Consider the following 72,089-nt stretch of genomic DNA (forward strand, 5'->3'; position numbering starts at 1 on the left):
TGGGAGAGGTAAGTCCCAATAACATGTGCGAAGGACCAAGAGGCAACGTTAGTGGTAACGTTTGTGCCACTAACGTTGAGGTTAACGTGGCTCATACTTGGGTGAGCAAAGTTAGTGAAAAAGGTGATTGTCACTAACGTTCTCGAACCTACACTTTCACTTAACGTTAACACCACTAACGTCCTGAGCTAAAAGTCCCTGCCTACTTCACACTTTCTCTCTACAAGCAAAGCTAAGCCCAATGATGAAGATAACTGCTTCAAACTCAGGATCCAAAGGCCCATACCCAAGACTTGAAGAGCCAACTAGAAGATCAGAAGAGTAGTATATATAGGAGTAGCTTTGAATTAGTTTAGAGAGCTGGAAACTTTAGGGAGCCTTTGGCCTAGAACTACTCTCTGTATTTTACTTTCTCTGCACTTCTAGTTTACTTTCAGCATGTATTCTCCATCTTTGTTTTCATTTTCCAGAGCAATGAACAACTAAACCCCTTTCATTGGGTTAGGGAGCTCTGTTGTAATTTGATGGTTCAATTTTAGTTTTCATTCTCCTTCTTCTATATTTTCTCTTGATTTTACTAGAAAGCTTTCGATCTTCATCCAATTGGGTAGTTATCTTGGAAAAGAAGCTATTCATACTTGGATCTCTTCTGAACCTTGAAAGAGGAATGAAGGGATCATGCTAGAAATGCTTTCTCATGCTGGACCAAATTGGGTGTGGATGGATATGTGACTATAATCCTTCCAACACTTAATTTGGGAAATGCATGTGGTATAATCAGTAACCATACTTCATCTCTTCTCATGAGCAATTGACCAAGGAATTGGCTATTGATCAATATTTGAGAGATTGAATTACAAGGAATTGTAATTCGATCACTTAAGATTGCCAAGGAGATCAATGAATGCATTGATTGAGGAAGAGATGAAAATGAAATTGATCCGGAGAATGCAACATCTCCTAAGCCCAATGAACTTCCCATTTCTAATCTTACCCATTCTCTTTAATTTCTGCCATTTACTTTTTTGAGCAATTGTCCCATCCCCATTTAAGATTCTGCAATTTACTTTTCGCCATTTACATTCAGTTCTTTATTTCCAGCATTTACTGTTTCCACTATTTACTTTCCCGCCATTTAATTTTCTGCAATTCCCAACTCAAATTCTGGTTCGCTCAACTAGAACATTCCTTTAATTAAAGTTGCTTGATCAATCAATCTCTGTGGGATTCGACCTCACTCTATTGTGAGTTTTTACTTGACGACAAATTCGGTACACTTGCCGAAAGAAATTTTGTTGCGAGACAAGTTTTTCGCGTATCAAGGTCTCTAAGCTGGCACCTAGGCTAGCCTAGATTCTATACTCACCTAGTCCCTCTAAACTACTAAAGCGAGGGAAAGTACGTTCTAAGTCTTTACAACTCAAGTTTGGGGGAACATCATCAAAAGATAGAACATCATCTGCTACTCCTCTGTACGATCAGACTTTTCCACAGGACGTCTCTCTGGTACCTCATGAAGTAGCCACACAATAGGAATCTCGTACACAGAATTTAGGTTAAAGTGCGCATACGAACGGGGTGCAGACGTTGGCTGGTTTCACAGTATATACATATAAACAGAGAAAGATATTCACCCTAGACTCAAAAGACTATCTAGAGCAGAATCTTCTTCTTGCGAACGGTCATCAGCGAACTATGGTAAGGTACTCTTACTTCCATCTGAAGGGGGAAGGGAGAGAGAAGGGGTAAGAACTGGGGAGTTCTTATTAGGGCCGGGGTTATTAGTTACGTTCATTTATTTGGGGTTGATTAGTAGACGAATAACATAATATAGCGAAGCAGTAAACAGAAGATAAAGATAGAAAGAGAAAGTAGAGACAACAGAAAGCAGAACACAAACGAAAGAATGCAAGAAAATAAAACATAGAAATAGCATACAAGCAGAAAAACATAAAGAAGTAGATCACACACAGAAAGGAATGCAACAGAGAATGATGCGCAAACAAGAATGATGCATGTCTAGCCCTAGCGCAAGCCATGAGCTCATGTGTCAGTTGGCTGCCCGCAATCCCGACATTTATCCGGTCACGAGTAATCCTGATTTCCCGGATACGATTTTCCATTCCTAAATAAATGCGCATATAATAATAGCCGCTCATTTGAGACAGCCTCTGCTTACTGCAGGAAAATATATATATACTCTGCTCTGATCTGGGGAAGCGGAAAATGGTTGTTGGTAACTTAGTTTCCCTACAGAGGCTCTGGGTTGCATTAAGCAACTAATATATATTAAATATAGCTCTGGGTTGCATCAAGCAACTAATATATATATATATATATATATATATATATATATATATATATATATATATATATATATATATATATATATATATATATATATATATATATATCTTTATTATATTACTCTTCTCTTTATATCTCTTTACTCTGTTCTAGTTTCTCTTTTCTCTGTATCTCTTTACTCTGTTTTAATTACTCTGTTCTCTGTATCACTTTTCTCTTCTCTGGTTACTCTTTCATCTGTATCTATATTACTCTTTTTCTTTTTATCTCTTTACTTTACTCTGGTTACTCTGTTGTATGTGTTTCTCTACTCTGCTCTGATTTTTCTGCTTAACGTATGTATTTAAAGCTTATGTAAATTTCGGTATGAATAGTTAGCCTGTCCCAAGTATAGGTTCATTAAGTCTATACTGAAATAGTTTAACTTTTCATATTATACCTAACCCTAGTCACAACTCAAGTACTAACTAAGTTGCCTTAGTTCGTTCACTAGTCTCTGTCTGTTTTTCTGTCGTTAAAATTTTACAGACCTTTTCTTTGGTTTTTATCTTTTCTTTAACTTTTTATTTTTTATTTATCTTTGCCTCACTAACATGTTATTACCACTCCCTAAATGTTTTATGAAGGTAATTATGAGATTCTGCACTTAAAGTTGTCTTTCTAAAGCTTTTACAGAAAACTGCTTTTTTTGTATTATTTTTTTATTTTTATTAAAATATTTTTTTAATTAAATATTATTATTTAATATTTTATTATTATTTATTATTTTATTATTAAATTTTCGAAAATTACCTTGCATTTACCTTTTAACCTTTAAAATTAACTTTTTACCCCGATAACTTTTAATATTTCTACTTTAACCACCCTAACTTTCAGAAATTATAAAATAACCCCTCAAACACCAAAATATTTACTTCCTTGCCCTTTCTAAGATCTAAAAGGTGTTCTTCAATGTTCTTCACCACACTCAAAGTGTTCTTCATGTTCTTCGTATATTCTTCAAATTCTTTCTCTGTTTTTACCCGTTTTTTAGTCTTTTCAGCAACCGATTTTTACCAAAATTCAAAATAAATTCCCAGCCACTAAAACCCCATTTTTTCTACATAATTTTAACACAAATTGAACCCCAATTTAGGGCCTAGGGTTTCGTTTACTAGCTGCTCCAAGAACATGAACTTAAAGCTTGAATTTCATCAAATTTCATCAAATTTTCACCAAATTTTCAACAAGAATCACTCTTATAAACAATCAATTTCAAGCACAGCCAAACCATATCATAATCACACAACTCAAACACAATCAATCAAGATTAAATTTGTCAAACCCTACCTTGATTTGCTGCTCCAAATCCGGTTACTCTTTGAAGTGTTCTTAAAGCACTTTTTCCTCCTAAAACACATCAAGAACAACTTTAAAACTCTAAACCATCAACTAAACGAACTTCATCAGCATCTTAGGAAGGTTATCCTCACCTTAAATGTGCAGGAAATCAAAGATCTTTGGCCCACAAGTCAAGCTAAGCAAGAGATCTAAGGAAGAACATCAAGAAAACACTTGTTTAAGCATGTTTCCTTGAAAACCGAATTGAAAGGGGAAAGGAACAGCCATCTCACCTTATTTCCATCCTTGATAAGTTACATGGTTATGTAGAGAAAGAAGAGAGGATCATTTTGGTGAAATCGGAGTTTTGATTTGAGTTTTAGTTCAGAAGAAATCAAGCTTTGAAGATTAAGTGTTCATGAAAGTTTCTCTCTTTTCTCTCTTGTTATTTTTGGCCAAAATAATGAAATGAGACAGCCTTGGAGGTCTTGGGGGTGTAAGGTGAGTTGTGATTGATTGGCTTGGAGGTGGGTTAAAATAATATTAAAATATCTCAGGTGTATAACTACTAAAACTAGATGTATCGAAACACTTGTAAAAACATCTCTAAAAATTATTTTCTGAGCTACTAGCATAAATGACACTAGTAACATATTTATTATGAGAATAGAACATGTATGATGAGGTCTTAGCATTGCTAAAGTCATCAGAGAGTGCTGGTGCTAAGCTGTACCAGTAAACTGTGAACCCGGTTAAACCGATTTTCTATTTTTAACTAAAACAGACCAGGTAACCTTATAATATCATTCAAGTATCTTCTAATACTAATATAATACTAATATTATACTATTATCTCTCTTCTCTCATGAATCGAGTCCGGTTCGTCAAACTGAGACTACTTACGAAAATCAGAATTAAAACTCCTAACCAGTACGGTTCAAAAACTAGGTTCTTCGTGATTGCGTTATCGAGCTTGCCTCAGAAGAGGTTCTAGCTTAAGAATGACATAATAACAATGAGGATTGAGATTCTTGATGATATATCAGAGGTGTTCCCTTTACTGATCTTCTGGAGGATTCCGTGCCTTCAGAAAAGATCTTGCATACTCGAAAATCAAGGTTGTTACAATTAGCAGCAACAGCATTGGAGGGACCATTCCATCCACTCTACCACCTACTCTGAAGAGATTGTATGTTATCTTTGTCATCTTTAAACTTATGACTTGTTTTGTTGTATCATTAAGAAAGTTTCTATTTCCTCTTTTTTTTTTCATCTTTTCAACTTAGATCTCTTTCAGATAATAAGTTAAATGGAAGTATTCCAGATGCCTTATCCATATTAACTCAACTAACAGAATTGTGATTTTATAGCATATTTGATCTCAATAGTTAGATTTTATCTTTTTTTCTGCATAATCTGTTTCTTCAATATTAATGGCAATTTGCTGCTGTCCTTAGGTCATTAAACAATAACCATTTAACTGGACAAATCCCATATGTGTTTCTACAATTCACCAGTTTGACAAATATGTAAGAAAATTATGTAAAATCATATTGATATTTCGGTGTTTTCACCATATCCGATTTCATAATAATTCTATAATGCTGCAGGAATCTGTCAGGTAATAACTTGAGTGGTTAGCTACCTCCCTCGATTGCAAATTTATCATCTCTTACTACATTGTGAGTAAATTTCTTACAACTAAGTGATTCTACTTGACCTTGCTAAATCAATTTTGTTCTTATTCATTTATTTATTTCTTGAAGACACTTGCAGAACAATCAACTTGGTAGAACCCTTTTTGTTTTGGAGAACCTCCCTCTATAGAATCTGTATGTATTTTAGAACTCATACAACATACATATAACTCCTACCTATATCTAGCAACAATGGTTAGGAAGTTTAAAGTGAGTTTTAGTTAAACCATGAGTTTAATATGGTGTAGAAATATAGAGAACAATCTATTCTCTAGGCCGATTCCTCAAAAGTTGTTGACTATTCCTGAATTTAGGTTAGTCATAGTTTGAACGTGATTTTCTTTTTTGTGCTAACTTCTAGCTTTCTTTTTAGCCAACCTGCCTTTTCTATTTCTAATCTAAACCTTGCTTAATACTAGTTAATTATAGTTGCATTTACTTTGCAGAAAAGATGGGAATCCCTTTAATACTACTATTATTCCCTCACCTCCAGTTACAGCTACTCCACCTGCAGCTCCTCCAGCTACTATTATTCCCTTTAGTACATTGCAGTATCATTTGGATTTAATTTACATACATTTTTATATATTTTATACGATTATATAATCATGTATTTACTATTATCACATAATTTCATAAGAAAAAGTATTTTATTGAACCTTTTAACAATTTAAACATCTTATAAATTTAAGCAGTAATAGTGTATAACTTTTACTAAGTACATCTATTGCATTATTAGGCTAATAAAGATGTTATAATTTGGCTTTAATTAAAGGGAGACAATTTTTAGTATCAGCTTATTTTTACAAATTCAAAAATTTTAAGATTGAAGCATAACTAACTGCTTTAGTTGGCTCATTTTTTAAGGGCATTTAAACGGTATCTTTGCATCTCAGACTGGCCTAGAGCTTAAGGAACAAAGGCTAATATTTAGAGGGAAAGAGAAGGAAGATGAAGAATGCTTGCACATGGAGGGAGTGAAAGACATGTCTAAGGTCATATTGTTAGAGGATCCAGCCAACGGAAAGAGAAAATTTTAGGAGATGCAGAAAAAGCAAGAAGATATAATAATTCCAAAGGGCAAAGGCAATTGAATCAGTATCTAATGTTAGAACACAAGTTGACAGTCTCTAAGAGCAGAGGAAAAATCAAAGGGACAAAACTAGTGTAGAAATTGTTGAAGCATACTGATTGTTCATGAATAGAGTAGAGTTATGTTATTCATGAATTATTTTTACCTTTAGTCTAGATTATGGATCATAAATTTGATGTATTTAGGATGTTTTAATATTTTATATGAGTTAATAGTCAATTTCATCCCCGAAAGTGTCCTCGATCTCCATTTTCGTCCCTGAAAGTCAAAATTAATCAAAAACGTCCTCGAAAGATACCTGTGTTGATCACGTTCGTCCTTCTGTCTTCTCGGTTGATGAGATGGCAAACGGCCGCTTACGTGGCCCGTTAACTGCCAAGGTGGCAGTGAAGCAGGACGACGTCGTTTTGGTTGAGTGAGCCAGTAGTGTTGAAACGTTGCCGTTTTATCTTCTGAAGAGGTTTTGAAACGTTGCGATGCCTTACCCCTGTCTCATATCAACCGTCACTCTGTCTTTCACTCCAAAACATGTCATCTCCCACAAGGTATGCCCTAAGCATTTGACCGAAGCTCTGCACCACCCCGACAAGGATCATTAGTGCTGCTAGACGATTACAGTGGAAAGGCTTTGGCCGTTGAATGCAGAGTAGATGTTATACTGGAGCAGCATTGCTAGTAAAAGAAGGCATTGAGATGTTGAGAGGTAAGGATTGAACTCATAATATGAATCCTGACTTATTCTGTGATGTGGTGTATTATTACTGTGGTGGTGTTAATGTTCGTCTGATTTAGGGTTTGGGGTGACGAAGGGTGTATTAGTGTTGTTTTAGTATTTTCGTGTATGAGATTGTGTTACTTTGTATGGCTCTATGACAGTAGTCAGTGATGTTTGAATTTAGTGATGGTTCTGTTGCATGTTTTTTTTTTTTTTTGTTAAAGGTTGATTAGTACCAACTGGGTGTACTAGGTGGTGATTGATACAGAGCAGTTGTTGCTGGTCATATTTGTTTATGATGTTTTTGTGTTTGTCATTGTAGATGGAGGGTTCTCCCATGACGTTTATTTTTCACCATGGTGGGTTGTTTAGGACGGGTGAGGATGGAGACATGGTTTATGAACCTGATAATACAGAGGTATTGATGGGTGTTGAGGGAGACACACTTGATGTGTTTTTTGTAAGGGGTTACTATAAGGAGCTGGGATACATTGAGGCTGGCAATTGTTGGTAGAAAGTTCCTGGAGTTCCGATTCCATCTGGGTTGAAGAAGTTGGTGACAGATGCTGACTTGATTGCAATGTGCAAGGATTGTAGGAGGAACCACCATTTGATCAACCTATACTTTAAGTACTGCATCTCATAGCCTTGTGTAGTGGACAACATAGGGGAAGGTGTAGCTCTTCTGGAAGCAGGAAGTAGTAAGAAGAAGAAGTTCAGTTCCCAGGCCAAGATGCACCACTCTCAACCTATGAAAACTCCCACAGTGAACCACCCTCAGCCAAAGAAACCAACCTCTGATCCCACTAAGGCAGCCTCACAGCCCAATAGGCCCAAAGCTCAGCCCAGTAAGCCCATTCTCAGCCCACAAAGCCAGACTTACAGCCCATAAGCCCAATAAGCCTTATTCTCAGCCCACTGGTGCACGAAATTGCGATCATCAACAATGGCGCCAAAGACTTGGTGCTCTCAAACGTGAATCACACTTTGTCACAACTTCGCACAACTAACCAGCAAGTGCACTGGGTTGTCCAAGTAATAAACCTTACGCGAGTAAGGGTCGATCCCACAGAGATTGTCGGCTTGAAGTAAGCTATGGTCACCTTGTAAATCTCAGTCAAGCGGATTCAAATGGTTATGGTGAATTGATAATAAAAATATAAATAAAATATAAACTAGGATAGAGATACTTATGTAATTCATTGGTGAGAATTTCAGATAAGCGTATAGAGATGTTTTCGTTCCTCCTGAACCTCTGCTTTTCTGCTGTCTTCACCAAATCATTCCTACTCCCTTCCATGGCAAGCTTATGCAGGGCATCACCGTTGTCAATGGCTACATCCTGTCCTCTCAGTGAAAATGGTCCAAAATGCGCTGTCACCGCACGGCTATTCATCTGTCGGTTCTCAATCATACTGGAATAGGATTCAGTCATCCTTTTGCGTCTATCACTACACCCAGCACTCGCGAGTTTGAAGCTCGTCACAGCCATCCCTTCCCAGATCCTACTCGGAATACCACAGACAAGGTTTAGACTTTCCGGATCTCAAGAATGGCCGCCAATAAATCTAGCCTATACCACGAAGACTCTGATCTCATGGAATGGAAGGCTCGGTTGTCAGGCGAGGCAACCATGCATCATGAACCAAAAGGCTAAGAGATATGCACTTAAGCGATTGCAAGTAAAACGGAGGTGTTTGTCAGGCACGCGTTCATGGGTGAGAATGATGATGAGTGTCACAGATCATCACCTTCCTCAAGTTGAAGAACAAGTGTATATCTTAGATAAGAAATAGGCTTGAGTTGAATAGAAAAACAATAGTACTTTGCATTAATTCATGAGGAACAGCAGAGCTCCACACCTTAATCTATGGTGTGTAAAAACTCTACCGTTGAAAATACATAAGAACAAGGTCCAGGCATGGCCGAGAGGCCAGCCTCCATGATCTCAGAACTAAACGTCCAAAGATGTTCCAAAAGATCTAAATACAATAGTAAAAAGTCCTATTTATGCTAAACTAGTTACTAGGGTTACAGAGATAAGTAAATGATGCAGAAATCTACTTCCGGGGCCCACTTGGTGTGTGCTTGAGCTGAGCATTGAAGCTTTCACGTGGAGAGGTCTTTCTTGGAGTTAAACACTAGTTTATAACCTGTTTCTAGCGTTTAACTTCACTTTGCAACCTGTTTCTGGCGTTTGACTCCAGAATATGGCAAGGAGCTGGCGTTGAACGCCAGTTTGCGTCATCTAATCTCGGGCAAAGTGTGGACTAATATATATTGCTGGAAAGCCCCTGATGTCTACTTTCTAATGCAATTGAGAGCACGTCATTTGGAGTTCTGTAACTCCAGAAAATCCACTTTGAGTGTAGGGAGTTCAGAATCCAGCAGCATCTGCAGTCCTTCTTCAACCTCTGAATTTGATTTTTGCTCAAGTCCCTCAATTTCAGCCAGAAAATACCTAAAATCACAGAAAAACACACAAACTCATAGTAAATTCTAGAAATGTGATTTTTATTTAAAAACTAATAAAAATATACTGAAAACTAATTAAATCATACTAAAAACTATGTAAAAATAATGCCAAAAAGCGTATAAATTATCCGCCCATCACAACACCAAACTTAAATTGTTGCTTGTCCCCAAGCAACTGAAAATCAAAGAGGATAAAAAGAAGAGAATATACTATAAATTCCAAAATATCAATGAAACTTAGCTCCAATAAGATGAGCGGGACTAGTAGCTTTTTGCCTCTTGAATAGTTTTGGCATCTCACTTTATCCATTGAAGTTCAGAATGATTGGCATCTATAGGAACTTAGAATTTATATAGTGTTATTGATTCTCCTAGTTCAGTATGTTGATTCTTGAACACAGCTACTTTATGAGTCTTGGCCGTGGCCCTAAGCACTTTGTTTTCCAGTATTACCACCGGATACATAAATGCCACAGACACATAACTGGGTGAACCTTTTCAGATTGTGACTCAGCTTTGCTAAAGTCCCCAATTAGAGGTGTCCAGGGTTCTTAAGCACACTCTTCTTTTGCTTTGGACCTCGACTTTAACCGCTCAGTCTCAAGTTTTCACTTGACACCTTCACGCCACAAGCACATTGTTAGGGACAGCTTGGTTTAGCCGCTTAGGCCAGGATTGTATTCCTTTAGGCCCTCCTATCCACTGATGCTCAAAGCCTTGGATCCTTTTTATTACCCTTGCCTTTTGGTTTTAAGGGCTATTGGCTTTTTGCTCTTGCCTTTTGGTTTAAAGAGCTTTTGGCTTTTTCTGCTTGCTTTTTCTTTTTCTTTCTCTTTTTTTTTCGCAAGCTTTTGTATTCACTGCTCTTTCTTGCTTCAAGAATCATTTTTATGATTTTTCAGATCATCAAATAACATTTCTCCTTTTTCCTTATTCTTCAAGAGCCAACATATTTAACATTCATAAACCACAATATCAAAAGACATATGCACTGTTCAAGCATTCATTCAGAAAACAAAAAGTATTGTCACCACATCAAAATAATTAAACTAGTTTTAAGGATGAATTCGAAACCCTGTACTTCTTGTTCTTTTGTTTTTTTAGAACATTTTTCATTTAAGAGAGGTGATGGATTCATAGGACATTCATAACTTTAAGGCATAGACACTTAGACACTAGTGATCATGTAATAAGACAAACATAAATAAACATGAGGCATAAAACCGAAAAACAGAAAAAATAAGAACAAGGAGATTAAGGAACGGGTCCACCTTAGTGAGGGTGGCATCTTCCTCTTCTTGAAGAACCAATGGTGCTCTTGAGCTCCTCTATGTCTCTTCCTTGTCTTTGTTGCTCCTCCCTCATAGCTCTTTGATCTTCTCTAATCTCATGGAGAATGATGGAGTGCTCTTGATATTCCACCCTTAGTTGTCCCATGTTGGAGCTTAATTCTCCTAGGGAAGTGTTGATTTTCTCCCAATAGTTTTATAGAGAGAAGTGCATCCCCTGAGGCATCTCAGGGATTTTATGATGAGGAATTTCCTCATGCTCTGGTTGAGATCCATGCTCTCTTATTTGCTCCATCCTTTTCTTAGTGATGGGCTTATCCTCATCAATGAGAATGTCTCCCTCTATGTCAATCCCAGCCGAATTGCATAGATGGCAAATGAGGTGAGGAAAGGCTAACCTTGCCAAAGTAGAGGACTTGTCAACCACCTTGTAGAGTTCTTGAGGTATAATCTCATGAACCTCCACTTCCTCCCCAATCATGATACAATGGATCATGATGGCCCGGTCTACAGTAACTTCAGACCGGTTGCTAGTAAGAGTAATTGAGCGTTGAATGAACTCCAACCATCCTCTAGCTACAGGCTTAAGGTCCAGTCTTCTCAATTGAACCGGCTTGCCTCTTGATTCAACCTTCCATTGAGCTCCTTCTACACATATGTCCATGAGGACTTGGTCTAACCTTTGATCAAAGTTGACCCTTCTAGTGTAGGAGCGTGGGTTTTCTTCCATCATTGGCAAGTTGAACGCCAGCCTTACATTTTCCGAACTGAAATCTAAGTATTTCCCCCGAACCATGGTAAGCCAATGCTTTGGATTCGGGTTCACACTTTGATCATGGTTCCTAGTGATCCATGCGTTTGCATAGAACTCTTGAACCATTAGGATCCCGACTTGTTGAATGGGGTTGGTGAGAATTTCCCAACCTCTTCTTTGGATCTCAAGTCGGATCTCTGGATAATCATTCTTTTTTAGCTTGAAAGGAACCTCAGGGATCACTTTCTTCTTGGCCACAACTTCATAGAAGTGGTCTTGATGGACCTTTGAGATGAATCTCTCCATCTCCCATGACTCAGAGGTGGAAGCAATTGCCTTCCCTTTTCTCTTTCTTGAGGTTTCTCTGGCCTTAGGTGCCATTAATGGTTATGAAAAAACAAAAAGCTATACTTTTACCACACCAAACTTAAAATGTTTGCTCGTCCCCGAGCAAAAGAAAAAAGAAAGAAGGAGAAGAGGAAGAAAATGGAGGAGATTGAGGGAGAAGGTGTATTCGGCCAAGGGGAAGAAGAGGGTTGTGTTGTGTGAAAATGAAGAAGGAATGAGGGGTTTATATAGGAGTAGGAGGAGGTTTAGGGTTCGGACATTAGGGTTGGGTTTGGAAGGGAAAAGAGTTTGAATTTCGGAGGTAGGTGGGGTTTCTGGGGAAGAGAGGATGGATGTGAGTGGTGAAGAGGTGATGGGGAAGAGTGATTGAGGTGATTGGTGAAGGTATTTGGGGAAGAGAGTTATGAAAAGGTGTGAAGAGGAGAGAAGAAAAGGTAGGGATCCTGTGGGGTCCACAGATCTAGTGGGGTCAAGGACTTAACATCCCTGCTCCAATTAGGCGTGTAAAACGCCCTTAACATGCATGTCTGGCGTTAAACGCCCACATGTTGCTTGTTTCTGGCGTTTAACGCCAGATTAATGCTTCTTTTTGGCGTTAAACGCCAGTAAGTTCTTCCTCCAGGGTAAGCTATTTTTAAAGCTGTTTTTCATTCTGTTTTTAATTTTTCAGTTGTTTTTGTGACTCCACATGATCATCAACCTAATAAAACATGAAATAATAATAAAATAAAATAGATATAATTAAATAACATTGGGTTACCTCCCAACAAGCGCTTCTTTAATGTCAAAAGCTTGACAATGAGCTCTCATGGAGCCTCACAGATGTTCAGAGCATTGTTGGAACCTCCCAACACCAAACTTAGAGTTTGAATGTGGGGGTTCAACACCAAACTTAGAGTTTGGTTGTGGCCTCCCAACACCAAACTTAGAGTTTGATTGTGGGGGCTTTGGTTGACTCTGCAGTGAGAGAAATTTTTCATGCTTACTCTCCATGGTTACAGAAGGATATCCTTGAGTTTTAAACACAAAGTTGTCCTCATTCAGTTGAAGGACCAATTCTCCTCTGTCCACATCAATCACAGCTTTTGCTGTGGCTAGGAAGGGTCTTCCAAGGATGATGGATTCATCCTCATCCTTCCCAGTGTCTAGGATTATGAAATCAGCAGGGATGTAAAGGCCTTCAACCTTTACTAACACGTCCTCTACTAGTCCATAAGCCTATTTTCTTGAGTTGTCTGCCATCTCTAATGAGATTCTGGCAGCTTGCACCTCAAAGATCCTAAGTTTCTCCATTATAGAGAATGGCATTAAGTTTATTCCTGACCCCAGGTCACACAGAGCCTTCTCAAAGGTCATGGTGCCTATGTTACAGAGAATTAAGAATTTATTAGGATCCTATTTCTTTTGAGGTAATTTCTGCCTATCCAATGCATTCAGTTCATTGGTGAGCAAGGGAGGTTCATCTTCCCAAGTCTCATTACCAAATAATTTGGCATTCAGCTTCATGATTGCACCAAGGTATTTAGCAACCTGCTCTTCAGTAATGTCTTCATCCTCTTCAAAGGATGAATACTCATCAGAGCTCATGAAGGGCAAAAGGAGGTTCAATGGAATCTCTATAGTCTCTAGATGAGCCTCAGATTCCTTTGGTTCCTCAAAGGGATACTCCTTATTGGTCACTGAATGTCCCAGGAGGTCTTCCTCACTAGGATTCACGTCCTGCCCTTCCTCTTTGGGTTCGGCCACACCAAGCAAGGTTATGGCATTGCACTTTCTTTTTGGATTCTCTTTTGTATTGCTTGGGAGAGTACTAGGAGGAGTTTCAGTGACTCTTTTACTCAGCTGGCCCACTTGTGCCTCCAAATTTCTAATGGAGGACCTTGTTTCATTTATGAAACTTAGAGTGGCCTTAGATAGATCAGAGACTATATTTGCTAAGCTAGATGGATTCTGCTCAGAATTCCCTGTCTGTTGCTGAGTGGATGATGGAAAAGGCTTGCTATTGCTAAACCTGTTTCTTCCACCATTATTAAAGCCTTGTTGAGGCTTTTGTTGATCCTTCCATGAGAAATTTGGATGATTTCTCCATGAGGAATTATAGGTGTTTTCATAGGGTTCACCCATGTAATTCACCTATGCTATTGCAAGGTTCTCAGGATCATAAGCTTCTTCTTCAGAAGATGCCTCTTGAATACTGTTGGATGCAGCTTGCAATCCATTCAGACTCTGAGAAATTATATTGACTTGCTGAGTCAATATTTTATTCTGAGCCAATATGGCATTCAGAGTATCAATTTCAAGAACTCCCTTCCTCTGAGGTGTCCCATTACTCATAGGATTCCTTTCAGAAGTGTACATGAACTGGTTATTTGCAACCATGTTAATGAGTTCTTGAGCTTCTGCAGGCATTTTCTTTAGGTGAATGGATACACCTGCAGAATGGTCCAATGACATCTTGGATAATTCAGATAGACCATCATAGAATATATCCAGGATGGTCCATTCTGAAAGCATGTCAGAAGGACACTTTTTGGTCAATTGCTTGTATCTCTCTCAAGCTTCATAGAAGGATTCACCTTCTTTCTGTTTGAAGGTTTGAACATCTACTCTAAGCTTGCTAAGCTTTTGAGGAGGAAAGAACTTGGCTAAGAAAGCCGTGACCAGCTTATCCCAAGAGTTCAGGCTATCTTTAGGTTGAGAGTCCAACCATATTCTAGCTCTGTCTCTTACAACAAACGGGAAAAGCATAAGCCTGTAGACCTCGGAGTCAACCCCATTGGTCTTAACAGTATCACAGATCTGCAAGAATTCAGTTAAGAACTGAAAAGGATCTTCTGATGGAAGTCCATGAAACTTGCAATTCTGTTGCATCAGAGAAACTAATTGAGGCTTTAGCTCAAAATTGTTTGCTCCAATGGCAGGGATTGAGATGCTTCTTCCATGTAAATTGGAATTTGGTGCAGTAAAGTCACCAAGCATCTTCCTTGCATTGTTGTTGTTGGGTTCGGCCATAGCTGCTTTCTCTGTTTCGAAAATTTCAGTTAGGTCCTCTTCAGAGTATTGTGCTTTAGCTTCTCTTAGTTTCCTCTTAAGAGTCCTTTCAGGTTTAGGATCAGCTTCAACAATAATGCCTTTGTCCTTGTTCCTACTCATATGAAAGAGAAGAGAACAAGAAAGTATGGAATCATCTATGTTACAGTATAGAGATTCCTTTATGTGAGTAGAAGAAAAAAGGAGAGAATAATTCGAATTTAAATTAAAATAAAAGGAAAAATATTTTTGTTTTTATTTTAATTATTAGTTATAAATCGAAAATTAAAAAGAGAAATAAAATTAAATTAAAATTTAAAATAATTAGTTAATTAAAAGGAATTTTGAAAAAGTGGAGAGGAGTTTTCGAAAATTAAAGAGAGAAAACAAGTTAGGTGGTTTTGAAAAAGATATGATAGAAAACTTTTAAAATCAAACAAAAAGTCAAGTAGTTAATTGAAAAAGATTTGAAAATCAATTTTGAAAAGATAAGAAGTTTGAAAAGATTTTGAAAATTGATTTTTGAAAAGGATATGATTTGATATTTAATTTGAAAAAGATTTGAAAAGGAAATTTAAAAAGATTTGATTTTGAAATTAAAGTTGATTACTTGACTAACAAGAAACAAAAAGATATGATTTTAAAATTTAAAGATTGAACCTTTCTTAACAGGCAAGTAACAACTTGAAATTTTTTTAATCTAAAAATTAAATGTTAGTGAGATTTTCGAAAATATGAAGTAAGAATAGGAAAAGATTTTGAAAATCAAATTTTTTTTTTAAATTTTTCGAAAATATATAAAAATAAATGAAAAAGATTTAATTTTTGAAAAAGATTTGAAAAGATAGAATTTTGAAATTGAAATTTATGAGTAAAACAAGGAAAGATATATTTTTTATTTTTGAATTTTTAATGATGAGAGAGAAAAATACTAAATTGAAACAAAACATAAAAATTATGAATCAAAACAACTAATGCATGCAAGAATACTTTGAATGTCAAGATGAACACCAAGAACACTTTGAAGATCAAGATGAATATCAAGACTTATTTTTGAAAATTTTTAAGGAAAGAAAAACATGCAAGACACCAAACTTAGAAATTTTCAATGTTTAGACACTAACAAATTGAAAATGCATATGAAAAACAAGAAAAGACACAAAACAAGAAAATGCAAAGATCAAACAAGGAAATTCATCAAGAACAACTTGAAGATCATGAAGAACATTATGCATGAGTTTTCGAAAATTAAGAAAAAATTAACAACATGCAATTGACACCAAACTTAAAACTTGACATAAGACTCTAGCAAGAAACACAAAATATTTTTGGTTTTTATGATTTTATTTTTTTTTTGTATTTTTTTTCGAAAATTCTTTTGGGAAGAACAAAAAAGAAGAAAATTTTTTTGTATTTTTCAAAAATAAGAAATAAAAAGCTTAAAATTAAAATAAAATTACCTAATCTGAGCAACAAGATGAACCGTCAGTTGTCCAAACTCGAACAATCCCCGGCAACAGCGCCAAAAACTTGGTGCACGAAATTACGATCATCAACAATGGTGCCAAAGACTTGGTGCTCTCAAACCTGAATCACACTTTGTCACAACTTCGCACAACTAACCAGCAAGTGCACTGGGTCGTCCAAGTAATAAATCTTACGTGAGTAAGGGTCGATCCCACAGAGATTGTCGGCTTGAAGCAAGCTATGGTCACCTTGTAAATCTCAGTCAGACGGATTCAAATGGTTATGGTGAATTGATAATAAAAATATAAATAAAATATAAACTAGGATAGAGATACTTATGTAATTCATTGGTGAGAATTTCGGATAAGCGTATAGAGATGCTTTCGTTCCTCCTGAACCTCTGCTTTCCTGCTGTCTTCATCCAATCATTCCTACTCTCTTCCATGGCAAGCTTATGCAGGGCATCACCGTTGTCAATGGCTACATCCTGTCCTCTCAGTGAAAATGGTCCAAAATGCGCTGTCACCGCACGGCTATTCATCTGTCGGTTCTCAATCATACTGGAATAGGATTCAGTCATCCTTTTGCGTCTATCACTACACCCAGCACTCGCGAGTTTGAAGCTCGTCACAGCCATCCCTTCCCAGATCCTACTCGGAATACCACAGACAAGGTTTAGACTTTCCGGATCTCAAGAATGGCCGCCAATAAATCTAGCCTATACCACGAAGACTCTGATCTCATGGAATGGAAGGCTCGGTTGTCAGGCGAGGCAACCATGCGTCATGAACCAGAAGGCTAAGAGATATGCACTTAAGCGATTGCAAGTAGAATGGAGGTGTTTGTCAGGCACGCATTCATGGGTGAGAATGGTGATGAGTGTCACGGATCATCACCTTCCTCAAGTTGAAGAACAAGTGTATATCTTAGATAAGAAATAGGCTTAAGTTGAATAGAAAAACAATAGTACTTTGCATTAATTCATGAGGAACAGCAGAGCTCCACACCTTAATCTATGATGTGTAGAAACTCTACCATTAAAAATACATAAGAACAAGGTCCAGGCATGGCCGAGAGGCCAGCCTCCATGATCTCAGAACTAAACGTCCAAAGATGTTCCAAAAGATCTAAATACAATAGTAAAAAGTCCTATTTATGCTAAACTAGTTACTAGGGTTACAGAGATAAGTAAATGATGCAGAAATCTACTTCCGAGGCCCACTTGGTGTGTGCTTGGGCTGAGCATTGAAGCTTTCACGTGGAGAGGTCTTTGTTGGAGTTAAACGCCAGTTTATAACCTGTTTCTGGCGTTTAACTCCACTTTGCAACCTGTTTCTGGCGTTTGACTCCAGAATAGGACAGGGAGCTGGCGTTGAATGCCAGTTTGCATCGTCTAAACTCGGGAAAAGTATGGACTATTATATATTTCTGGAAAGCCCTAGATGTCTACTTTCCAACGCAATTGCGAGTGCGTCATTTGGAGTTCTGTAGCTCCATAAAATCCACTTTGAGTGTAGGGAGGTCAGAATCCAACAGCATCTGCAGTCCTTCTTCAACCTCTGAATTTGATTTTTGCTCAAGTCCCTCAATTTCAGCCAGAAAATACCTGAAATCACAGAAAAACACACAAACTCATAGTAAAGTCCAGAAATATGATTTTTATTTAAAAACTAATAAAAATATACTGAAAACTAATTAAATCATATTAAAAACTATGTAAAAACAATGCCAAAAAGCGTATAAATTATCCGCTCATCACCCACCAAACCAACACATCAGGCCTCAAAGACCACCTCTCAGCCCATAAAGACTCCCTTGCAGTCAACAAAACTCCACCCTCAACAAACCAAAACCAACAATCAAGGGAAGACAGCCCCACATCATTCCAAAACATCCTCTCAACCAGCCAAGAACCCAGAAAGTAATAACAAGAAAGGAAATACCAATGCATGCAGAGTAACAAGATCCCGAAGAACTATAAGAGAAGGTCCCATCCAGGATGAAGATTCTGACTCTCATGACTCGTATGAGAGTACTGAAGATGAGTTGTACAAGCCTCCGAAAGTTCTAGGAGACAATTTATATAGCAGTGACAGTGATAGTGACAGTAGAAAAGGTTCACAAAGAAAGCAAAAGCAAGCTGAAGCGAAGGAGAAGCATAGGCTTCCTAAGTCTAGACTAGCGGATAAAGAAATTGACACTGCTGACTCAAGTTATGAGGGTTTCAAAGATGAAGAAAGCTCTGAATCTGGTAAGCTCTGAATCTGGATTGCTACTGTTTTAATATTTTATTTGGCCAAATTTTAATTTCTTCCATGTTATGATTTGGTAGATGCAGACGAAGATGATGATGATCTTGGAAGTTTCTCAGATCCTGACTCATGGCATTCAGAGGATTCTGGCAAGGAGTTAGACTCTGATGAGGAGACACCTACTGTTTATCCCCAATATAATGAAAAAACCAAATTTAGAAACCTGAAGTTTGAGGTTAGTATGACATTCAAATCAAAAGCTGAATTTATACAAGCCACTAGGGATTACACTATCCAGTGGGCAAAAATATATTATTTACCAAGAATGATAGAGTTAGGGTTAGAGCTGTTTGTAAGTCAGACGATTGTCCATGGGTGGTTTATTGTGCTTGTAACAGTAAAGACTTGTCTTGGCAAATTAAAACGCTAGTTGATAATCACACCTACCCTAGAAAGAGGAAAAATAGGGCTGCAACCCAAACCTGGACACTTAGCAAGCTAGTACCTAAGCTTAGAAAGCACCCAACTATGAAGCATCGAGAGGTATATGATTGTTTTGTCTGAAAGTGTAATGTGTACCTCAATAGCACATGCATCACCAGGGCACTAAAAGCTGCTAGGAAAATTGTAAAGGGTGATGAGATAGCCCAGTATGGTTTGGTGTGGGATTATGCAAACGAGTTACTCACTAGCAATCCAGGATCCAGAGTGCAAGTTGGTGTGATCCTTATGCCTGAGAGTCCTCCACTATTTTATCGGTTCTATGTGTGTCTTGATGCTTGCAAGCGGGGGTTTAAGGCGGGTTGTAGACCTCTAATTGGACTAGATGGAGCATTTCTGAAGACACTACACGGAGGACAAATTCTTACTGCTTGCGGACAAGATGCTAACAATCACATCTTTGTGATTGCCTATGCAATTGTCAGTGTGAAAAACAAGGATAACTGGCAATAGTTTCTTGAACTGCTTCACAGTGATCTAGGTGACTACAGAGAGCACAAATGGTGCTTAATCTCAGATATGCAGAAGGTAATGAATTCTGTAAGGACTAATTTAATTTACTGAATATTCTTTGAAGGACTAGTTTGATTTAATGATTTTAATGTTGAGGACTGAAATGATTTAATATCTTTTCGTGTTTGGTCTTTTGTTGCAGGGTTTAATCCCTGCTGTTCAGGAAGTTTTTCCAAGAGTTCACCACTGCTTCTGCGTGTGGCATTTGTGGCGTAATTTCTCGAAACAGTGGGGTAGTTGTGAGTTAAAAGACCTTGTGTGGGAATGTGCAAGATCAAGGACAACAGCTGAATTTGATAGAAACATGAATAGAGTTAAGTTGATCAACGAGAAAGCTTGGCAGTATCTTGATAAATGGCCAAAAGAGGCATGGACAAAGGCGCATTTCAGTGAGGTTCCGAAAGTGGATAACATATGCAACAATGCCTGTGAGTCATTCAATGCAAAGATCAAACACGAAAGGAGTAAGCCTATCCTGACCCTGGCTGAGGAAGTTAGGAGAATCATCATGAAGAGTATGGTTGATAACAAAAAAAAGTTGCAGAACTACCAAGGAATTCTCCCTCCTGTTCAGCAAAGTAGGTTGGAAGCTATAACAGTGCTGTCCCGCCATTGGGCTCCTCAGTGGTCTGGTGATGAACAAGAGGAGTTGTACGAAGTGCATGGCTGGCCGACGAATATGGTGGTTGACCTGGGCAAGCACACATGCACCTGCAGGTTTTGACAACTTATAGGTAACAACTTTCTTTCCTTACTTAATTAACAATGTCTTCATTCATGATAGTATGTTTACTGTATCAATTTGTTTGGCTTGAAAGGAATGCCGTGTATGCATGCAATATCGGCAATACAAGATAAGAATGATAAGAGACCCGAAGAATATTGCCATGAGTGGTTAAAGATGGAAGCGTATAAGCGTACCTACTGTTTTAATGTCAATCCGGTTAAGGGGCAGGATCTATGAGAAAAAATGCCACATCCAGCACCAGTCTCACCCCCAGTGAAGCCTAAACCTGGGAGGCCAACAAAGAAGCGAAGAAGGGACAAAGAAGAACAACCGAGTGGGTCAAAGACAAAAATAAAAAGAAAATACAACCCAATCCGGTGCATGTACTGTGGTGAGGTTGGACACAACAAAAGAGGGTGCGCAAAGAAAAAGGCTGTGGATGCTGAGGAACATGCTAAGGAGATGCGGCTACAATTGGCAGTTGTTACCCCTGCTCCAGAAGGTGCTGAACCCAAAGTAAATGCTGCCCCTACTGATACTGATATTGGTACAAAAGCTGAGGCACCTATGCCTTCACTTCCATTACCCACTCAGGCTGACTCAGAGAGTGACAGCAGTGAATCGGAATGCATCCCACTAACCCAAGAGCCCCTACAGGTAGTATCATCACTTCTAACTCCTAAAAAAATTTGAATGTAGCCTAATCATGTAACAAACTCATTTGGTACTGGATCATATAGGATCAATTGATTGGTAGGCCACCTAAGTTGCAAGTGATCAAAAGAAAATCAAGGTTAACGTCCTCCCCTAAGCATATTGCAACTGGATCTGTGGCTGTTTATGCTGAGACCATTAAGGGGACAAGTTCTGGAGCTACTAAGCGGCTGGAAAAATTCATGACCTTTGTGCCTACTCCAGGCTTCAAGGCTCCAAGGAGGACTGATGACAAAGTTTGATTTGTTAGGAATGTGTAGTTGTTGACTTATTTTGTGTATGACACAACATTCTGTTTGTTGCTTTTGTGTGTGGTAATTTAGTCTATGGACAATATATCTGTCAGTTAAGAACCTTATGACTTTGTTCTGCTATTTCTCTATTAAGACAATGTGACAATTAGCCATCAATGACAAGTTACTATTAAGATTACTTACTGTCTTCATTTTGTTTATGCCTCAACATAATTCATGCAAACACAGAATTAATTACCAAATTTTATAAAATTATCCACATTTGACAGGGAATTGCTTCCAACTTCAAATAACTACTCCCATTCAAATCAACAATTTCAATACATCATTACATGTTCATAGAGGATAACTGGGTTCATTTAGAAGCACATAAGAAACAACAAAGTATCACAACTACTACAAACAGCAAAATCATTAGCAGTTTCAAAGCTCTAACTTCAGCTTCCAAAGTGCCCAACTTCCATGCCACCTTCACCCTCCATTCATCATACTCACCTTCAACCTCCATATCAGCTCCTGCATCTTTCTTTGTACCCCACACACCCACTGCTTCAAATTCATAATCATCAACCCACTTAAAATAATTGCAGTGACTGCCCTTCTGCAATTTCAAATGGAAGTAAACAAAAAAATCAGAGAACACCCAACAGCATATAACAACATGAAAAAGCTTTAACTTCGTTTACCATCACTCACCCGGTACCTTGGACATGCATGGAACAATCTATTCGAATTCTCCGCTGTCCCAGATTTCTTAATCACAGTCTTCAGCCCACAGAAACATGATCCATCATGAGCATTCACCCTCCTCCTTCGCATCGAAACACTGGATCCATGACTGTCGTGCGATGCATGTGACAAACCGCCACCACAACCACTATCTCCTCTCTCCATCCACGCAGCCAGCCAGGGATTACGCCTCCTACTTACCTCTACTGCCACCGAAAGTGATCACCTCGATGTATTTATCGTTTGATTTGGGATTAGGGTTTATAAACTCGAAGGACTAATTTGATGTCTTATACAAAACTTATCTTGTCAGCAACATGCTACAGCCTGGCGTTGGCCAACTTGGCAGTTAACAGGCCACGTAAGCGGCCGTTTGCCATCTCATCAACCGAGAAGACGGAAGGACGAACGTGATCAACACAGGTATCTTTTGAGGACGTTTTTGATTAATTTTGACTTTTGGGGACAAAAATGGAGATCGAGGACACTTTCGGGGACGAAATTGACTATTAACTCTTTATATTCTATGTAGACATTGTGAATGTTTTTGGTATTTATTTGAAATTTTATTTAAAAATTTGATTTATGTTTAATTCTTTTTATATTTTGTGAAAATATAATTATATATGAAATTAAGTTTTAATAGTGGTAAATGTGAAATTAGTAAAAATATATAATTATAAGATTAGGAATAGTGACCGATTTAGCGACGAATTTAGTTTTTTAATTCAGAAATTAGCGACTAATTTCGCGACCGATTTTAGATTTTCAAATTAGGCATCAGCGACCGATTTAGCAATCGATTTCATCGGCGACTGATTTATCGACCGAAAAGTTGGTCACCATTTAGCGACCGATTTACTCAGTGACTGATTTAGCGACGAAAATTTTGGTCACCATTTAGCGACCGATACTCTTTGATAAGGGGTTTGGTTACCTTGTTCAAAAATCGGTCGCTATTTTCTAATTAGCGACCAAGATTTTAGCGACCATCAGAATCGATCGCAAAATCGGTCGCTATTCCGGTAATTTCTTGTAGTGGTCCTATACCTCCAATTTTTCAAAGGTGGAGAATAGTTTAGTGACAACCCATACAAAAGCCATATAATAGCCGTAGTCGAAGGAGTTTCATCTGTTATTAGAGGATTCATCCTTCGACTTCAGTACCTCATAAAGGCTTTCAAAAGAGAGTAGTAAATTTTGAACCTGAGTTGGCAAAATACAAAAAACATGCCTTAGGTTATGTTGCATTTTTTATTGTATTTGTTAATCAATGTATATATTATTATATAACAACTTCAATTAAATTGTTTTATTTTTATTTAACTTATTTTAATTTTAGTTTTATAATCTCTCTTTATATCAAATTATCCATATTTTTTAAATTATAGATAAATGTAAAAATAAATATTAAATTTTTTTAACTATTTCAAAATTATAAAATAGACAAGAAAACTCTTTATTAATGATAACATATATTGTTTAATGATTATATAATATGTTTTACTAAATATTTGAGGTACATAATAGGTATAAAGTACTTAATAAATTATTGAAATAAAAAAAATTATTTATTATGAAAAGAGTAAAATATAATTTTATATTATTATCAAATTATAACCAGATTGATTAGTTTAACAAATAATTCAATAGTTGAACCAATAATCTAGTGATTCAATACTTTGATTGGGTCCATTATCAATTTGATTCCGATAATTATGATTGATATATATGAAATAAATTATCAAATTATAAAACAAATATCTAAATAATTTATAAAACAAATAATATCAAAATTTATTAATTAATAAATAAATAATACTTAAAAATATTGAACAAAATGCATATTTTACCTTAATTTTAAAAAGAAATTGTTGTCTCTTTGCATCTAAATAAGAAAAAGATATGAGATCATGTACAGTAGATACTTCTTTTGTCATTAGGTTGGACTTATGAGGTGGAGTCCTACTTTTGCGAAAAAAATCTACATAAAAAAATATAATTTAAAAACATTAAATGTAAAATCATCAAACTAAATTATGTATTAATTTGTAATTAAGACATTATTACAATTGTAATGCATGATAATTTTTTTATGAATAATGATTTGTCATACTAATTTACTGTGTGCCAAATACGATAGCTAATTTTCTTTCACTAAAATTATTATGAATGTAGATGTAAAAAGTTAGTTATCGTCGGTCAATCATAATTCGTATAATAATAGTAATAAAATATGAATGATTATATATTTATATTTGTAAGTATGTTTTATAAGTAATTGTTTTGCTTGATTTTTGTTAAACTCGACAAGTGTTGATTTAAGTTTGTATAAAAAATCTCAATTTATAGAGCAGATATAATTTTTCTGAAAAAGAAAATTCAAATCGAAATTTATTGAGGATGTCAAAAATTACTTGTAAAATATGAAATATGAAATATAAATTGTAACGAATAATATAAATATTTATAACAAGTGGAATACAAAGATGAATGAGAAATTAATAAATAAATAAATAAGAGAAATTGAAAGAAAATAGAAGAACTAAAGAAAAATAAAACAATAAATAAATTGAAATTAGACTCAAGATACTCTCACATGCACTTACATTTCATAATTTGTTTGGACATCAGTGTGACTTGAAGTCCTCTAATTTTTTTAAATTTTTCTATTTAAAGATAATAATATTGAGTTGCTAAATGCTTCTCTCTTTCCCACAATTTAATTACCCTTTTTTTTTTTCAGATTTTCACACACAGGTCAGAACCTTGCCTTGATCATGATAGACTTCGCTTTCCAAACTAGATCTTCCACGTTTTCTTCTTTACCTTGGTCACCAAGCATTTACCCCTACGATCTTTATTTACCATGATCTTAGTAATTACCCCACGTTTTATTAGCAAAATTTGACTCCATTCATTTTTCGACTCACACCATGCATACTCGACGTTTTGATTGTTGTAGTCAAAACTTATAAGTCGTCGAATTTTTGTGCAAACAGTAATATAATCAAAATTGATTTACACTTGTATTCAAATCAAAAATGTTGGGCGACCAATTTTTTATATAATCAAGTCCGACCATCATGTATATTAATGTGCTCTATTTTGCCTTCTTCTTTATAAATTTTTTTTCTTTTTTTTCTCATTCTTTTTTTTATTTTTTATTTGATTTTATCTCATATTTTTTCTCTTCCTTCATCATTATCATTATTATCTTCTTCTTATATGTTTTCATTGTTGTTTGTATCTTCTTAATTATATAAATATAAAAAATTTAATTGATCAATTAACTCAACCTCTGAACTAAAATCATTTTTGCTTAAAAAACAAAGGAATTTACAAAAAAAAAAAAAGTACTCAAATTCAAATATTTTAAAATATTTTTAATTATAAAATATTACACTTACACTTATTCCAATGAAGATGTTATTATAAGAAAAATTTTTAATGATAAAATGGTTTAACTAAAAGGTAAAGATCGACCAATGTTTTTTATGATTTAACTAAATGGTAGTAAGGTGAATTGCCTTACTAACAAATTCTGAAATTTTGTAAATTTATAAAAAATTTCTTCCTGAAAATAAAAAAATAAAATAAAACACCACTCAATCTCTGCTTCAATTCAGACTTTAATCCATCCTAATAAAATTAAGGTAAAAAATTAGATATTCATAGATTTAAATCATATTGTCGTTTAGATTTAAAACTAACATTTTTTTGACATATTAAAAAATAATAAGAGTAATACTAAAACGTTAACAGAAATTTTTTAAATAATTAAACTAAAAAAATTAGACTGATAGCTAAAACTACCGATAAAAATAAATTTTATACACCCTTTAACTTTTCTCAAAAAGTAATTTGTGATCCCATATCTTTCACCTGCCGTCTTCTTTAATTTTTAAGAAGCACCCAAAAATAACACATGCATTATGGAAACAGAATGAAATTCTACATAATATTAATAATATGGTAAAATGATCCACCATGGAGTCAGGACCAAATTTGGTATTGGAGAGCGAAAACCATTTAAAACAAGACAAAATAAACCATAAAGATAAACACTTGTTATATATTATATGCACATCTCTTTGCTCTAACCATCCAAGTTTGGCCGTAAAGCTAATAAGATGACATAACTTTTTAGGGAAAATAAAATTCAAATTAAACAGAACAACAACTAGATAAGTTCTTTAATCATCAAAAGCTTTAGCCGAGCCACATCATAATCTCCTCAGCTGCACGCTTGAAAGTTTCCTCCACTGTATTTGCGTCTGCAAATTGAAGTAAAGCCCTACTTGCCTGTAACATCATGGACATCCCAATTGAGTAAAGTTTACACATTTGCAATCTATTATGAAATTAGTTATTTTAAAAATATATGTTTATTAAAAAAAACACATAAATAATTATATTCTTAATAAGTTTTTTTAAGATTTTTTTTTAATTTGTATAAATTTTATATTAGTCTTTTTTTTTTTGTTTTATGTTAAACTTTTTTTTTTGTCAGTAAAATCAAACTCTTGACTTTTTATTATAGTAATTTTAATAGTATATTATGATACCATTTATTCTAAAAGATTAAACTTATAAGAGAAGAACATAAATAATTATACGTTTAAAACAATGCTCATATTTATTATATATATACGCTATGCTGATTAAGGTTATCTTGACAACCATTTAACTTAGATTTAATTTATTATTAGTATAAAATCACTTATCCTAAAATTTTAAATGAATAAGTAAATACTAAAAAGACATAATTGATTATATATCTAATATATTTTCTCAAATAAACATATTTTTGGGGGTTTAATGTCCAAACTCGCATATGTCCTTTTTGTTAGTGTGATGCTAAAAATTTGTCTTTTAGACTAACAAATATCAAACATAAAATTTTAGACCTTAGTTATGTAAAATCTGATACCACATGATCAAACTATTTATATATCTTGACCATGATTATTTATTAAAGAAATGGTAATGTATATAAAGTGTAGAGATGGAATTGGGAACTTACATGAGTAAGGACCATGTATCTATTGACATTATGATTGCACAAGATACTAGCAGAAATGACGTCAACCTTATGCTTCTGGAGCACAAAAGCAATGGTGGTGAAGAGACTAGGCTTCTTCTCTGCACATATGCTGAACTGTGCTTCCTCTCCACACATGTTCAGTACCACATTCTGTGAAGCCCAAGTCTTAAAAAACGGTGAATTATTTGCAACAGCAGCAGAAACATGTTGAGTGGCGGTTATAGTTAATGCATTATTATCTCTTGACAAGGATGATGAGTCGTAAGGGTTCCACTGAGGGTTGGTCACAGCAGATTCGCACGCAATTGGTGACACAGAGACAGAGAGAGATTGAATCCTCTGTCGCTTTTTTTTCTCGAGATTCTCAACCGTTTGTTGCAGAGTTTTGATGTGCCTCACTGCTTCATCCACAATGGATGACTTGTCTGCCTGCAAGGACATGCAAATCCATCAAAATCAGAATCATTCAAAACCAATTTTAACCATGTGCTAAAACAAATTGTTTACAATAGGATCATAAATAGGGCAAAATCTACAAACATTTTAACACATCAACTTTACAAATATATAAATAAATTTAACACAAATAGGCAATTATTTCAAAATAAACACATATACTTTTTTTTTTTTTACATATATGTATATTTTAAAACGAAACACACGGAATATTTTAACAAATAAAAATACAAATATTTTTTAATTTATGGATTATATTTTGTAAAAAAAAATTGAAATTAAATTTTCTAAACAGTATTGTCTTCATTTTCTATAATGACAATTCAATTCTTAATTTTTGTTTATCCTCTACTTTGTTAATTTGTTGTTGATTAAAGAAAAATTAGTTCCGTAGAAAATTGATTTTAGAATTCGTATAATAACTGAAACGCTGGTAAATTCACATTGTTCGTGTTTTATATAGATAACACAACCCTAAAATTACCTTATAGGGATCATAGAAAATCTTAAAGATGGTAATAAAGTCAGAAAAATCTTTCAATTGGATTAAATTTTAAATCTGATTGACAATATTTAATGGTGTTAAAAAATAAATGGTTTTATCGTATAATTATTTAATCTCTTTTTATAGGTTCATTTAAGAAAATAGAGTATATTACACAAGCAAAAAAGTATTTATTTATTGTATTCATTTTTATTATTATTAGTATTTTTAAACCTTTCAAAAATTTAAGAACAAAATGTGTATTATACCTTAATTTTACTAAGAAATTGATTTATCTAGATTTTTCAAAAAAAAAATATTAAAAAATATTTTTATTTTAAATTTAGACAAATATGCAAATAATAATAGGGAGTCACTTAGTTAAAAACGTTTAAATTTTTTTTAATATATTTTTTAGTAATTAAAATTCAATACATATAATTGATTAAATCTTGTTATTTTTGTTAAAATTAGATCAGACAAATTGATTTGGCCAAAAAATTGATGAACTAAATTTTGAACCGATTTAAATTAATATTTTTTATAAAAAATAACTACAATACTCATATTATAAAAAATGATAAAATACTCTTATTATATATTAATATATATATTTTAAAAACCCTAAATCCTAACACTTCTCTTCTCTCAACGCTGTCATGAGATTAAGATTTAGGGTTTTCAATAAATTTATATATATATATATATATATATATATATATATATATATATATATAATAAGAATATTTTAACCATTTTCTATAATAGTGATATTATAGTTATTTTTATTAAAAAAATATTAATTTAAATTGATTTAAAATTTAGTTAATCGAATTTTTGGTCAAATCGGTTTATCCAATCTAATTATGACTAAAATAATACGATTTAATCTATTACATATGTTAAATTTTAATTATTAAAAAATATTTTTAAAAAAATTTTTTAGACGTTTTTTATCGAAATGACTCCCATAATAATAATAATAATAATAATTTTTGTCAGAAAAAACCGAAAGAAACACACCCTTTTATTGTAGAACAACTTTTATATGTGAAAATTTTATGACTGTGTTACGTTGATTTTAATTATTATCCAAAAGATCATCAAATATTTATTTTTATTCAAATTTTCAATAATATTTAATTCTTTTAGAAAAAAAAAATTCAGCTTTTCAATTAATTTTTAATTCCCCTCTAATTAATAAAGGAAGAAGAATACATGGAAAATGGCAGAAGGATTTCTGTCCTTTCTACATTCCTAATTGTCCAATTTGGAAAAAGATACAGATCCAGCTGATACATGACAAAGCTAAACTTAATGGGAGAAAAGAAATATATAGATTAATTAAAAATAAAAAGAAAAAGAGATAGAGAAATTAAATACACACACACACACATATATATATATATATATATATATATATATATATCGATCTAAATTTAGCCGAAGGAAAGATAACCATGAGAAGCTTGATGGAAAAGCATTCACAAACAAAAGAGATGAAAATTTTATATGTTCTGAGAGTAAAACAAAAATTTTGGTATATATCATTCATGCATGGTATAACATATTCACTGTTACATAAAAAACTACACAAGAAAGTGAGAGAATAATAATCTACCAAAATTGATATGTTAAAAGCTTAAAATGGTATAAACTTTTTATCTTAATTAGAACATGCAAAATTTGTTTACTATTTTATTTTTATTATTTTTTAAATTAATCAATCTGATAGGAAAAATTGAAGTTGAATAATTATTTTACCTTAGGAGGAAGTTGAGGAAGCATAGCATGAAGATTAGCAAACATGTCCCTCATTTTCTTCCTTCGTTCTCTCTCTGTCCATATATGGAGATCATGATCATTACCATCATTCTTCATAGGCCTCTTGCCATCTTCGTCAGCTCGGCGTCGCTTCTTGTTGCTTGTAACCGGCATCGTTAATTCTTCATTTTTCTTCTCTATTTCTCCCTGTGTGAGGTGGTTGGTAGGAGCTGGTGGCAGAGGAGGCATTTCTATATGTAGGTTCTCTTTGGTTTCTCTTTGACCTAAGTTATCAAAATTTGAGACATCCCATGGTTGGTTATCCCAAAAGAATCCTATGTCATTAGGGTCTTGATTCTCAACACTCATGGCCATAGTAAGAGACAGACTAGAGAGAGTGTCTATGTGTGTGGGGGGAGAGAGAGAAAGAGTGATTGTGAGAAACTTAGCAATGAAGAGAGGGAGATACGTTTATATAAAGATGGTAGTGGCATTGGCAGAATTAAGTTTAAGCTATGTAGAAGGAAAAAATGCATAGTACTAAAATTATTCATGAAAGATTATATTGTTGACAGAATTATTAATACAAGAAAAAAAATTTAATCAATATGTTTAGAAGATTCCATTCATTAATTAAATCAATTTATACAAAAAGTAATTTTTTTTGTCATGATATGTATAATTTTCATGAACAATTTAATTCTTTTGATCTTTCTTTTAAATTTAGTATTTTTTTTTATTAGAAATGTAATTATTTATGTGTTTTTTTCTGTTAACTTAAACTTTTAGAATATGTAATTTCATGACATGATATCAGAGTTTTTATGATCTAAAGATTTAAAGTTCGAAAAAACTTTAGCATATGACAAATAAAAAGAAAAAAATTGTACGTGCAGAAAATTCATTCAAATTCAAAAAGAAATTCTTGTTGTGCTAAATATATAATCATTCATGTGCCTTCTTTTATCGTCTTAAATTTTTGAGAAAAATAATTTTGTAATAATTTTCTTCCCTTTTTAAAATGAGATACAAAATAAATCTTATTCATTTAAATTTTATTATACTTCATCTAATTAATAATAAAAGAAGATGATTCATTTTGGTGTATTAAAAACAATTAATAATGGAAAAAGTATAGGTAGACAATGAGAATACTAAATAATGTGAACAATAGATATGTCGGATGTTCAATTCACTAGGTGTGCAGATGGTTATCCCAATGTTAGAGTTTAAGAGATAATTTAGAAATGGAATATTTTTTTATTTTATTGGATCAATTCTAAAATCTATTATTTATATTTAAAAAAGTATAGATAACCAGCAACTAAAAGAATAAGTAAGAGAAAATGAAGTGAAATTGGCAATGTAACAACAAACCAAAATACAATCATAAGGTAATTGCAGTCATTATTGTGTATAACAGATACTTCTTTTGTCATCATTAAACTCATCAAGTGAGAGCCTACTTTTTGCAAAAAAAACCTTCACAGAAAAACATAATTTAAAATCATTAAATGTAAAATCATCAAAACTAAATTTTGTAATAATTTATAATTAAGACATCATTTTCAATTATAATGCATGATATTTTGTATTAATAGTGGTTTGTGGTACAAATTTTACTGTGTGCCAAATACAAAAGCTGGTTTTCTATTTTTTTAAAAAAAAATTATTATCTATTTCATAGGTACGCGTGTACACGCGTACATCCACATTCGCATTTATATAAATATAAAAAATTAATTACCATTAATTACAATTCGTATATAAATGTATATTAAAATATGACTGATTAATGATTATACATTTATATTTATAATTAAATTTCATAAGTAATATAATCTGAATTGATTTACACATATAATCAAATTTTACAAAATATAATAAAATTAGTTTTATATTATAAATAATTAAAATTTTAATAAAAGTATAAAAATATAATATATAGTTCATTTTTTATTCATAAAAAGTTTAATGATATTTTTATAAAAATATTTGATTATTTATTATAAAATATTTGATTATTCTATTATAAAAATTTTATTAGTTTAATGGTTAATGATTACTTTGTAAATATATACAGACATAAAATAATAATAAATTTTCTTATTATATGTTATTTTAAGCAAAATAATAGTTCGAACCTACAGAATATGTTTACATACACAATATAGACATGCATACACTGATGCACACTCTTATTATTAGGAAATGTTTCAGGATGGACTTTTTAAAAAAGAAATATTTATTTTATTGCATAAATTACTATTCGTATCAATAAAAGAGATAGATATTAACAAATGTATCTATATAGGAATAAAACGATAATTATAACCACGGAAGATAGTTTTCGTGTGCCAAAAGTATATATCTGGACGTGATTACGCAATTGGTCTGTTAGGCTACTTTTGGCACACATAAACCATCTTCTGTAGTTATAATTATCGTTTTATTCTTATATAAATATATTTGTCAGCATCTGTATCTTTTATGGGTACAAATAAAAAATTTATTCTTATTTTATTTTTTAAGTTACTTATTTGTGTTTTTAAAAATAAGTAACAGAAAAAGGTAAACAGATATGTTTTGGGGGTTGGAAAAAAAAGATAAAAGTCTACAAAAAAAAATGAAGATTATAAATTTATTATATGTATTTTAAAAATTTAATTTTGATGCACTGTTAATATAAAATCATTTGTTTTATATTGACATTCAATCACATAATATCATATCAGTAAAAATAACTACTTTTTACATTGATCGCGTGAATGGTCATCCAAAAAAACAGTTATAATTATACCGATAATATAAAACGTTTTACACTATTAATGCATTAAAATTAAACTTATATTTTAAAAGAGTAAACTACCATTTCTACCCACGAAAGTTGAAAACGCTGATCTATCTACTCAAAGGAAAAGGAAATTACCATTTGTACCCATGAAATATGCGTTCCGCACAACAAAATTATCCAAATACAAAAAAATTACCTAAAATCTCTAAATTACCCTTATCTATACTACCACTTTTCTAATCTCAAATCCCACTACCACCCCCTTCACCCAGCCACTAGCCCCCAACCCCAATCCCTCCAAAACTCACATACGAAGACACTACACACCCCACCCGAGGAAGAAGAAGAGAAAAGGAGGGGGAGGGAGACCGCACCGGTAATGTGGGGACTCGTCGCCGCTATCACATCATCGACGCCATTGTTGAGGGAGCCCGAAGAGGAGATGCGAGCCAGAACCGAGGAAGGGGGAGCTGTCACCGCCATCGCGCCTTGCTGTTACTAGCTCCGTCGCGTCTGTCGCCGCCATTAATTGAGTCCGTCGCTGGTTTGAAAGGAAGAGAGCGCGCAAGAGATCAAAGAAGGAAGAGAGGGCGACGGCGCCAGTGAGTGTCACTGCCACATCGTCGTCAACGCTATTCATTGAGGGGGGAAGAACCCTGACGAGGAAGGAGAGCAGGAGTCCGTCAGTATCACTACCGATCAAAGGTTTGGTTGGTTGGATGGCGGAGAAGTGTGATGCATATTCAAAGTTATAGGGTTTGTTCCCAAATGTGGAAACGGATTCGGACCTGTATCCTATGACCGTCACATTTGCTACTCCTTCAATGGAGTTACAACAAGACATGGTTGAAGTTTGCACTTATTCTATGTTTGTTCTTGAGTGATGGTGGTAGTTAGGGTTTAGGGTGGTGGTGAGAAAGAGTTTCGATGGTGGTAGGATTTGGGATTGAAAAAGTGGTGGTGTGGAGTAAGAGGAGAAATTAGAAATGGGTTCTATTAGATGGTAATTTAGGAATTTCAAATAATTTTTTTAGATTTGGATAATTTTGTTAGCAAAAGTTTATGTTTCATGGGTACAAATGGTAATTTTCTTTTTCTATGAATAGATATATTAGCGTTTTTAACTTTCGTGAATAGAAATGATAGTTTACTCATTTTAAAAAGATAAAAATATCTACTTAAAAAATATAAAACCCTATTTTTATGAGATTTTTCTATTTCACTAGTCTAAAAATGAGATTAAATTATATTACAGTTATCACTGTTAAATCTAAAAGTTTAATTTTATATTAAAACAAAAAAATGCACTAATGTTTATACACACTAGGAGTGTATATGGGATCGGGTGAAATCGGAGTCGCTTTGACCCAGATCTAACTTTAAATAATGACCGAGTCTATTTTTAAGACCATTACCCGTCTCTAGATTCGATAGAATCACACTACTTTCGGGTCATATGTACTAAAATCGGGTCTAAAACCGGTGAAATCCGAATCTTGATAAATTTTATGTCAAAAAATTATGATGCAATTTATTTATAAAAAAAAAACATACTTGTTTATCGAGAAGTTGATATTTATATTTAAATTTGAATATGTCTATAAATTCTAATTCCATGCTTCTTTGATCTATTTTTTAATTGAACAAGTGTTATTAAAAATAAAACAATAAACTTATAATTAATATAATATAATATAATATTAGAATTATTTTAATATATATATATATATATATATATATATATATATATATATATATACATTTTTAATCTTCTTAGAGTGTATATAAAAATGGGTGAAACTGGGTTTGTTTTGACCCAAACCTAATCTTAAAGAATAATCAGTCTATTTTTAAAATTTTTATTCGACCATAAATCCAGTAAAATCATATCAAATTAATTCTCAAAGTGGACTAAAACCCCAAAGTGATCCCTGAGATTGGGTGAATTACCCATAATCGTCCTTGACTTTCAAAATTCCCTAATAGTATCTCTCACATTCATCTCCGGGACCCATAGTTGTCTTGCGACCCTTTCCGGTGCACAGTCAGCAAACGGAGTACTGATCTGGCACCTCCCATGCTATGCTGGAGCCAGCAACAGCTAGCTGACGTGGCAAATCTTAATTTTCTACCCAATATGGTCCTGGTCCATTAAAATCCTAAAAGCTAAAAATGATTATTATATGTAGTATCTCTTCTTCCCTTCTCCTTCGTCCCATAATTATGGTCCACCATTGTGATTTAACGGAGATTCCATTGATGCTCTGATGAAGCAATGTTTGGAGGTGAAGGGCAAGCCATTGATTATTCAACTGAGCATAAATGCCCTTTATCTTAATCTACTCATTCTATTGATATAATATATAATGCTAAAAATACAAAGAAAAAATCTTGGGCAAATGATAAATATTCATAAGTGAATTTCAACCCTAATTTTCAAACATGCAATCCAGACCACTGTGCTAGAATGATAATAGGAACAGAAGAATAATTAATATCTGGTTCTTCCTCCTACTAAGTGGGTGATTAAACTTGCAATTGAATCCAAATTTGCAAGTTCCAGTTTTAAGATAGAAAGCACAATCTTCAGTATCAGGCCTTAGTGGATATTGCTGTTAAACTCTACCACTGCTTCTATCTTTCTTCTTCTCCACTTCTTCATCACCTTCAACTTGAACTTCATCATCACCATTACTATCACCATCAACATCAAAATCTCCACTTACCTTATCAATCTCACTCTCTTTCACATTCTTATTCCAGCCATAACCCTCATCATCATCCCAACCATCATTATCATCACTCTCTTGTGCTTCACCTATTTCCGGGGTATAACCACCTTCATCACCCAATTCCTCACTACCAGCTACAAAGTCCGAATCTTTCTTCTCATTTTCAGCTACCCTTTCATCCTCATCTTTCAAATCCAACTTCTTGTGGAACTCTGCACCAAGTTTATCACGAGTTTCATCCTGCAACCCCAAATTTTCACTGAGATCTGGCTCTGACAGGTTGATTTTATTATGTGGAAAGCACCTTTGTACATGTCAATGGAATCTCCGTTAAATCACAATGGTGGACCACAATTATGGGACGAAGGAAAAGGGAAGAAGAGATACTATATATAATAATCATTCTTAGCTTTTAGGGTTTTAATGGGACCAGAACCACATTGGGTAGAAAATTAAGATTTGCCACGTTAGCTAGCCGTTGCTAGTTCCAGCATGGCATAAGAGGTGCCAGATCATTACTCCATTTGTTGACTGTGCGCCGGAAAGAATCGCAGGACAACTATGGGTCCCGGAACTGAATGTGAGGGATACTATTAGAGAATTTTAAAAGTCAATGATGATTATGGGTAACTCGCCCAATCTCAGAGACCACTTTAAAATTTTAGTCATCAAAGTGTTCGAATTTGAACTAAGTCTTCGCACCGAACCGGGTTATGTACCCCTAACACACATATATCATTTAAAAGATAATATAGTTAATGTATTGTATTAAAAATTTATGTAATTATTTTATTTTAAACGATCAGATAGATTAAGACTCTATATATGCAAGCATCTGTATGATATTATTATATATTATAAAAATATCCACTAACAAACTAATTAGAAAATGCCCGCAAATTAAACAAAGTACTTTTATCTTATGTTGATATATTATCATATTAGCATAAAATAATTATCATATATTATATTTATTTTAAATAATTATGGTATTTTTTTCATCATTAATTAAAATCGTCTTAATATGATATCCGTAATTAATTCTGTGAGTTGCGTCTATTCATAGAACATAACCAGCTTCCAGAAGCAAGTAATTAATACATATCATTGCCAATCTAAATAATCATTAATTTATAAAAAAAAATTTAAACCTATATATAGATGATAAATTATTTAAAAGTTTATTGAAATTATAATTAATTTTTACAGTAATTAATTCGACCTTATCTTTTAAAACAATGAGATGATTTTTTTTTTTTTTGTTTCACCTCATTTTTTAATTCCACCTACTAAAGATTAATTCACTGTGTAAATATGTGCTCTATTTAAAAATTTATCATAAACTATAGAATTACTGCATATATAGACAGAGGATTCTAAACTTCTAACACTTACTTACAAATAATTTAACCACTTGAATAATTCAAATTAATTAACACTGAAATGATTTGGCATAATAACCATCTTTGTTCTTATCTTAAAGTTCGAATGATAGATGGTAGATGTTTACAATATAAGGATAACAGCATTATATATATGCAATGGCTTATTAGATTACACATTGAGCTTTATTAATGTAACACCTAAATTACTAGCATTATTAGTTGTCATATTCAGCAGAACCGTTGTTATTTAAAATTTTCATATTTCCCTAATATATACCCTTCATGAACAACAACAACAATAATGAAGTTAAGCCTCTGCAGTAAGGAGGGTACAACTACATGACAATTTATATGCTTTTTTAAGCTTTAATGAAGCAGTCAATTTAGCTGTGCCAATGAAGCTAAGTTTATGCATGTCATGGTGGGAGCAAAATTTGCTATAATATATATTCTCTTTACACCTTTGGCAATTAGTGGAAAGAAAAATAAGTTTTCTACACTCAATTCCTTATATACCGTACGCGGGTATATATCCCTTCATCACTAGGATTTTAAATTGATATGTGTTGGGAATAAGACACCATTTCCTCTTGAGAAAATACATTTGACAGAGAAATAAAATAGACACAATCACAACACAAGAATTTAACGTGGAAACTCCAATTACCAGAGAAAAAATCACGGCCGTTGTCAAATGACAACCAGAGAATATCACTATGTAAAAATTGTTACAACACATAGACTTCTTTCTCTCTAACACCGGCACCCCAGTACACCCACACTCTCTCAAAGCAAATATCTAACTACACCTCACAACACTCTCTAATCAAAGAGTACAGAGAAAAAGAAAAAACAGATACAAGCTTAAAGTGTTTCTGACTGGTGCAAAAACAAATGGAGAACTTAGCCTCATATTTATAGCCTAGGCCACTCACTCCATTTGCTATCCTAAGCAATGTGGGACTAATTCAACCAAATCCTAACAATCTCCACCTTGATTAAAATAGTCACACATCTTCAGCTTCCATTGTCAACACCGACAATTCTTTGCTGCCATTGTCTATATCGACAATCATAGTTCAGAGAACTATCATACTCCACCATGAAAGTATACTCACTTGGAATTAGACCACTCCAAGCATTTCGCCTCGGTACAGATCGAAACCTTGCTGAAAATTCATGGTGCAACTTCCAAATTGGCTTTTCCTGGAAGTTCTTCAGCCATCGACCTAACTCCGCCACACACCTTGCATCTCAACGCCAACCAATGTCCGTGTGCAATTGTGGACCCGATTGCCACAACTTATCCTTATCCATGGCAGTGCGGTAATACCATGAGGATACTTCTTGTCTTCTAGAGAACATCATCTTCTCTCATAGAGAGAGCAACCAGAGATCTTCTCCTTCAACGCCGTGTGCAAACCTGATTGTATCAACACATCCTTGACTTGTATTTGCCACAAGCCAAAATTGATTCTTCCATCAAATTTCTCTATTTCAAGCTTCACAGCACTTGAATATCCTGACATTGTTGCAACCGTATATTGGAATAGTATAACTCAACTGTAGACCGTGCACTAGAAAAGGTCCCCAGGAAAGAGAGGTGGGTCACAATGGACACACTTAAATACCAGGTCTTTCCTTAACCAGAACCTATCCAAACTGCACTCTTCCAGCAACAACAACAGCAACCAAAGATCAACCTCAAGCCACAGGACAAAATTCTTTTCTGATGTGAAAGGTCAGACTAGGCTGCAACCACAGAGCATACTAAGAATAAATCCCACCGAACCGAAACTCTGATACCACTTGTTGGGAATAAGACACCATTCCCCCTTGAGAAAACACCTTTGACAGAGAAATAAAATAGACACAATCACAACACAAGAATTTAACGTGGAAACTCTAATTACCGGAGAAAAAACCACGGCCGTTGTCAAATGACAACCAGAGAATATCACTATGTGAAAATTGTTACAACACGTAGACTTCTTTCTCTCTAACACCGGCACCCCAGTACACCCACACTCTCTTTCAAAGCAAATATCTAACTACATCTCACAACACTCTCTAATAAAAAAGTACAGAGGAAAAGAAAAAATAGATACAAGCTTAAAGTGTTTCTGACTGGTACAAAAACAAATGAAAAACTTAGCCTCATATTTATAGCCTAGGCCACCCACTCCATTTGCTATCCTAAGCAATGTGAGACTAATTCAACCAAATCCTAACAACACGGTACTATTATTCTAATATATTTATAGTCAGTCATATAGTATTATTTTCTATGTTAAGTTTTCTATTGTTTCCAAATTGCAATGGCAATAACGCTTATACATCCGTATACTAAAATAAAAGTAAACTAATAGTATTTGAAAGTGTCTGCTGTAGACAAAAATAATTTTGCAAAGATATGAATAATAAATAAGTTTTATAAAGATTTAAAAGTATTATAAAAATTATTAAAGATTAAATATATATATTTTAAAAAATTGAATATTAAATTTTATTAATATAATTTTTTACAAACGATATTAAAAAAAGACATTTTTATCCATTAAATTTAGTAAGTCTACACTACACCAAGCTAAGTGAATTTTTCTTCAATTTTATTTTGTGAATCACCGAAATTATTAAAAAAAAGCCTAGAGATCGATATTTTCTCCAATGTTTTATATACGTTTTCTAAATAAGTACCAAAGGTATCTATAAAAATTTGAATTAAATATAAAAATTATTTATTAAGTATAAAATTTATTTGTCACTTACAAAATTAAAAAATATTATATTTATTATTATTTTTATCATATTTTAAAATTATTTAAAACTTATTTTTGTATCCTTCGAAATTTATTTTAATAGTATATACTTTTAAGTATTATTTAAATAATTTACTCTTAAAATATTTACGAGTATAATTACTATTTAAAATTATATTTTAATTTCAACAAAGCTCGGCGTTTAAACATTTTTTAAAGCAAGTTTTTAACTAAGTCATGGCATGCTCCTTTGTACGTATTCGGTGTTGGTGTTAGTGCTTTTTCTTCGTTATCATCGTCATTGTCTTCTTCTTTTTTTACGTGCTTCTTTCTTCAATATCATTGTGGTCGTCGATCGCTACCGCCACCACCGCTATATCCTCGTTACTGCCGCCACCTTCTTCTTCTTTAATTTCTTTTCTTCCTTTTTTTTCCGTCCTCTTTTATTATCATCACCATCATCTACATCGTCTTCATCTTCTTCTTCTCTTGTATATATTCAGAAAATTAGAGCATATAAATTTTGATGTATAACATATAAATTTTGGTGCACAACAGAGACATTTATTATACAACACAAATTTTTGAAGGACCACACACTACAAGAAAAAAGGCCTATGGCCACGCTTTTTTCTTGCCACGCTTCAAAAGCGTGGCCAAAAGTGGTCAATGGACACGCTTTTATGAGGGTGGCGATAGATTAGAGATTTGGCCACTTTTTTTTTGCCACGCTTCTAAAGCGTGGCGAAAAGGATCAACGGCTACGCTTTTGTAAGGGTGGCAATTGATTAGAGAAAAGGCCACGTTTTTTTTCTGCCACGCTTCAAAAGCGTGGCCATAGAGAGAAACAAGGACGTTTTAAAAGCGTGGCCATAGGGTTTCATTACGGCCACGCTTACAAAACGTGGCTATATGCTGGTACACTTTTGCCACGCTTTAAAAGCGTGGCCAAAAGTTTCTTTTCTGCCACGCTTCAAAAGCGTGGCCGTAGAGAGCAACAATAACGTTTTAAAAGCGTGGCGAGAAGGCCCCAACCGATTGACCCAAACCCGGCTCCCAAACCCGGCTCCCAACCCGGCCCAAACCCGGCCCCCAACCCAGTCCCCAACCCTAATCTCTCTTTCCCCTTCGAAACCACTAACCCTAATCTCTTTTTCACCTTCGAAACCTCCAACCCAAATTCGCCTGTATCGGAAGAGCTCCTCCCTTCGTCCTTCGCCCTTCGCCCTTCGCCTTCGCCCTTCGCCCTCGCCTTCGTCACTGATGGAAACCACTTCTTCTTCATCTTGTTAACTTCATACCCTTCTTCTCTTTCTTGTTCTTCTTCGAATCATTGTGGATCTCTCTGTTCACCTTCAAGCTCCAGCAAACATGGGCGACGGCAAGCTCCTCCCTCTTCTTCTCCTCCAAGCCCTCGAATTCCAAAGGTATGATCGATTTTTCTCTTTTTATTTTCTCGATTTTTCCGTTGTTTTTACTTTTAGAGTTTTCCCTTTTCATTTTCATTTTCCCCTGATTCGTTCTCTTTGATCGCATTTCCTTCTTGGTTAAATGATAATGCTGAAGACGCGTTGCTTGCGATGCTGCGGACGTACGATAATGCTGATCGATTTTTCTGGAATGAGAAAGCCACAAAGGTGCACTCTATTCACTATATTCTCCTATGATTTTCGATATCTTATGTTGACTGTTAATATATGTTGTTCCTACTATGATGAATGCTGATGATGATGAATGAAATGTCTCAGCCACGTGAGACACAAGGCTTCTGTAATTTACTCGTGTTGGTGTCAGAAAGAGTAAAATCTATCTTCTTCCTTGTGCAGTTGTGAATGATTGAAGTCAAAACCATATTTTATGCTGATAAATCGAATTATAGAAGTTAACTAGAACCAAATATTAATCTCATTATTTAAGTACATTAAATTGATGTTTTTAATTTTAATTTTAAACTAGTTATTTTAATTTTAATTTTATTTGGTGGATCGGTGTTTTTTAAGTTAAAAGTATTACTTAATTTGTATGGACGATGATGAATGAGCATTATTTCATCATCACTTTGTTTGTGTGTCTTGAATAATACAATGGTGGCCTGGGAGCCTAAAACAGTTGCATTGTTAAGACCAGCATCTTAGCATTTTTTTTATTTCTTTTTAATTCTCCGCTTGATGCTTGTTAAGTGATTATATGTGCCAGTGTGTGTGTGCATCCGTGAGATGATATGGTTGAAACTCCCGTGCTCATTTTAAGGGACTAACGTCACTCATTTCTATTAAATATAAATGTTATCTAACATGGTTCAAACTTTCTGTCCCGTTTTAAGGACTATTTAACGTTACTTATTAGCGTCAATTGTATTTTGTTTTGGATTCTTCTCTCCACTTTGCATAAAAACTCGCTTCTGATGAAAGATGATGAAGTCACATAAAAAGTGTGTTTTCTTGCTGGTTTTGGTATTCCATTAATTCTCACTGTTTTTTGCCTTTTGCCTAAAAAGTATTTTCACCTCTAATGGCCTTCTTTATTATTAGCTTTCCCCTGAAGAGGTTTTAAGTTACTGAATTTATATGATGTCATTTCTATTGGTGGACTGTGACTTCGTGAATGAATTTTAAGATAATCATACAATCGTCTTACTTATCAATACTTGATATGATATCGTTTATTTGAACTAATTAGTTACCTTTATTCTTTTTCAGCATGGCACTCTCGGGGCACTTGTCCAAGATTCTGTTAAGAGCCACTACTAGACCCTGTTTTACTGTTTTTCCTTTCCTTCCCCTGCTCCAATTCCCTGCTTCCCAGGTTCCCCTTTCATCTCATTTGATTTTATTTCTGTTTGATTAATCTGGTTTAGCTCATTCTGTTTAGCTTGTTTAGTTCAACTAATTTAGTTTAGTTGAATTAGGTGGTTAGAGAATCTGGACTGGTTAGTGGATGTAGGTTTTGTTTTGTTTACTGCTGCTGTTCAGAATGAATTTGTCTTTCCTCTGAAAGTTGCCCTGGATGAACTTGTTTATTGTGCTGTTTTGGTGTTGAATTTTGGACTTGTGATTGCTGTTTGTTGTATTTTTTTTTCATTGTCCAAAATAGATGCTGTGGAAGTGTTACTGTTTCATTAATTTTTCTTGGTTTGTTGTTGCTGAATTCTACTCTGCTTGTTGCTTGGTCCATATTATATGAACTGCAATGATTTAATAAGTGTTACTGTTTGTTGTATTTTTTTTCATTGTCCATATTATATGTTGTGGAAGTGTTACTGTTTAATAAGTGTTGCTGCTTCGTGCCATGTGTTAGCAACTCGTTTCCTTGTTGCGATTCTTTGTGCTTATTATGCATTCATGCTCATTACATCCTTAATCATTGGCTGCTGCTGATTTCTCAATTTGCATTTCCTCTTCTGCTCACTTTCTATGCATGCATATATGATGTTCATTCTTGGATTCTTTTGGAGGGTGTTTGCCTAAATTTGCTTGGCATTGGGAAATTGTTGTGTGATCATGCAATTGCACTTGGATTCTTTTGCAATAATTATTCACGGATCTTATTTTTCATTTTCTTTTCACTGTTAAGTAAATAATTAAATTAATTTCACATTGTACAAAAGCACATGGGACTGTGGCCTAAAACATTGGATATCTGAAAGTAAATAGAAATTAAAACATTGGATTTAGTGAGAAGGATTTCTGCTAATTCTGAGAGATTGAGGTTATTCATTTGTTTGTGATAGAAAACATTGTGTCCCTACTTTGATGTGGTTTCTGATGCTTGCATTGTGCTGCCATTATCTAATATAATCTGAAATTCTGAACAGCCATTTGAATTTGTATTTGCATTTCTCAATCATGCACTATTATTATATTGTCTATTGTTAATTCAAGTATAGTACACACGTCCTTTTTTTTTTCTTTTAGCCAAAAAAAATCCTGAAAATATATAGAATAACATTGGAAATATTATTTTTGCAGTAACAACCACTAACAACACTGAAGCTATTGAGAGAGAAGAAGAACAAGTTTGAAGAGGTTCCACTGTTTTGGCTTTGGTCCTTCCGCCCTGCTGGCGCCTTCGTCTCTGTCATTCCCTACTCAGTCTTCTCTGTCATTAGTCACAGATTTTGCAGTTTATTACTTAGTTTTAAGGTGTGGAGCCTAGACCAAAGTAGTAGCTTCATCCACACTGAACATAAAACTTTCATTATTCTTTTTTCTTTTTTTCTTTTTTCCTTTTTTTTCACGGCACATAAATTGGAGCACATACATCTACATTCCACTGTTCTTCTTCCTTTTCCCTTTATATCATTTATTTATATTTATAATTATAATGTCATTCTATTTTTTTTTATAAAATTATATACAATTTTTTATTTTTCATAGCATCTTTCAATTTATAAGGGTAAGAACTAATTCGTCACAAATTTCTTTTTAAAATTTGTTGTTAGCCAATAGATTATTATATATATAAGAAGGAACTCAAATTTTAAACACTTACTTAAATAGATAATAAATTAATTACTTGACCAACTTAAGTAAGTTTTGTTGTATAATTCTTTTATATAGAAAACAAAGCTTTAGATAAAAATGGTTATCCCTTCACTTTTTTGTCTAAGAAAAAACAGATTTAGAAAAATAATATTTTAAAATTGGGAATGCTATTAAATACTATTAAATGAATTAGGTCATTTAAGGACATTCTACTCCCTTACTATTTTTAATTAGCTGTTTGGGTTTCAATGTAGCTTATTATAGTGTTAGATGTTTGGAGCCACTTGAGGAGAGATAATTGTTTCATTTTATCTCATGATCGAACATGTGAATAATTACTAATAAAATTTATTTGTTAAAAAAATATTTATTTATACTAAAAAATATTAAACATATTTATATTTTAATATTTACTTAAGTCTTAGTCTATTTTTGTTCAGGCTTTCGATAGTTATCTATCCACTACTACTGCCACTTCTTTGTTCTGCTGCTCCTGTGGTAATATAATAATCTGCTGCTGCCGAGTAGCTGTTCGCTGACGCTGCTACCTCTCTAATTCTACTTCTGCTGTGCTACCACTTTGTTGCTGTTGTGGAACGGATTAAGACAGTAATTAAGGTTGGTTTATGCAAATTTAAATACATCTATTAATTTGTTATTGATGTCATGCGTGCAACTTGGTGTTTTCCTGAGGCATTCATTACTTTAGGCACTTCTTTAAGCATTTCTAAAATTCAATTTTCTCTGTTATTTTATGTCTAATAACTTCAATTTTGTTTGTTGTTGCTGAATTCGAACTTGGAAGGTTCTAATATGATTTTGAATAACTATGACTGGTGGAAAGAGTTAAGTTTGTTAGAACTTGGAAGGTTCGAACTAGTTGCCATTGTTGTACGTTTTGCATCTTTTTCACTTGTTTCACTTTTTGGTTCCTTCTATCTGAAAATTCTGAATGCACGATTCAAATTTCATAGTGTGTTGTGAAATTTTAGACACATATTAATAGTACTGGTTGATATCATCATATTGTGGCATGATTCACATCCTTATTTGGTTAAAAATAAGTAATATATGTTTCAGTTTTAGTTTGTTAGGTTTAGGCTTGGCTCAATAATAGAATATCAAACATTGGCTGAGGGAACATGAATGTTGTATCACGTTTTCATTGATGCTATAAATCAGATTTATTTATTGAACAATAAGTTGTTTGTTTGATATCAAATTTAAAGGATTAAAGGAGATTTTGAGAATCCTTGTGCAGATTAGTGGATATATGTAGCAAAATTAAATCTGATTGTTAGAATGCTTTTTATGTTACAAAAATTAAGTTTGATGTCAAATCTGATTGTTAGAAAAATTAGTGGGCTGAAGTTTACTGCATCATCCATTTTTCATTTGTAGTTGTTCATTTGTGTTTTTTATTTTGCAGGGCACAGGTCAAAACAATTTACCTTGCAATGATACATGAAGTTTTTATATCTTGGCATGATACAAGAAGACTTTGATTAGGAATTCTAATTCATGTATTAGGAATTTCACACTTTTGGTATTTTGAAGACGACTTTGATTAGAAATTCTAATTCATGTATTAGGAATTCATAAGTAGTTATGATTTTTACTTTTGGTATTTTGTTAGTGTATGTTGTTATGTGATCACACACTTATTTTGGTGACAATTTTATGAAAGTTGGATTACTTGATTATTGGTTATTGACTAAATTATAAAATTATCTATGAATTCATGTTAGGTTTTATTTATGAAGATTAAAAAGGGAACTAGGTTACTGACCATCTTTTTCGCCACGCTTTAAAAACGTGGCCATATGGCCATATCTCTGTCTATTGCCACGCTTAGAAAGTGTGGCTGTATTTAAGCTTTTTTGCCACGTTTTTCAAGCGTGGCCATACCTCCTCTACTACCACGCTTTCGCCACGCTTTAAAAGCGTGGCTATATCTGGTCTACTGTCACGCTTCAAAAGCGTGGCCAGATCTACCCTATCGCCACGCTTTAAAAGCGTGGCCATATCTGGTCTACTGTCACGCTTGAAAAGCGTGGCCAGATCTACCCTATCGCCACGCTTTTACAGCGTGGCCATATCTCTGTCTATCGCCACGCTTTAAAAGCGTGGCCGTATTTCCCACCTACAGCCACGCTTTTACAAGTGGCAGTTTATAAAAAAGCGTGGCAAACAAAAAGCGTGGCAATAGGCTGCAAAAAGCGTGGCGAAAAGCTATCGCCACGCTTTAAAAGCGTGGCAAAAGACGTGTTTTCTTGTAGTGACATGTGCCCAGAAAATATATAGCTAACTAACAAAATACGCACAGTATAAAATTTTGGTGGTCAGCACAAAAATTTTTTAAAGACCACATGCGCAGAACATTGACATCTAACCAACGAAATAGGCACATACAACACATAAGTTTTGGTGTACAACACAGAAATTTTGGTGCATAGCACTTTTGATGTACAGCACGTAAATTTTTGAAAGACCACATACTCAAAATATTGACTCACTCAACTAACAAAATAAATTAACAAGTAAACATTTATGTGTTATATACAAAAATTTATATTATATGCAAAAATATCCATGCTTTATCGATAAGTTTATGTTATGTACAAAAATTGTACTATATTAATAAGTTTCTGTATTTTCTAACAAAAATTTATATGTTACCATACCATAAAAAATATATATATACATGTTTTTTTTTTTTTTTTTGCTATACTAGTGTTAATTTAATTGGATTTAATTATAAAAATATTTGTATAATATCATCATTATATTTTTAAATCATAATATTAGATAAAAGCTCATTTATAATTATTTTTATATAAAATTATTAATTAAAAATCGTTAAAATATTTAATATATTTAACTAAATTATTATTTAACCATTTTAATTAACAATTTTATATAAAAAAACTGTCCGTAAAATTTCACACTTCAATAAATACTTGCTTTTAAATAAGAAATATACAAATAGTACAGCTCAATACATTTATTATGTAGAAACCACTCACTATTGAAAACCGCAACGCGCAAATCCATTACTGAGGTCTATCCCTCTGATCTCTAATCCATGTCCATGGATTTTTCTCTGATCTTGAGTCCATCATTAGCTGGATGCATGTTTCAAAACCATCCAAACCCAGAAAATGCGCAACACGCAAATTAAAGTGAACTCTTCTTGAAACCGTTTCTATTTCTCTCTGTTGCGTTTTGCCACTTCTTCTACATATGCTTCCGTAAAAAACGTGATCTTTTAGAAACTTTATTAACATGCTAATCATTGTTATTTGTTAAAGAACAAACACAGTATGAAATATATCTGTTAATAGAGTCAGTATTCATCAGTTTTAAAAAGTAATGTAGAGTAAGTAATCACTGGCATAAAGCAAGATTTTATATATATATATATACCTAAAATTCTGGGGAAATAATGACGATGATGAAAAGGGAGATTCTCTTATACTTTTGAAGAAAAGAGAAAGCAAAGGAAACGTTGGCGTCACAAAAGGATTACCGTTAGTACGTATCACTAGTACTTAAGAAATGAGCATTATTTTTTAATTATTGGTTATTAGTGAGATATTTTTCATAGTTATTATTTATTTATTGAAAAAGTGTTTAAAAGATCATCGTGATGACGAATGATTGTTAAATTAAAATTTTATATTATTTTTATCGACGAATATATTCTTGAAAAAGAGAAGATAATAATAAATAAAAATAAACGAGTCATTAGAATTTGGAGTAGCCAATGAGTAATAGCTCAAATAGCATAGTCTCCCCATACTCAATTAAGAGGTTGCGGGTTCGAGTCTCCTATCTTTAGTAAAAATAAAAAAATTAGAATTTGGAGTAAAAATTTGGTACTCGATCAAGAATAACAGAATCTCTCTCATTTCTACTGTTATTATAGTATAAAATTTGAAAAATACTTGCATAATAATCATAAAATATTATTATGAATATTGCTTCAAATGTGTTATTTTTTTTTCACATATTAAAAATACGAATTTGATTTTGATATATATATATACCGACAGTGTATTGTTCAATAACATCTATTTTTTTAGATGATTATATATACGGTCAATGTAAAAAATAATTATTTTTTATTTGATATTATATAATTAAGTGTATATGTAAAATTATTTTATTATGATAATACATCAAAATTAAATTTTAAAAATATATAACATACACCTTCACGCGATAATGTATAATACGGAATTTCTAATTTTCTGAAAATACCGGATCAAATGAAAAAAATAAAAATAAAAGAATACATGGGATAAGAATTTCTTAAAGATTTTCTTATTCTGGTGGGAGAGATGAGAGAGAGAGAGAGAGTGGGTGTGAAATACAGAGAAGGGTAGATCTAGGCTTTTGAGTAGAGATCCGAGAGTTTGGAACAGAGAAGAGTTCCGTCGTTTGGAAAATGAATCGTTCTCTATTTTTGTAGATCATTTTCCGGAGGATATATCTAAGAAGGAGCTGTACCACTTGTTCAACTGGACTGGACGTATAAATGATATCTATCTGTCACGAAAATAAAAGAATGGATCTATATACATTTTTGCATTCATCCGGTATACTACGAAGGGGGAGCACTGAAGGCTATTGCGGAGATGAAAAGAATGAGGTTATGAAGTAAGGTTGTTTCGGTAGGAGAAGCCAAATATTGGCGAACGAATGAAGTGAAGAATATAACGAGACATCATGGGGCGGATGACACTCAGATTACTGTTTAATATCAAACTCGTCGTGATGAGAACCATGGGTCTTCTGGAAAATTGGTGAAAGAACTGAGGAAAGAGGAGAAGAAAGAGGATCCATACAGCAATGGGTGGACAAAGAAGATAGAGGTACCTGTAGCAAAAGAGAACCTGGACTGGTTACAAAGGAGTCTAATAGGTACGACTCCAAATTCAGAAGTGGTCCACGGCCGTTCCGGAGTTTAGATTCTTGGTTCACACATGATGGGTTTCTAAGAATGGTCAAGGAGGAATGGAGAAATCATGGGGAGATACAGTTCACAGATAAGCTGAAAGCTCTAACGATTCTGTTGGGGAGATGACATAAGGACAATTTTGGTGACATGGACAAGAAAATTCAGCGCTTTGAAGAGGATCGGAGATCAAGAAGATAGATGATATGGCTGGCAATGGAGTTTATGATGGTACAGTGGAGGTTAGAAGGAAGGCCCTAGTAAGCTGTTGCAAGCGGTGGTATGTGAGAAAGGAACTTCATTGGAAGCAAATGTCGCAATCCAGGCATGCTAAGGATATGGATAAAAATACTAGGTATTTCCATAACTTAGCATCGGCAAGAAGAAGAGCAACATTATTGACGCTCTGATAATTAATGGAAGATTGATAAGAAATCAAGCTCGGATCAAGATTACTATCAGGGAGTTTTATAAGGATTTGTATCATCAGGAGAGGTCACCGGTTGTGGGATTTAGGGATGGTCTGGTAAATAGGATCAATGAAGAAGATTCCGTAGCTTTGGAGAGGATGCCGACAATAAAAGAGGTTAGGGATGCGGTTTGGGATTGTGAATCATCAAAGGCACCAGGAAGTGATGGGTATAACATGAACTTCATTAAAAAGTGCTGGAATGAGATTGGTACGGAGTTCACAACAGCTGTTCTGGAGTTCTTTCGGTCATTAAGATTGCCTGCTGATTCCAATATTACGTGGGTGGCCCTAGCACCGAAGTTTATTGGAGCCAAAGAGATTAAGGACTTTAGGCCGATAAGCATGGTAGGCTGTGTATATAAAGTGATCTCTAAAGTGATGGTCAAACAATTGAGATCAGTGATGCCAGGTCTAGTAGGGGAGACGCAGAGCGCATTCGTGAAGGGTCGGAAAATACATGATGGGGCTCTTATTGCTTGCGAAATAGTGCAATGGTTAAAGATTAGAAAGAAGAAAGCAACTATCATTAAATTGGACTTTCATAAGGCTTATGATCAGGTAAAATGGAGCTTTGTGGATATAGTGCTACAGAAGATGGGCTTTGGTTGGAGGTGGAGAGAATGGGTGAAGGAGTGTGTTGGTACTGCATCAATGTCGATACTAATAAATGGCTCACCATCTAAACCTTTTAAGATGGAGAGGGGGTTGAGACAAGGTGACCCGCTGTCCCCATTTTTATTTATTCTTGTTGTTGATGTTTTGCATAGGATGCTAGGGGAGGCAGTCAGAAACAGACGTATCTCGCCTCTGCTGGTTGGTAAGAATAATATAGAGTTGTTACACCTACAATTCGCGGATGACACTATATTGTTCTGTCCACCGGAGGAAGAGACCATTAAGAACTATGCCAGGCTGCTAAGGTGTTTTGAGTTGATGTCAGGGTTAAGTATCAACTATGACAAGTCAAGTCTAATCCCAATCAATTGTGATCAGCAGTGGACCTACAACATGTGCAACTCATTGGGTTGTAAGGAGGCTAATCTTCCAATTAGGTATCTTGGCATCTCGTTAGGAGCAAACCCAAGGCTGGTAAGCACTTGGAAACCTATTATTGATAAAGTCAAGGAGAAATTTATCTTATGGAAGGCAAAAATACTCAATAAAGCGGGTAAGCTAGTGCTTATTAAATCTATGTTGAATAGCTTGCCTGTGTACTATTTGAGCCTGTACAAGATGCCGAAAACAGTGGCAGAAAGGTTGATTTCATTGCAGTGACAATTCCTATGGGGTAAGGAGGACGGTCGAAATGGTGTGCCGATGGTTAGGTGGGAAATGGTTCAGGCTCCTAAGAAGTTGGGTGGATTGGGAGTAGGTGACGCCGTGGTTAAGAACACAACCCCCCTGTTCAAGTGGTGGTGGCATTTTTCAAAAGAGGAGTGCCCATTATGGAAGAAGGTTATATACTCTTGTTATAACTTGAACCCTAATGTAATGTTATCTGCTCAGACATTGCCTAGTAGAGGAGGTCCATGGAAGGATATCTGTCAATTGCAATTCAAGAATAGTAATGTGAGAGATAAGATGATTAATGGGTTGTCCATGGAGGTGGGTGACGGAAGGAGGACTCGCTTTTGGGAAGATGTTTGGCTACAGAGCGGTCCACTAATGATGAGCTTTCCGAGGCTTTTCTCTATTTCAAACCAGAAAGGATCTATCATAGGGGATTGTGGGTTTTGGGATGGGATAGAGTGGATTTGGAATTTCCAGTGGAGGCGAGAGTTATATCAATGAGAGTTGGAATTAGTGGATGAACTCCATGAGACTTTACGACCTGTAAAGTTAGCTTGTGATACGCAAGATCGAGTTATCTGAAAATTTGACAAAGAAGGCATTTTTTCAACTAACTCTTTTGTGCAAGTGTTGCATTCAGAAACAACTCCGGAGGATATCACCAGCTATAATTTCACAAGAACCATATGGCAAGGTTTGGTTCCACCGCGAGTGGAGGTATTTATTTGGTTTGTGTTGATAGGACGAGTCAATACTAAAGAAAGACTGCGTAGGCTGGATATCTTTAACCACGGTGATGACATATGCGTACTGTGTAAAAAAGAGGTTGAATATATTTTCCATTTGTTCCTTGGTTGTGAGTTTACTTGGTAGGTGTGGTGTGATTGGTTATCAAACTTTCGGAGACTCTGGTCTATTCCGGGCTCACTGAAAGAGCACTTTGAGAGCTGGACAGGTGTCGCCAATAGGAAAGAGGAGCGCAAAAAGTGGCTCATTTGCTTCTTTGCTGTCATTTGGAACGTTTGGTTAGAGAGAAACAGACGGATCTTTAATAACAAGGAAACAAGTATAGAAGAGGTGTTCCAGAGTCCTTTGACTAGCGTTAGAGAATGGAGTAGTTTGGATCCCTTTGGCTGTTGATGGTTATGCCATAGATAGCACATGGGAATTTTTTCTATTTAGTTCTTTTGTGAATGTTAAGCTTTAACTTGGCCCTCTTATCGCTCCACTCTGTGTGTCGAACTCGCTTGTTCAAAAAAAAACATGGGATAAAAATTTGATAGTTGGTTAATTAAAAGGAAAAAAATATATATACTTATTAATTATTACATCCCATAAATATTTGAGTTGGCATTATGACGTTAGGATTTTTACCAGTAAAGAGATTCATAGAAATAGTTGCGTTGTAGATATAGTCTCTAAACCGACAAAAATCCCTTCGTACAAACGTTTTGGGTGTCACAAGTAACAAACCCCTTAAAAATTGTTAACCGAGTATTCAAACCTCGGGTCGTCTTCTCAAGGAACTGCGAGGAAGTATGTTCTTATTATTGGTTATAAAGGTTGTAATCGGGGTTTAGAAGGTGAGAAGCAAGTAATTTAAATGACGAGTGAATTAAATGGCAATTAAAAATAAATAATAACTGTAAAATAACTTTTGGCAAGATAAGGGAAATTAGAGGTCCAACTTAGTTATCTCTCTCAACTATAATGAAAGTTGAATCTAAACTCCACTTGGTCAACCTTTACCAGGGCAAAGGAAAGTCAAGGGACTAATTAAATTGACTTTTGAATCCTAATTATTTCCTAAGAAAAGGTTGGGATTATTTAAGTTCAGCTCAATTAGCAAGATAACGATTATCAATTACGTTGAGTTTAATAACTGTTGAGTTACTGAATTCTTAACCAGGACCAAAAGGGAAAAAAAATAAAATTGCAGAAATAATAAAGACGTCCTTAGATGAGAAGCAATGATAACTTAAATCAAAGAGAACAATCATAAACTGAAAATACCTCAAATATCATTAATTCAAAGAACAATCTGTGACATGGAATAATTCATAAATCAAATTATAATAATCAATTCAAATGTTAGAATAAATAAAACTAAAATAAAAGAACATTAAACCTGGGATCCAGAGTTACTCTTAAAACAAGAAGAAATCCTAAATCCTAAAAGAGAGAGAAGATCTCCCTCTCAACTAAATCTAAATCATTGAAAAGTAAAAAATGCGAGCTCCCTTTGAATGGGTGCATTCCCACACTTTATAACCTCTGGTCTATGCTGTCTGTACTTGGATCTGGGCCAAAAAGGGCTTCAGAATTCGCTGGGGGCGTATTCTGTAAATTCTGATACGTGCCCTCTGTCACGCGTCCGCGTGGGTCATGCGGTCGCGTCATTTGGAGCTTTTCCTTGCCACGCGGTCCCGTCAGTCATGCGACCGCGTCATGTGCGTTCTGCTTAAGGCGCGGGGTCGCGTCAGTCGTGCGGCCGCGTCGCTGCTAATTCGTGCTTGGCACGCGATCGCGTCATCCATGCGATCGCGTGGATACCAGTTTCCTTAAAGCTCCGTTTTGCTTCTTCCTTCCATTTTAGTATGTTTCCTTTTTCATCCTTTAAGTCATTCTGCCTTAGAAAATCTGAAACTACTCAACACACTAATCACGGCATCGAATGGAAATAAAGGTAATTAAATTAATTGATTTTAAAGCTTAGGAAACATGTTTTTCACAATATGACGTATTAAGGAAAGGAAAGTAAAACCATGCAATTAATGTGAATAAGTAGGTGAAGAGTTGAATAAATCACTCTAATTAAGCACAAAAGAACTCATGAAATATGGGTTTATCACATTATCACCGACCAAATCTCTATAAGCAACTCTAAATTGCTTTCACATGTGAAATGTTTTTCGGTTAAAAGTTAGGAGTAAATCTAACCATTATTTAAATTCTTTTAAAAATTTATTTTGCTGTTTGAATTACAAATTTACAATGTTTATTGATGATGCTTTGTTTGTTTAATGACTAACTTTCTTTCAATTTTATATATTTGTTTCAACTATGTTTTAATTTTATATTCTGGGAGGCTGATGATTAACAAAGACATACATGACCACCACAGTAATACCAAGCCGGCGTATAATTTGTTGTTGCTGCGTATACTATATTGTATAACATCACATGCGACAAAAACCAAATTGAAAATAATTATTGTTATTATTATTATATTATTATTATTGTTATTGTTATAGTTATAGAATAAGAACGAAATTAAAAATGCATAAATGTGATTATTTAATCGGTTTAACTGTGATTCAACCGAAATAACTATTTTATAATAAAATAATAAATAAAATATAAATAAACATACTATAATATATTATATTCTAATATAAATTGTAAAATGTCATCCATATTATAGTCTAATATTGCGGAGGACAGGCAACGACAACTAAATTGGAGTTGCGACGCGACGCAAAGAAGCTGTCGAGTGAGCAAAGTGGTTGGAGGCTATGGCAGACTGGACGGTGGAGGGGTTGGAGCATGACGAGCACGAGGAAGAAGCTGGCGATTGATGAATGAGGAGAGGGTTTGGAGCACGATGGTCAGACGAAGACGGAAGATTCTGAGCGCGACGGATGACAATAGTGAGAATAACAACCATGGCAGTGGTGGAGGATAGCTTGCTAGGGTTTCTTTCGAGGGAAAAGCTCTGAACTATTTAACGAACGACAACAGTGAGAATAACAACCATGGCGTTGTTTTATGAAAATTGGTTGGTTTTCGGTTCGGTCCGACCAGCTAGTTCCATGCCACTTCATAGTTCTTATTAGAGATATAACCATTCATGTTGCTTTTTCTTATCAGTTTAAACTTTTTGGATGAGTGGTTTTATGACAATTATTCTAAAGCGATTTCTAGAATAAATATTTTTCTCGTTGCACCGAACAACAAAGGCTTCTGATTCCTGGTCAGTGTGGTCCGATTTTTTAATTAGAACCATACAGTTTACACAATCGTTTAATCACATTCGTTCTTTTAGATGACTATTCACGTAATTAATAGAAAAGACAGTTATGTTTGCTAACTTGATAATATACAACTAGATACACCTATTAAACTATTGGGTGATGCTAGGTAGCCAAAAAATAATTACAATATAAAAATATCAAATAAAAATTCTCATTTTCTTGATAAGCAAGTGACATACACCTCCTTATTACTTATCCTCCTTATCACCTACTATTTTGCTGCATGTTTGGAGTCATTAATGTTCTTTCCAAAATCAATTTCAGTTTCTCCCAAATCAAATCCCGAACATCTCTCAATCACATTATTATCCATTAAAATGTAATAATTCTCTGCAAAAATTATAAAAATTAAATTAAAACTTTTTAACAACTTCTACTATACAACTTATATTTTACATATAGATTATTAAAAAATAAAACATAAAATATAAACAAAAATTAAAAAATAAATTTTTAAAAATAATTATTAACTCGTTATATTAAAATCAATAAATAAGCATACATATGAATATTAAATAAAAATATTAAAATAATTAAAATCATGACCTATTAGTGCACATATAAGATAATTTGAAAAATACAATAAGACGTATAGTTTAAAATTTGATAATATTAATTATAGACATCATATAGGTATGAAATTATGAATATTATGAGTACAAATTATGGATGTTATTAACATGAAATAATGGATGTTATGTATATGAATCTATGGATGTTATGAGTAAATTTATCAATTGAATAAATTAATTTAAGAATTTGATATTTTTTTAAATTCAATTATAATAAAATTCAAAAACACCTGTGTTAACTTTATAGTTATTTATGCAATAACTAAAAAATGATATGTATATGAATGTAATATCTAATAAACATGAATTTAATTTTTAGATGTTAGTTGTATGTAATTATGGATGTTATGCGTATGAATTTAATTAGTACAATAAATGCACATAAAAGCACAAAAAAAAAATCAGTTTATTATCATACCTCATTAAAGCTAGTGTGTTTTTCATATTCTCGAAAATTGGTTGACTGACAACAACCTCGTCGGGTGAGTCCGTCTGTTGTTCAAATTCTTCATCAGTACCTTCTACCATAGGTACCGTATTAAGGCCGAATTCAAATGCCATACTATTTGCAATGATAAATGCGATTTCTTGTAAAATTTCTTGGCTTATACACTATTGTGCTTGCAATGGTATTAGATTCATAATTTTTGAATGATCATAATTAAATTAATGGAAGGTATATATTACAAATAAAGAATTAATGATTTTTTCGTATCTCCATTGATTGATATTAAATGCCTTAAGAAAACAAAGAATCAAGTGCAATTAACTCAATTAATATATATTATCATTACCGTCCATTCTTATTATTATTATTATTATTATTATTATTAATATTTAATGTATTATTAAATATAAAAATTAAATTATAAAAAAATATTAAGTATTAATTATAAGAATACCTAATAGTAAGGGATATGATATTATAATTAATATGATTAATAAGTGGAGTTGATAAGAATATGATAAGTGGAATGATAAGAGAGTGGGATAAAAAATAAAACTGTTATTAAGTAATGTAAATGAAGTAAATTATGAAAAATTTTAGCTAATTATAAATGAAAATTTTGTCACCAAACTTTTTTCTAAACTATTTTACATTGACAATTCATCAAAATTAAATTCCCATATTATTACCCTAAGATACATATACCTAATTAATGAATTCTATGATAATACTTTTGTGGAATGAAAATGCTCCGCAAACCACAAAATTAATCACCACATATTTATGTATTTATACATATTATTTTATATATTTTTTAATAAAATAATAAATACTTAGAGTAATCAAATATTTCACACACACAAATAATTAAGCATATTATGATAGAATGATAAAACTTTTTCATAGTAATATAATCAAATATTTTTATAACAGTTAAATTGCTCATTCAATTCTTAATGTTTCATTAAATTTGTAATTAAAATTTTTAAATTAAAAATTTTTAATTAACCCTCCACACTAGTTTGAATTTTATAATTAACTTCTTGTCAAGCCAAAAACGACATGGTTAACAAAATATTCTAAAATTGAGAATACTTTCAAATTTTGGGATTTAATTCTAACTTTTTTTTGCTAATAAAAATCTAATTACAAAATTCAAAACAATATAAACACCTAATTAAAAACTTGTCACCAAAAAAAAACCTAATTAAAAATTTTTAAATTATAAATACTTAATTATAAATTTAGTAAAACTGCATAGAATAACGAAATGATTTAACAATTTACAAACACTAAATAAGAAAAAACTTACTAAGATTACACAGAACGGAAAAATGTTAAAAGATTTTACAGAACGTATATGTTAAAAACTTTTTTTTTAATTTTTCCTCTACGATAACTTTCTAAGGCACTTATCTACTAAAGTATTAAACCATAATAAAATTGAGGATCTTTGAAAATAAAGATAGCTATAAAATATTAAAATGAAGTCTTGACCCAAAGAGACAGCGAAAAAGTGAAAAACTAATCCGCTTTAGAGCATTTTGGTAAAGACCTACACATAATTGAAAAGATTAATCCAAAAGTACTAGTTCCTCACTTCGTAACTAATCTCCATTGAGTCAGTTCAAACAAGCATTAGGTGAAACTAACAGAATAGACTTACCAGGTATTGTAACAAATATTTTGCAAGCAACTAAAGGCAATCACTAATCACTTAATAATAATACTCTTGGCAGCCACCAGTCTTAAATTTATGTTGAAATTAAATAAAATTCAAGTGCTTGTTGCTATCATAAATGACATAAAAATAATCCATTACGACAGTATAAACGAAACTATTATAAGTCACCCACCAATGTTTCTTGATTACTATTTTTCTTGTCTTTTTTTCGTTTTTTTTTTCCCTCTCCCAAACGATGACAAAGGAGAGGTCAAGTCCTCATGAGGAAGAGGAAGTTCATGACGGTAAACAAGTCATAGATAGAGCCATATAAAGATCAAACTTAGACACAATAGGGAAATTTCCTTTCAGGCTCACATGATAGAGCCATATAGGCTCCCCCTATCATGTAGCTAAGCCTGTTGTTTTGCAAATGGGGCAAAGGTTCTTCTGCATTAGCCATTGCTTGATGCAATTACTGTGAAATTCATGTCCACAATCTAGCGAGCCAACATTCTCTCCCTCAGTATAATCCTCCTGCAGAACATTGGAGAACAATAACAAATGTTATAAGAAGAATCCCCTCTTTACTTTAAGGGTGTGTTGGGGAGTTTGGGTCTTGGAGGAAAAGATAGAATAAGAAAAGGGCTTCAAGAGTAAGACAGATCCCTTTTACTCATTGAGCTGTTTCCTTCCCAACTTGCAATTGCACCTTAATTAGCTGAAAGTCTGAGACCATAACTCTTACCTGACAGATACAACAAGGCTCAAGATCTGTAGAAGACTCCGCCATAACAGACATGTATATTTGCTGTTTCATTGACTTCATAATGACATCCTCGCTCAATCCAGTGCTGACATCTCCAATTCGCTCCTCCAATGCCAACAATTCCTGCAGTTCACCTTGAAGTCAGAAGAAACCGCAGAAACATTGCCAACGTAGAGGAATAACAATCATTTGTTTTTTACCTCATAAGACATGTTATCAACATCAAGGCGCATTTCTCTGTGCCTGTCATGCAGTTCAGCCATCCCATGATATATGAAAGGGTCAAAAAGCATATAATCCTGACATTTCACAAGTGGCAAAGGAGAACATCCTTAAGTTAGCATTTTCAATAGAGTAATACGAGGTCCACAAGAATATGGCAGATGCCGCAAAGCAAGTTACCAATTCAGCTTGTTCTTGCTTCAAAAATCAAAAGCAAATGTTTGTCTTGTAACTTGACTATAGGCACAAAAATGCATGCAAGAGAATCAACAACAAAATAAAGTAAACATGGAAGGTGTAGCCTGTAATTTTTCTTTTTTTTTTCTTTTTTAAGCATTTCTTATCTACATTCAATGATAGCGTATGCTTGGTGATAATTGCTCACATACAGTCCAAAATCCAAATGTAACATACTTTTTTTCTTTTTTAAGCATTTGTTCATCTAGATTCAATGATAGGGTATGCTTGGTGATAATTGTTCACATACAGTCCAAAATCCAAATGTAACATAGCATTTCCTTCTTAGATATCCATAAGATGAAGGAGAAGTAGGGACATTGATATATCATTAAGGGTGATCAACCAAAGCAGATAAAATTTCCAAGATGGATTTCACAACACAACATATGATCAAGAGATATGCTTATGCAATAAATTTAGAACCTCGGCCCTTAAGTTATCACCCCTCCGCATTGCAATCAAGACTTGGCGAATCTGGCAGAGAACAATTAAATTTGGTCAGTTAGACTGGTTGCATCAAGATGACTGTTAGTTGGCTAAAACAGCTAAAAAATCCTGTTGACAAGACAAGAATACTGAAAGAAAATGAAAAGATGAGAAAGAACTGCATACATAATTAGATGATAACATCAAGTCAACAAGACCATAAATATTTTTACACAATGGTATGAATCTTGAAAATTCAAACTGCGTATAAACCAATGCATATTCCTAAGGTCTAAATTCTTAATTCATGGCTAAATGAATAAACTTTTATGGGAATTCCAGCATACCTGCATCATGGTGTAGCCTAGAAATAATAGTGCAAAATATTCCATAAAAAGGAATATAAAGCCAAGATTATACCTCAGATATTAGTCGGCGTCTTCCCTCATTGTCAACGGTTAATGCTCGCGGAGTAGAGAGTACATCACCACCCCTCCTTTCCATTAACAATGCTGCTCTTAGATATGGCTGATTGTTGCGGGACCCCTGAGTAATAGAAGAGGATCCTGAAGAAGATGGAGCAGAATGACCATTCTGAACACTGGATGCTGAGCTAATTGATGGAAAAAGAGACCAAGGACTGAACTCTGACAATCTTTGCAGATTATCTGTAGGGACTTCAGGGTTAACAATCCAGCTGGGATTAGGTAATGGAACGATGTTTGAACTAGATCCCATCCAAGATGTAGTAGGTACACCTCCAGAATTGTTTGCATTAGCAGAGGATGTACGCCAAGGTGTTGGTTCATGTACTGTGGGTGCAGGTACATTTGTCGGGTGCCCAGAACTCTCTCTTGGAAAAATTCTTATATTAAAATCTTCCTGTACCACTCTTTCTACAGAGTTATGAGAAGTTGAAGTTCTAGCCCCTCTAGGGTTAGAAGCTCTATTCCAAGGAAAAGGAGGCATGTTAAGGGGAGGTGACTGGTTCTGAGGAGCACCAGAATTGGCAGCATTTACTCCAGGCGTTAACCTCAATTCCAAAGAATCATTAAACGAGTGGGAGCAAGGTATTTGATGGGGAGAAGAATGATTATGATGCCTAGAACTCACTGCTGATGGTAAATTGAGAGGTATAGATTCCTGATGCTGTACATGGGCCATTCTCCTATCAAAGTTTCTGAGAGGCCTTTCCACATTTTCTGGGACATTTATTAAGGGAAATGCATCAGTTGCTCCTTGTCTCACTTCACTTCTCAAGTTCAGCTGTAATGGAGGAAGAGTGACAGGAACATCCTCTAAGGGCATTGAAACATTTAAACTGCTTGAAACATTAAGATCAACAGGATTAGTGGGCCAGCATCCATTTTCGGATTGTAAAAGAGAGTTTGAGCTTCCTCCAGTACACAGTTGACCAGAACTACCTTCAAGGGCCTTTCTCTTGCAGGAAGAACCCCAATTAACTAAAGCAGAACTTGAACTGCCACTATTTCCCCAAGTCATGAATCCAGGGTTTTCGGATGAAGTTCCAGTATGACGATTGTATGAAGCACTGCTGAAAGCTGTTTGCTCTCTATCATATCCACCACTATCATTGTGATTCACACTGCTACTTGCTGCTATGCCTTTCCCACGGTTAGCAGCTTGTGCTGTGTGCTCCATATCTAGATTACCATTCTGGGTTATATGACTGGAGCTGGATCCTTGCAAAAAAGAAGGCTGAATTCTAGAATGATTTCCATGTAGATTAGTATTTGAACTAACTGGAAAAATCATATTATTTGGTTCAAATGACCTTTCCTCTGTTCTGAGACCATCCTCAGCAGTAGCACTACATGATGAAGATGGACCATGTTCAGATTTTAGACCTTCATCATTGACTTGGTTGATCAGATTCAGTCTAGAACTCGGTTCACCAGTATTCCAGCCACTAAAACTCTGTACGTTAGGACCAGTAGCTCGTAAACAAGCAGTCTCGCCAGTGGACCCTCTATAATCTGACAACCGGAAATCTACGGTACTTTGCACATGATTCAAAGAAGACTGATGATTCATATCAGTGCCGCTCGAGTTAGGCCCTTGCATCATACCAACAATAGCAGGGAATGACCCAGTTGTCCTTCTTTGACCTTGCATCAGAATCAAGCTATTACACCTAAATTGATCACCAGAAAATATATATTAGGTTCTCATAGGCTACAACAGAGCTGCATAAAGTGGCATAAAGGGAAAAAGAAACCTTTGGTTATGAAACTGTAGAGCATAGCATGCTTTATCACAGACCCGGTCAAAATTTAGATTTATTCAACCAATGATTAGAATGAGGTAAAACACACAAAAATATAATGGGACCAATATTATGCATTTCAGTACAATGGATATCAATAAAGAAAAAAAATAAAAACAAACTCTTTTATAGGTTAAGATATAAGAATGCAATGGTATTTTATTACTATGCGCTGAAAACTTTCCTGACAACTTATAGTTATTTTTCTGTCATTTAAGAGGTAAAAACAACTGGTATGGGGAGGAGAAAAGGATCTCCTGGAGGGTGAAACCTCCAGTGTCAACATCACATAATCTACAACTATATTAGCATAATGCCATAGCTCTGATAACAAATAAATCTTAATGCAAGCACATTAAACAGAAGCTTGTAATTAAAAGAGCGATTCACTAGAAAAATATACTAATCATTTGTTAAGTTGAGAAATGAACACAGGCAATTTTACCTTGTGCTGACTACAAACACTAAAGCTTAGGTGTTAGGAGAAAACCACGAACAGTTTTAAAATTTTGCAATGATGTCTCAATGCAAAGCTTCTACTCCCCTTCTTTCTCAGCTATACCAAAGAGTGCAGTATGCAATGGTCAATGTTTGCATCCTAAGAGGTAAGGCACCGAAAAGCTAAGACACTACATGAGCCTCACAGTAACCAGGTGAAAATCGAAGACCATCATGAAACTGAGTGGAACTTTACAACACCCAAATCCTAAATTCCCATGCTTTCTAAGACAACCAAAAATAATTAAGCTTAGGTTAATCCAGCTGCGAAATTAAAATTAGACAAATAAAAAATGAATTTAAAAAAAATACTTATTAGAAAATTTAACAAAGACAATCAAGCCTTAGAAATTAGAAAAATCGATTATATCTTCCGGAAGAGGAGGGTTAGAAAATAGCGAAATTGGGGATGAAAACCTAATGGTGAGCGCGTTCCTCCACCCACATAATCGACACAACGGATGAAAGAAATGACAAAAAAAACTCGAATTCATACATCTCTATAACCTAAAAAGGGGAAAAATCATGAGCATAATCGAGTAACATAGGATTTGACGAAGCAAAATTCGGAAAAGATGAAACCAGAGAGAGAGAGAGAAATCGAAGTTACCCGAAAGGGATCCCTGGATTCAAATTGGGGTGAGTACGTCAGAAATCGAGGGTTTGATTGGAGAACCGGTCCCAACTATGAATATGATGATGGTTATCTTCTTCTTCCTTCCTCTGCTTCTTTTATTTATTATGTTATGTTATTTTTTCCTTAACTTTTATTATATAAATATATTTATTAATTATTTATTGTATTATTAAATGAGTGAGGAGAAAGAGGGCAATAAAAGACGACAAAAGGATGATGGAAGGAAAGCATGAGAGGGAGTGATTAAAGGGAGAGAGTAGGAAGCAGGCAAGCACAGTAATCGATCCATAATCCCTAAATTAAGATTTGTCAGAGAGAAAGAAAGAGTGGTGTGTGGACCAACCCTCCCTCCATTGGGTACCATTTCCATGGCAGTGAATGAATGGCTCATGCACCTTTTGTTAGGTCGCATATAGACTTGTTAGTAGTTTACCTTCAAATCACCACATTAAATATCCACTAATCCACTAATATCATAATGTGTTTCTTTTGAAATTGTATATAATTTAATTAAATTACATTAATTCAACTTTATAAAATAGATACCTAAAGAGAGTGCATAAATAATTATAAATTAATATTTGTATATCAAAAATTAATTATTAAATTAGTTATTTATATTAATATATAAATATATTAATATATAAATATATATTATTTAATTTATTTTTAATATATATTTTATATTTTAATACATTTTATAGAAATGATCAATTTAGTACTTATTTTTTTGCATATATTTAATATAATTACAAATAATATTTTGTGTTATTATTATTTGTGCATAATTAATATTTAGTGCTTCAAATTAACTTCATAACTTGAAGCAATTTTTATAATTGACATGTATTTTAAAAATATTTAATTATTATATACATAGTATATAATCATTTTTTAATGAAAAAAGAATCATAACCCAAGCTTTATTTCTGCATAGTCATCAAAAAATAAAAAATTGGTCCAGTTCTAATAATCTTTTGACATTATCATCAAACCATTAGGATTAGGAAAAAGATTTATTTATTTAAACGAGTAAATTATTAAAATAGTATTAAAAAAATTTTGACATTAATAAAAGTCTAAATATACTAGATAGTCAAATAGTTTTTAAAATAAGTCTAACCAAGTTATACTTATATACATGTTCTTTCTCTTTCTACGCGATCTTTATTTATATAGTCTTCTCCTTCTTTATTTATGTTAGGGGTATATTTGGACTAGTTGAAATCGAGTTTGTCTTGACATAGATCGTGTCTAAAATATTGATCGGGTCTATTTTTAAAATTTTTATCTCGCCTCTAAACCCAATAAAACCTCACTGTTTCAGGCCACAATAACATCAACTCAAGATCAGATAAAAATCAAGTCTATATTAAACTTATAACAAAATTATAATATTTAAATAAAAAATATTAGCAGGTAATAACTAAAAGATGGAATTAAAATATGTAAAAATTAGTTTTTTTTTTCACAAAAATCCTTTATAAGAGTGAGGTACTACAACAAACTCTATCCACATTTAAAACACAAACATAACCTTACAACAAAACACACTCTTGCATCTTATCTAAAGATTGAGCATAATCCAGCCTCATAACTAACATACTCACCATATCATAGTCATAATCCAAGGCATTGTAATGTATATTTTTTATTTTTGAATTCAACTGGGTCGAACTGAGTCAGGTGATCCATGTTTTGGCTTATAATAAAGTTGAGAACGGATGTGCAAACCTTTAAGCAACTAGATGGAGAAACTTTGTATGAAGCCTGGAAAAGATATAAGGAGCTAACAAGAAGATGTCCCCCTGATATGTTCAATGAATGGGTGTAGCTGCACATTTTCTATGAAGGTCTTTCTAAAGAAGCAAAGAAGGTCCTGGACCACTCTTCAAGAGGCTCTCTCAATACTAAAAAGACCATAGAAGAGGCCATAGATATAATTAAAATAGTGGCTAATAATGAGTATTTCTATGCCCCAGACCAGAACACCAACAAAGGAGTGATGGAGTTGAGCCATATGAATGCATTGCTAGCTCAGAACAAGTTAATTACTAAGCATTTGGCAGACCTCACCAAGCAGATGGAGAAAAATTAAGTTGCAGCAGTCAATACTCAACCACCAGCTCAAGAAGGAGTGGATGTAGAGGAAGGATGTGATTAGAAATAAGCTAATTATGTTGGAAACTCATCAAGACAACCCTACGATCCACACTCCAAAATCTACAATTCTGGTTGGAAAAACCACCCAAACTTTGGGTGGGGAAGCCAGCAAAACCAAACCCAGGACCATAGGCCTCAAAACTCCAACCATTATAACAATCCCACTTACCAACACTCCAACCAAAGACTATATCAAGCACCACATAACACCTCCTTCCAATCTCCATATCAAGCACAAAACAACCATCCTCAACCTCCACTTTTCAACCCACCATCACAATCACCATCTGAGGATAGAATCTCCCGGATTGAGGCTTTACTTGAAGAACTATGCAAGGAGTCTAAGGACAACAAGGCATTTAAGGAGGAAGTAAGGTCCAATATGCAAAACCAAGGAGCTGTCATCAAGAAGCTTGAAGCCCAAGTAGGATATTTCTCTCAGCAAATTTCTAAACCTACTGACAGCTTCCCAAGTGATACTGAGAAGAATCCAAGAGGAGAAACAAGAAATCTGAATTGGGAAGAATGTAAGGCAATCACTCTAAAGAGTGATGAGATCTTGGAGGAAGAAGCTATCAGGCTAACAGAGCACAACAAAGGGTTCCCAAGGGAGAAATTGGAAGGGACAGAACAAGGAATTAACCCTGCACAAAGGGAGGATCCAATGATGAAGGAAGTCTTGGAACCATATATGCCAAAAGCACCATTCCCTCAAAGGCTCAAGGGTGGTTTATGATAGGTAAGAAGAAGCAAAGAAAGGGTAGAGAAGAAGGAGGAGGCAATGTTGGTGGCCAAAATTGGCTCACCAACGTTGCCCATCAACATTGCAAAGAAGGAGGAGGGAACGTTGGTGGCCAAAGTTGGCTCACCAACGTTGCCCATCAACATTGTCAAGGAATGGGGAAGCAACACTGGTGGCCAAAGTTGGCTCACCAACGTTACCTATCAACGTTGTGCCAAGCATAAGGAGCAATGTTAGTGGCCAAAGTTGGCTCACCAACGTTGCCCATCAACATTGTGCCAAGCATAAGGAGCAACGTTGGTGGTCCAAAGTTGGCTCACCAACGTTACTCGCAAAATATGGTGCCAACATTGGTGTGCCAATTTTACTTCAAGTTAGCACACCAACATCTTCGATAAATTCTCAAGTTGGAGCTGAAAAAATTGCTAGTGTGTGTATACATGAGGCCTTGTGCACACGCACAAAAGGAAAATTGGTCAGCGACGCGTATGTATGGGCGACGCGTACGCGTGACTGAACGAACGTTGGTGCACCAACGTTGGTGAACCAACGCCAGTGGCAACGTTCCTAAAGGATTTTAAAGGCAACGTTAGCCACTGTTTGTGCACTAACATTGGTGACTAACGCCAAGGCCAATTCCAGTTTCAATGGCACCCATGCAAGCTTATGAACGTTAGTGAACTAACGCCTATGTCGACGTCAGAAAGAGCCACTCCTAACTTGCTTCAACTAAGGTCAAAGCCCACATCCAAAGACTTGAAGATTGATATGGAAAGTGTATAAATAGGATAGATTTTGAAGTTAGAAAAAAGGCTGGGAAGCAGGGACCCTAATTGAGAAACCCTGAATCATTTTCTTTGTACTTTCTTTTACTTTTATGTACTTTTCTTTTCCTTTTGATTTTGCTGAGCAATGATGAACTAAACCCCACATCATTAGGGGGAGGAGCTCTATTGTAATTCACATGATTGAATGAAATTCTTCTTCTTCTCAATCCGCTTGTTGTAGCTAAGAGATAACTTCTGTTTTGATTTTACTTACTCACTCCGGAAGGGGGTTTAAATCCATTGAATTCCTATGTGAGCCTTGGAAGGGGAATCATAGGAACTAAAATTGAAGCTCTTTCTCTCACAATTCTCTTGATCAACACTATTCAGGAGGAATTGAGATCTTGAGAGTTTGTGTGACTTATGGATAAGTGAAATGCATTTAACCTTTTCTCATGACAATTAGATCAAGGAATTGACAAATTGATTGTGTTTAGAGAAATTGGGTTGCCAAGGAATTGGGACTCAATTAATTACAATCCACGATAGATCTACTTCATATGATTGAGAATGAAGTTGAGACCCATTGATTCATGATGGATTATGATATCTCCAATCCCTAATGAATCTCTCTTTGTTATTCTTCACTTTGATTTCCTTGAGTTCACTTTAAGTGCCTTAAATTTATTGCTTCATTTAATTCCCAGCACCCAAAGCGCTTTACATTTCATGCAATTTACTTTCCATTGCTATTTACATTATTGCCTTTACTTTCTTGTCATTTAAGCTTCAGTTGATTTAAGTTTCTTGCTCTTTAAGTTTCAGTTCTTTACCTTTCATGCCATTTAAGTTTCTGTCCTTTACCTTCTAATATTTAAATTTCTAGTACTCTACATTCTGTGCCATTTAAGTTTTTGCCCTTTAACTTCTAGCAGTTTAAGTTTCTATAATTTATATTCTGTTCATCAATTTTCACCAAAACCTTTCAATATTAGCTTGACTAGACCAATCACCTCACTAAAGTTGCTCAATTCATCAATCCCTGTGGGATTGACCTCACTCTTGTGAGTTATTACTTGACGATTCGGTACACCTGCCGAAGGGGATTTGTGCTGTGCAAATTCCTGTGTCATCAAATTTTTGGCGCCGTTGCCGGGGATTGAGTTAGATTGACAATAACTAAATGGATGATAGTCTAGATTAGGCATTTTTCTTTTGTTTTCTTTCAAGCATATTAACTATTTGACACATTGTGTCCACTAACTCTAACATTCACTCTAGCAATAGAGTGTTCATTTGTCATTTTTGTTTGTTTTGTGTTGTGTATGCCAGGGGAAAGAAAAAGGTGCCTCTACTTCCTTTGATTCTGAACCTGAAAGAACCTTCCTGAGACTTAGAAGAGAAGCAAAAGGAAAGGGTGTAATTGGAGAAGAAAACTCAGAGGAGGATCTTGATCAAGTCGAGGAGGACAACATGCAGAATCCACCTGAGGAGGTTGCCAACAACCATGGTCAACCTACCAGGAGAGTGCTAGCCTCCTATACTATCCCTGATCCTAGAAATTATGGGAGTAGCGTTCTTACTCTAAATGTGAATGCCAACAACTTTGAGCTTAAACCACAGCTCATTACTCTGGTTCAGAACAATTGCCAATATGGAGGAAGTGCTTTAGAGGACCCAAATCAACATCTCTCTGTTTTCTTGAGAATATGTGACACTGTCAAGACCAATGGGGTGCATCCAGACATCTACAAGCTGCTGCTATTTTCCTTCTCTCTAAGGGACAAGGCTACTCAATGGCTGGAAACCTTCCCAAAGAAAAGCATCACAAACTGGGATGACTTGGTTAGAAAATTCTTGGCCAAGTTCTACCCCCCTTAAAGAATCATCAAGCTCAAGACCGATGTGCAAACTTTAGATAACTGGAGGGAGAGTCACTATATGAAGCTTGGGAGAGGTATAAAGCACTAATCAGAAGATGTCTTCCAGACATGTTTAGTGAATGGGTGAAGCTCCAAAACTTCTATGAGGGCCTCTCTATGAAAGCAAGAAAAGCTTTAGATTACTCTTCAGGAGGGTCACTCCAAATGATAAAAACTTCACAAGAGGCACATGATCTCATAGATATGGTGGCCAACAACCAATATTTTTACTCCTCGGAGAGACAACCGACCCCAAAGAGAGGTGTCTATGAGCTTGAAGGTGTGGATGCCATCTTAGCCCAAAATAAGCTATTGCACCAGCAACTTCAACAACAGATAGAGATGATGTCAAAGAGGATGGACGGATTGCAATTGGCTGCAGTTAGCACAACAAGTCAACCTCCAACTGTTTAGGGACAACATGAAGAGAGCTATGAAGGATACAACACTAAGCAGCACCCTGAGCAACTCCAGTACATGCACAACCCAAATGATGCGGTTCCAGTTGCGTTGGAAAGCTAACATTCGGGGCTTCGATTTGATATATAATATGCCATAGTTGCTCTGACGCTAGGCGACGCGACCGCGTGCTCCATGCGGCCGCGTCGCAGTGATGGAAATCAGCGTGTTTGAATTCTTCTCCAGCGATTTTCGGGCTGTTTTCGACCCAGTTTGCGGCCCAGAAAATACAGATGAAAGGCTATAAAGTGGGGGAATCTATTCATTCAAAAAGAAAAGCTTTCATATTCACAATTTTAGGAGTAGATGTAGTTTTTAGAGAGAGAGGTTCTCTCATCTCTCTTAGGATTAGGATTTAGGACTTCTCTTAGTTTTTGGAGTGACTCTCAATCCCAGGATCAATGTTTCTTTTATTTATTTTCCTAATTTAATTTATGAATGTCTATGTCAGATTTAAGTTCTTTTGTGAATGCAATTTGAGGTATTTTCAGATTTAATTTTGCTTTGCTTCATTTATAAATGTTTTTAATTTAATTTAGATATTTTCCCTTTTGGCTTTGGTTAAATAATTGGAGACTCTTGAGTTATCAATCTCATTGTTGATTGAAAATTGGAATTCTTCAAGAATTAATTCGAGTTCCACTAACTCTAACTTTTCCTAAGGGAAGACTAGGACTTGAGGAATCAGAATTAATTCATCCACTTAACTTACCTTCATAGTTAGAGGTTAACAAAGTGGGAGAAAAATCCAATTCTCATCACAATTGATAAGGATAACTAGGATAGGACTTCCGAATTTTCGTACTTTGCCAAGAGTTTATTTTATAGTTATTATTATTTTATTTTACATGTCATTCAACTAACTTTTTACCTTAATCCAAAACCCCAAAACACACCTTTTCATAACCAATAATAAGAACACCTCCCTGCAATTCCTTGAGAAGACGACCCGAGGTTTAAATACTCGGTTATCAATTTTAAGGGGTTTGTTACTTGTGACAACCAAAACTTTTGTAAGAAAGGTTGATTGCTTGGTTTAGTAACTATACTTACAACAAGAGTTTTCTATAACTTCTAAACCATCAATCTTCAGTTCATCATGAGCATAATTGTTATTAGTCCACAAGTCCTAGCTAACTTACCAAATTAATTGGTAAAAAGCTAGCGTTAGTAGAAACAATAACAACTAACAACCCAAGAATTATCACTAAATGTTGGACATTAGGACTCTAGCAATCCATACAGTCATTTTCCCCAAGTCAAGGGGTGGAAATTACCCTATAATCAAAATTGGCATTTTATCAAACACATAGACGGTATAAACATAAAACATGGCAAAATTGGGAAAATGGTAAAAGCTATGAACCATAAATGATCAAAATCAATAAAAATAACTCAAACAAACATATAAAAGCCATCAAACTTCAAATTAAATAACTAGGAATCCAAAATTGCACGACTATGTATGTATTGATAAAAGGAAATTAAAGTAGAAGAAAGTGTAGAACAAGTAGTGCAATAAAAGAGGAATTAAAGAAATACTTATAATGAGATAGCAAAATCCAAGAACAAAATTGAAGTATAAAATGCTACATTGAAACACTAATTAAAACCCTAAGAGAGAAAACCTGAAACTAAACTACTCTAAAACTACTCCTAAAAAACTATTCTATGAAGTATGGTAGTGTATGGTATGATATATGGTTGCTTCCCCCTTCAAATATGCTCCAAAGCCTTCAAAAATGGGCCAAAAAGCCCCCAAAATACGAGTCCACGTGCAATTTTAATGGAGGCACGCGCTGGTACCTGTCCGGACGCACAGGTCTGTGCATGGGCACACTTGCTAATTTTCCTCCTGTGCGTGGGCATAGACTTGTGCGGACGTACAGGTCCTGATTTCTATTCTGCCCTGAGCATGGGCACAACTTGTGCATGGGCACAACTTGTGCATGGGCACAGGTCTTGATTTTGACCCCTGTGCGTAGGCACAGAAGGTCTGCGTGGGCACAGGCCGAAATGCTTTTCTTCTTTGTTTTCTTCATGTTTTCTCCCTTTTTGCATGCTTTCTTCCACTTCTACCAAACTATTCTTGCCTCTAGGACCTGAAATCACTCAACAAATATGTCACGGCATCGAATGAAACAAAAGTGAGATTAAATTGCTCAATTTAAGCACAAAAATGCATGTTTTCACATTTAGGCTCAATTTAGGGATCAAACACAAAAGTATGCTATTTTGGTGAATAAGTGTGGGTTTATGTGATGAAATCCATCCAATTATAGCCAAAATATATCATTAAATATGGATTCATTATTTTTCCCACACTTAATCAATAGCATGTCCTCATGCTAAACACATAAAAAGGAGAAGGATAAAAGGGCAAGCAACTTATTCAATGCATCTACCTACATGCATGCAACTATGCTATATGCTATCTATATATATCTATCTATAATGTCCTATTGATTTGGTGAAGACAAACAATCAAATTTCTAAGTAAGTATAAACATTTGGGGAAAAGCAAAGAAGTAGCTCAATGCAAGCAAAATCTAGAGAATTGACTCAAGTTTCAAAATGAAGCAACTTGCAAGAATGCATGATAAGAAGGGTGGAGACATAGAATTGAGTGATCGAACTCTCACTAGGTGTATATACACTCTCATCACTCGGTGTTTAGGGTTTAATCACTCAAGTCTCCTCTAATCATGCTTTCAAGGAATTGCTTTTCATCTAACAATCAACAAATATTTGATGCATGCATGCAAGTATTATGAGGTCTTTAGAAGCTTGTAATGCGGTTGGGGTAAGGGTAGGATGAATATATGGCTAAGTGGACTAAAGGATTGAATCTTTGATTAGCTCAAGTATCCAACTCAACCTATATCAATCAACCCACAAAAATGCATTCTAGCCACCCATTACTTCTTTTCACACACACATTCATGCCTTAGTTTCTATTCAAAACACATATGCATTCTTTATTAATTTTTTTCTTTGGGATAACTTTTGTCCCATCTTATTACTATATTTTTCTTTCATTTCATTTTTTTCTATTTCTATTTTTATTTCTTTTTTTTTCTTTTTCTATGACAGATGCATATGGTTAAAGCAAACTGATACATGAATGTGCACCCATTTTCCAAAATTTTTTCTTTTTCAATGCATACCCAATACAAACTTTTTCATTCACTACCAATGTTTTCCAAAATTTTTCCCACACTTAAATGACACACACACTTCAATCTAAGCTAATCAAAGATGCAATTCAAGGTCATTCCATTATTTTACGCTTAGGGTTTTGATGTGGTTATGTTAAAAACAATGGGATAAATAAAGCTCAAAGTGGTTAACAATGGTAGATGCAAGGGTAAGTTTATATGGGTTAGTGGGCTTAAATACAAAAATGGCCTCAACATGCTCAATGCATT

The 72,089-nt window shown here is 34.3% G+C and overlaps 2 protein-coding genes and 1 non-coding gene across 4 annotated transcripts; 1 reads left to right on the forward strand and 2 right to left on the reverse strand.

The window, feature by feature from the left end:
• The first annotated feature begins 14,506 nt into the window (after positions 1-14,506).
• LOC148580162 (small nucleolar RNA R71) lies at positions 14,507-14,614 on the forward strand. The gene has a single exon (XR_015899472.1). It is a non-coding gene; the product is annotated as a small nucleolar RNA R71 (small nucleolar RNA).
• Positions 14,615-26,186: 11,572 nt separating this feature from the next.
• LOC107620688 (transcription factor bHLH95) lies at positions 26,187-30,311 on the reverse strand. The gene is made up of 3 exons (XM_016322817.3): positions 29,937-30,311; positions 27,212-27,661; positions 26,187-26,490 (listed from the first exon to the last, which is right to left on the reverse strand). Exons 1-3 carry the CDS (start codon positions 30,309-30,311, stop codon positions 26,398-26,400), a joined length of 918 nt encoding a protein of 305 aa, XP_016178303.1. The 3' UTR covers positions 26,187-26,397.
• A 27,239-nt stretch (positions 30,312-57,550) lies between these two features.
• On the reverse strand, positions 57,551-62,877 carry MBR2 (RING/U-box superfamily protein). 2 transcript variants are annotated; one of them, XM_021113375.2, is made up of 7 exons: positions 62,582-62,747; positions 61,919-62,196; positions 59,607-61,341; positions 59,184-59,234; positions 58,499-58,597; positions 58,278-58,421; positions 57,551-58,066 (listed from the first exon to the last, which is right to left on the reverse strand). In XM_021113375.2, the coding sequence occupies exons 3-7, from the start codon at positions 61,320-61,322 to the stop codon at positions 57,935-57,937; spliced, it is 2,142 nt and encodes a 713-aa protein (XP_020969034.1). In that variant the 5' UTR covers positions 61,323-61,341; positions 61,919-62,196; positions 62,582-62,747; the 3' UTR covers positions 57,551-57,934. The 2 variants fall into 2 exon arrangements, with proteins under 2 accessions (XP_020969034.1, XP_016180002.1); XM_016324516.3 differs by lacking the exon at positions 61,919-62,196 and having other exon boundaries at positions 62,582-62,877.
• Positions 62,878-72,089: the final 9,212 nt, after the last annotated feature.

The sequence above is a fragment of the Arachis ipaensis genome, chromosome B10 (assembly GCF_059453495.1).
Source record: "Arachis ipaensis isolate K30076 ecotype BB chromosome B10, ASM5945349v1, whole genome shotgun sequence".
In the NCBI taxonomy this organism is placed as follows: domain Eukaryota; kingdom Viridiplantae; phylum Streptophyta; class Magnoliopsida; order Fabales; family Fabaceae; genus Arachis; species Arachis ipaensis.

Excerpts from the sequence above, each read along its gene's own strand:
- MBR2 (XM_016324516.3), bottom strand. The coding sequence starts at position 61,322 with ATGCAAGGTCAAAGAAGGACAACTGGGTCATTCCCTGCTATTGTTGGT. Across the intron at positions 59,235-59,606 it reads GACGCCGACTAATATCTGAG|ATTCGCCAAGTCTTGATTGC; the intron begins GTATAATCTTGG and ends GTTCTCTGCCAG. Across the intron at positions 58,422-58,498 it reads TTGATAACATGTCTTATGAG|GAATTGTTGGCATTGGAGGA; the intron begins GTAAAAAACAAA and ends GGTGAACTGCAG.
- LOC107620688 (XM_016322817.3), bottom strand. The coding sequence starts at position 30,311 with ATGGCCATGAGTGTTGAGAATCAAGACCCTAATGACATAGGATTCTTT. Across the intron at positions 27,662-29,936 it reads TTCCTCAACTTCCTCCTAAG|GCAGACAAGTCATCCATTGT; the intron begins GTAAAATAATTA and ends ATGTCCTTGCAG. Across the intron at positions 26,491-27,211 it reads GATACATGGTCCTTACTCAT|GCAAGTAGGGCTTTACTTCA; the intron begins GTAAGTTCCCAA and ends ATGATGTTACAG.